The sequence below is a fragment of the Haliotis rufescens genome, unplaced genomic scaffold, assembly GCF_023055435.1.
Source record: "Haliotis rufescens isolate VD_foot unplaced genomic scaffold, xgHalRufe1.0.p SCAF_2, whole genome shotgun sequence".
Lineage (NCBI taxonomy): Eukaryota > Metazoa > Mollusca > Gastropoda > Lepetellida > Haliotidae > Haliotis > Haliotis rufescens.
The window spans coordinates 47,827,040-47,877,840 of record NW_025963890.1 but is presented as its reverse complement, the minus strand read 5'-3'; the positions used below and the strand labels follow the sequence as shown (position 1 = coordinate 47,877,840).

General features: G+C 41.8%; 2 protein-coding genes and 1 long non-coding RNA gene across 3 annotated transcripts; 2 read left to right on the top strand and 1 right to left on the bottom strand.

Moving 5' to 3' along the window:
• Positions 1 to 13,199: 13,199 nt before the first annotated feature.
• Positions 13,200 to 17,911, bottom strand: LOC125382087. Its single transcript, XR_007222282.1, has 3 exons — positions 17,897 to 17,911; positions 13,533 to 13,535; positions 13,200 to 13,334 (listed from the first exon to the last, which is right to left on the bottom strand). It is a non-coding gene; the product is annotated as an uncharacterized LOC125382087 (long non-coding RNA).
• Positions 17,912 to 25,274: 7,363 nt separating this feature from the next.
• Positions 25,275 to 27,250, top strand: LOC125381957 (probable dimethyladenosine transferase). The gene is made up of 3 exons (XM_048399341.1): positions 25,275 to 25,427; positions 26,671 to 26,757; positions 27,185 to 27,250. Exons 1-3 carry the CDS (start codon positions 25,308 to 25,310, stop codon positions 27,248 to 27,250), a joined length of 273 nt encoding a protein of 90 aa, XP_048255298.1. The 5' UTR covers positions 25,275 to 25,307.
• Positions 27,251 to 27,337: 87 nt separating this feature from the next.
• On the top strand, positions 27,338 to 29,091 carry LOC125382086 (probable dimethyladenosine transferase). The gene is made up of 3 exons (XM_048400073.1): positions 27,338 to 27,574; positions 27,733 to 27,839; positions 28,369 to 29,091. The coding sequence occupies exons 1-3, from the start codon at positions 27,467 to 27,469 to the stop codon at positions 28,409 to 28,411; spliced, it is 258 nt and encodes an 85-aa protein (XP_048256030.1). The 5' UTR covers positions 27,338 to 27,466; the 3' UTR covers positions 28,412 to 29,091.
• The last annotated feature ends 21,710 nt before the right edge of the window (positions 29,092 to 50,801 follow it).

Below are 50,801 nucleotides of genomic sequence, written 5' to 3'. Positions count from 1 at the left end.
ACGGTAACCACGGCAACGGCCACCATAACTTTATCTGCTTCCCCTTTTTAAGTCTTTGGCTCCCATAGACATGCAGCCGTAGAGGTTTAGCTATGCCGGAAACGGAAGATGATGCCACGTTCTGACTTCGTCTCGGTAACGTAGTTACCGTTGTCGTGGCCAACGTCCCTTCTGTTTTGAACAGATTCACTATCGCTCTTGCTCCCTATCGCTCTGCATTTCGTTGACTACAGCATCGTTTCAAGATCTTCTACTGACAAGATGTTTACAAGGCTGCATATTCAAGGTATTTAAGAATGCAATTATTGTATTTTAAAGTGTTTAGAACGTAGATAAGTACTGAAATTGGCCGTGGTTTGATAGCAGTACCGATGGTGATGACACTGGCCGCCATTTGCAATTGATTTGATTCAGAAATGGGTGTCTTCTAAATCTCTTGTCTGCTCTGAAATGAGAGCGGTCCGGATAAAGATATATGACGGACGATGTTATTCAAACATTATAGATCAAATGTGTGACATTGTATAACTTTGATATCTATTTAAACGTAAACTACTCTTTCAAACGAACGGCCTTGGAATGACATGACTAAAACACATAAACACAATGATGAAATGCTCATAGTGTCGATAGTACTCTCTACTCCTAATCCACCTGTCTATCCGTCCGTCCGTCCGTCCGTCAATCCATTCAGGTTCTGAAGAGTAAATAAGAGCTGTACAACTTTTCGTCGAGATGTGTTGCAAAATATCTAGATCTATATTTGTTGACTAGAGGCCGGGCGATGTCTTTTATCAAAGTTGTACAGTGTAACCTCGTTAACTCGAACTCGTTAACCCCCTGGATGCCAGAGGGACATATATGTCCCTCCTCTACAACCCTCACTTTGAAGTCGAATAAAATTCAAAATACATCACCCACACAACAACACTTTACAGTTTTGAATAAGGTGGGAAATTCCCTGTCCTGTGATATCATCCACTGCCATTTTAGGCCAAGCAAAAGTACTGAACATGACCTCTGAAAATTAGGCACATCGTAAATGTCGCCATCTTTTACACATTACTAAATCACCACTCACGGCGTTATTTACAGCATGTTTTGAAATCTAAATTTCAGATATTTACTCGGAGAAATGAATTTCAAAAATAGCATATTAGTGATCACGGGTATCTGTCTTTTATGAAATCACCAATGATCATTCCAAAACGTCTCCGATAACCCTAGAATCGTTTAGAATGTTTTGGGAAAAACGAAAACACGAACGCCGAAGTGAACTTTCCGCCATATTGGATAGTGTTTACAAAATCACGTTTCAGGTACACCGGTTATGAGACGCCTGTAACATCACGTATATTTCAAACTTATCTGCAATACCTACATCCTTGAATTCCTCATACATTTTAGAATCAAATGACCAGTGGTCTTTGTCACCAATACAAAGTGGCTAGATGAAATCAAGCAAAATAACTTAGGTGTGAAAACGAACGCTGTGCTCGAAAAACTGCACATGGTTGAAATGTAAACAAAGCAAAATTCAGATTTTACACAGTGTAGCATATTCTCCTATTTTGAGCTATCCATTCGTCTATTCGTTCAAGATATTGGCTCAACATTTTCAGAACATGCATGGGAAGAGAATCGTAGGAAGAAGTACGGAATTTCAAATAGATACATTGCAATGATTAGATATTTTCAACAGAAGTTGTCAAAGTTACCGTTCTGGTTGACGCCATGACTGACGCAAAATCACGCACAACGACAACGGCATTTATCGGAATTTCTGACTATTTCCGTTTGTTTCTATGAAAATTATGACAACAAATAACAGTACATAGATTGTCAGAATGTTTCTGATTACTTACATGTCACATTTATGTTTATACGATCCCTGAATCAACGAAAGTCCCCTCGTACAATCCCGCGTACTGTTGAAAATGTACACGCCATTTTGTAAAAGTGGGTCACAGGTAGTGATGTCATACGTCAACATTGTTGTACATATTTGGTCATTTCTTTGAGGTGAAGGTCCTTGAATGAGAGTGCACACGATCACTGTATCATGCTGTTTACAGTTTCAGTTATGGTGTATATTTTGCATGTCTTTTATACATTTTTTCACACAATTAATTTCACTTTGGATATTTGTCAATGTTCAAAATGAAATCATACGTACATAATTATAGGCCACAACATGTATGAAGGAACCTTTGATAATCTCCTGTTTGTTTGAACATTGTTTACATAACAATGTGATAGGTTTATAGTGTCGACTACGATATTTCTTTCCTTTGGACAAGTGTTACAAGATGAAGTGTAAATGTAACTGCAGCATGTACATATTTCTTGGGATGTGTAATAAGTCAATATTATAAGTTCATATAACCAATGTCCATGAACAGCCGTTTCATTTTATTTTATAACTAAAACTTAATATATTACTTTAACAAAATGGATAATATGTTTCGGTAAAATATATGCACACATTTCTGAAATGTCTTGGTCTTGGATTTGTCTTTTATGTCGTTGGATACAGGGAACAGTGATATCTAACGATTCACCAGGTGCGCGTTAGTCACAAACAATTTACGAATTATTCCTCTCGTTTTGCATTATATAATCAATGGTTACATTATTGTTTCAATATTGTGATCACAGGATAGTAAACAGTTTACTTTATTTCTCCAGGAATTGTAAAATGTATAAAAATAAAACCCATGCCAGGTACCCCGTTGGTTCAAACGTATACGATTACCCTGATAATTCTATACCAATAGAGCTTTCTTTGCATCTTTTATTGTGTAAGAAAAAATAGCATAATCATGAACAAATATATGTCCACTATTGAATATAATTCTGGTTGTTTTGAAATATTCTTTGGGGAATTTCATTACGTAAATTGATGCCAAACAGGTGCGTGTCTTGTCCAGTTAAGATACACGATAAACGTTCTAATTGTTTACATATTCAAGACATTATTTACTTGGTGAGAGCAGTCATTTTATGTTGTGTCGAAAAAGCGTCAAATTCCGTTTCACACATCGAGATTTTCCATACCATGAACGAAAATTAGGGGAGATATATATTAATCAAAATACCAGTGTCGTCTTTTTCCGACGTTATCGAAGACATAAAACCAGCCATGACGTCAAAAGGTATCGTGTTATTTTTAGGGTATTTCATAACATTTGGTGATAAGGCTTGTGCTCCATTAATAATGATGCAACATTAGTCAAATTACACTTACACAATCAGGAGAATGTTGGAATCTAAGGACAAAGTTATAGGTTAGATAAGGCCATCCATTTCTCTATTACCTCCTTTTTATGAAGTACGATTTCATCATTTCTGATGGGTATATTTTATAACTAAACGTGTACAGTTTCAATATTGATATTTGTGTCGGAATAGTTTGGTTCCTCCTGAACAAAATACCACGAAAATATATTGTCCTTACCCACAGTTAATTCTCACCAAGTGACCTGAGTTACAACAAACTAGAGCTAAGCATAGCGGAGTTATGCCCCCTTTTCTTTGTACGTGTGTAACCTCTCTGTCACCTTTTGACGTCATAGAGAAAAATCAGTTTTCGTCATTTACGGCATGCTATTTTTGGAATTGAATGTATGTCGTTATACATACGCATATAACTCCATTTGATATGTTATTATGTCGTTCACTAACTTCAGATATTAGGCATTATTTTGTTCGCTCACAGTTTCCGTAAAGCTTCTTAATAAAAAAAAATGTGGCACGGTACTTTTATCGGTGTACGATAAAAAGCGGAGAAATTTACTGTTTTTCAACGCAGAATAAATTCTCAGACAACACTTAGGAGTGTCTTTTTTAAAAGCCGGTATGATATTTACAGTTAAATTTACACTATTGAATAAGAAATTTCATATTCTCCACCTCTGCGTAATTTTATAGCCAGAGGTAGATCCAGTGCCGCGTGAGCGCAATTCTCGCACAAACTTCACTTTTCCGATCTTAGGAAAATGTGCGTCAGAAAAAAAACTCGGCATCCAGAGGGTTAACTCGAACTCCTTAACTCGATATATTCATTGAACATGTATTTTAATGTATTATTAAATTTGTTTATTATTCTTTTCAGCACGGGAAGACATGATCCGGTATCATGTCACTCCTGCTGCGAGTTTATGGCCGTCGCTGGATGAGGAATCCGACTGTGTATGTAGTTTATCTACATCTGTTTCGGATTTGGCCGCCGAATAGATCACTTAAGTGCTTTTGTCGATGTCCCCCACGCACACTATTGACATTGCAGATTTTCTCTGTGTGTAATTGTGTCCTGAAAAATAACTGCATGATCCCCCTCCTCCAATTGCATGATTCAAACAGTCGATCAGAATTTCTGTTTTGTTGTAGCGCCTCATTGCATGTGTAACCTGTGTATCACACTGACTTTCTTTTCCACATTGTTATTTGAAAACCGCCTATATACCTCGCCCACTGACCCTCCTTTCTCCCTCCCTCCCCACTCACTGATGTAGCGTCCCCAGGCTGCGTCCCCGACCCCCTCTCCCAACCCTCTGGGTGTTTTCACCCCCTTCTGGGCCCGCCCTGACCAAGGTGAGACGCTCCCCGCCCCAGTCACCATCACCTACGTCGACCACTATCCTGCCCCTAGTGATGACGACAGTGACTACTGGGTCTACGAGGACGAGGATAACGACAGCTTCGTGGAGGACCGAGAGGTTCATCCTCTGAGGAAGGCGCTGAGGAGAGTGGCTGCCTTCTGGAGGAGAATCTTCTCGTAGATTTCTCATCCAGTGTGTGTGTGTATGAGTACAAGTGTAAATGTGTAAATGTGAGTGTGAGAGGATGTATTTTGCTTGTTTGACAGATAGTGTAGGTGTGTATGTGTGTTAGGATGTGTTTTTGCATGTGTGATAGAGAGTGTATGTTTGAGATGGTGTGTTTTTGCATGTGTGGTTGAGTGTCAGTGTGTATGTGTGAAAGGATGTGTTTTTGCATGTGTGATAGAGAGTGTATGTGTGAGATGATGTGTTTCTGCATGTGTTGTTGAGTGTCAGTGTGTATGTGTGAGAGGATGTGTTTTTGCATGTGTGACGGAGAGTGTATGTGTGAGAGGATGTGTTTTTGCATGTGTGACAAAAAGTGCAAGTTTGTGATGTTGGTGAGTGTGTGTTTTGAATGTGTGATTGGGTTTAAGTGTGTATGTATGAGAGTGTTCGTTTCACATGTGTGTTTGGGTGAGTGTAATCATATGTGTATATGGGAGTTGGATTGATTTGCATCTAGTATTGTGTGTAAGTGTGTATGTGTTGTGCATGTGTGTTTGATTTTAAGAGTACATGTGCGACAGGATGTGTCTCGCGTGTGTTTTGAGTATATGCATAAGAGGATGTGGTTTGTGTAAGAGGATGTGGTTTGGTGCCCCTGTAATAAAGCATTTCTCCTTTTTGGACTGTTTTGGCTACATCCTTTTGGTTTATGTTTGGACACACTATTTCGATCTTCTTTTCATTTTTTTAGGCTCACCCTTTGACTGACATTTCTAAGTTGATTCCGTTCTCTGATATAGGAGAACCGTTTTTGTGCTCACTTTTGGCCCTGCTTTAAATACTTTTTTTTGGACACATACTATTCCATTTCTTAAATATATCTAAATAAAAATAGAATAATTGTATACACATGAGTCTGTTTTCCTTCCTTGGATCTAACAACGACTAGGTGACAGCAACACAGCAGTAAAGGCAGGTGACCCGAGTCTGGTGTTAATATAATTTGAAGTTGTAATAGCGAGAATATTTATTATCAAGTTAAGATATTAAGGGGACATTTGCCCTGAACCGTTGTGTTGCTGTCTTCTAGCCCAATTTACTAGAGGAATATCCAAATGGAAAGTCCAAACTCCATACGCATGGATAGATGTTGTACAGTTTGGAAGCTGGTGTAGTAACGCTGGGTTTTTTACGATCACTTTTTCACTTACTGGTGGGCACGTGTATGGATGAAAGATAGAGTAATTTTAATCTTCCTTCGCCTTCTGCCGATGTTTCTCCTATCATCGAATCTTCAGATATATCTACAGATATTAACTTTCGTTAAGGGGTAGCTGGTTGGAAAGTAAATGTAGCAGGTTTAGGGACACATGATCACGATAAAAATGGTGACAAAAATTGAAACGTAAGTTCCTTATAAAACTAAGACTTAAAGGGCGACTGCGCTTCTGTGTCTGGTGCCAGTTTCAGTCCAGGTCTACACGTTGTAAATAATGCCTAATGGACACCTGGGTCAATCAGAGTACTCGTCAACTCTTAGATTGTATAAATCATGAAATTGGCGTCAACAGACAAAGAAAGTTGTGTTTGAACGACTTGTGCCAAACTTACTAAAGCAGCCAATTTGCCCGGGGATAGTCGCCCTTTAAATATTTGAACTCGAAAATCGCATGGAACCCATATGACGGTGAAGGACACCATGAAGGAAGGGACTTTAAGACAAGCGTTTATATCTGGTATGGAACCTGGGCCTTAGGCGCGATGAGCCGACGCCTTAGCCACTCAGCTACATCCTCGCCCCCTTATGTCATCTATATGTGAGGCCCGTGAAGATCCGGGCTGGAATAGGCATTCAGCAACCCATGCTTGCTGTAAGAGGGATATATGCTTGTCGTAAGAGGTGAATACTGCATGCCGAGTGCGGTGTTGAACAACAAACAACAACATCTATGTGAAATATGATACTTAAATAAATCATCATTACTGCTACATGAACGGCCACCTTCATACCGATGCACAAGTATATTCATCAAAGTGTTCATTTCTCCACCCACACTGATAAGATACACATTGTTTGTTTGTTTGTTGTTTAACGCCGCACTCAGCAATGTTCCAGCTGTATGACAGCGGTCTGTAAACAATCGAGTCTGAACCAGACAGTCCAGTGATTGACATCATGAGCATCGATCCTCCCAACTGGGATACGATGACAAGCATCAACCAAATCAGCGAGCCTGACCACCCGATCCCGTTAGTCGACTCTTACGACAAGGATGGGATGGTGAATACCTATTCTAACCCGGATCTTCAAGGGTTGCCTTGACACGTGGATGAGCTGGGATGTATATGCTTTCTGACTTGTACATATTATATGTGTGTGTGTGATGTAATGATGTATATATGTTCTCTGCACGTGGCACTGTGTGTATTGTTTTAGAATAAAGTTCTGTTCTGTTCTGATATATAGCTTGCGTTATACTGTAGGGCCGTCGTTAATTTCTTACTCACATCATGTACACTATAAACAAGCAAACACACTGAATGAACAAGCAGCCAAGACGGCTTTTATCTTCCATGTATGTGAGGGGAATGGGCGTCTTTTCTACCAATGAACAAAGGGAGACCACCCATGTCAGACTATTTCTTTGAGTGTATCAGTGGCGATGCTTGCTTGGGATTTCCCAGGCGACTTGCTCAGCCTGTCGTTCCGCGGCAATAAAGTACGGACGTCCCGCCAACCTTAGACACACATCGCGCATTACACACCAGCAAACAGTCCCCAGTTAAGTCGAACGGTCTTTACCAGCAAACATTTTCATAATTAAGCCAGAGAATACTCAGGGACAAAACAAACTGAACCTGCCCTTCTTATTATCAACGACGGTAACCACGGCAACGGCCACCACAACTTTATCTGCTTCCCCTTTTTAAGTCTTTGGCTCCCATAGACATGCAGCCGTAGAGGTTTAGCTATGCCGGAAATGGACGATGACGCCTCGTTCTGACTTCGTCTCGGTAACGTAGTTACCGTTGTCGTGGCCAACGTCCCTTCTGTTTTGAACAGATTCACTATCGCTCTTGCTCCCTATCGCTCTGCATTTCGTTGACTACAGCATCGTTTCAAGATCTTCTACTGACAAGATGTTTACAAGGCTGCATATTCAAGGTATTTAAGAATGCAATTATTGTATTTTAAAGTGTTTAGAACGTAGGTAAGTACTGAAATTGGCCGTAGTTTGATAGCAGTACCGATGGTGATGACACTGGCCGCCATTTGCAATTGATTTGATTCAGAAATGGGTGTCTTCTAAATCTCTTGTCTGCTCTGAAATGAGAGCGGTCCGGATAAAGATATATGACGGACGATGTTATTCAAACATTATAGATCAAATGTGTGACATTGTATAACTTTGATATCTATTTAAACGTAAACTACTCTTACAAACGAACGGCCTTGGAATGACATGACTAAAACACATAAACACAATGATTAAATGCTCATAGTGTCGAAAGTACTCTCTACTCCTAATCCACCTGTCCGTCCGTCCGTCCGTCCGTCCGTCCGTCCGCCCGTCAATCCATTCAGGTTCTGAAGAGTAAATAAGAGGTGTACAACATTTTGTAGAGATGTGTTGCAAAATATCTAGATCTATATTTGTTGACTAGAGGCTGGGCGATGTCTTTTATCAAAGTTGTACAGTGTAACCTCGTTAACTCGAACTCCTTAACTCGATATATTCATTGAACATGTATTTTAATGTATTATTAAATTTGTTTGTTTTTCTTTTCAGCACGGGAAGACATGATCCGGTATCATGTCACTCCTGCTGCGAGTTTATGGCCGTCGCTGGATGAGAAATCCGACTGTGTATGTAGTTTATCTACATCTGTTTCGGATTTGGCCGCCGAATAGATCACTTAAGAGCTTTTGTCGATGTCCCCCACGCACACTATTGACATTGCAGATTTTCTCTGTGTGTTATTGTGTCCTGAAAAATAACTGCATGATCCTCCAATTGCATGAATCAAACAGTCGATCAGAATTTCTGTCTTGTTGTAGCGCCTTACTGCATGTGTAACCTGTGTATCACACTGGCTTTCTTTTCCACATTGTTATTTGAAAACCGCCTATATACCTCGCCCACTGACCCTCCTTTCTCCCTCCCTCCCCACTCACTGATGTAGCGTCCCCAGGCTGCGTCCCCGACCCCCTCTCCCAACCCTCTGAGTGTTTTCACCCCCTTCTGGGCCCGCCCTGACCACGGTGAGACGCTCCCCGCCCCAGTCACCATCACCTACGTCGACCACTATCCCGCCCCTAGTGATGACGACAGTGACTACTGGGTCTACGAGGACGAGGATGACGACAGCTTCGTGGAGGACCGAGAGGTTCATCCTCTGAGGGAGGCGCTGAGGAGAGTGGCTGCCTTCTGGAGGAGAATCTTCTCGTAGATTTCTCATCCAGTGTGTGTGTGTGTGTGTGTGTGTGTATGAGTACAAGTGTAAATGTGTAAATGTGAGTGTGAGAGGATGTATTTTGCTTGTTTGACAGATAGTGTAGGTTGGTATGTGTGTTAGGATGTATTTTTGCATGTGTGATAGAGAGTGTATGTTTGAGATGGTGTTTTTGCATGTGTGGTTGAGTGTCAGTGTGTATGTGTGAAAGGATGTGTTTTTGCATGTGTGACAGAGAGTGTATGTGTGAGATGGTGTTTTTGCATGTGAGGTTGAGTGTCAGTGTGTATGTGTGAAAGGATGTGTTTTTGCATGTGTGATAGAGAGTGTATGTGTGAGATGATGTGTTTCTGCATGTGTTGTTGAGTGTCAGTGTGTATGTGTGAGAGGATGTGTTTTTGCATGTGTGACAGAGAGTGTATGTGTGAGAGGATGTGTTTTTGCATGTGTGACAAAAAGTGCAAGTTTGTGATGTTGGTGAGTGTGTGTTTTGAATGTGTTATTGGGTTTAAGTGTGTATGTATGAGAGTGTTCGTTTCACATGTGTGTTTTGGTGAGTGTAATCATATGTGTATATGGGAGTTGGATTGATTTGCATCTAGTATTGTGTGTAAGTGTGTATGTGTTGTGCATGTGTGTTTGATTTTAAGAGTACATGTGCGACAGGATGTGTCTCGCGTGTGTTTTGAGTATATGCATAAGAGGATGTGGTTTGTATGTGTGTTTGTGTAAAAGGATGTGGTTTGGTGCCCCTGTAATAAAGCATTTCTCCTTTTTGGACTGTTTTGGCTACATCCTTTTGGTTTATGTTTGGACACACTCTTTCGATCTTCTTTTCATTTTTTTAGGCTCACTTTTTGACTGACATTTCTAAGTTGATTCCGTTCTCTGATATAGGAGAATCGTTTTTGTGCTCACTTTTGGCCCTGCTTTAAATACTGTTTTTGGACACATACTATTCCATTTCTTAAATATATCTAAATAAAAATAGAATAATTGTATACACATGAGTCTGTTTTCCTTTCTTGGATCTAACAACGACTAGGTGACAGCAACACAACAGTAAAGGCAGGTGACCCGAGTCTGGTGTTAATATAATTTGAAGTTGTAATAGCGAGAATATTTATTATCAAGTTAAGATATTAAGGGGACATTTGCCCTGAACCGTTGTGTTGCTGTCTTCTAACCCAATTTACTAGAGGAATATCCCAATGAAAAGTCCGAACTCCATACGCATGGATAGCTGTTGTATAGTTTGGAAGCTGGTGTAGTAACGCTGGGTATTTTACGATCACTTTTTCACTTACTGGTGGGTACATGTATGGATGAAAGATAGAGTAATCTCCCTTCGCCTTCTGCCGATGTTTCTCCTATCATCGATTCTTCAGATATATCTACAGATATTAACTTTCGTTTAGGGGTAGCTGGTTGGAAAGTAAATGTAGCAGGTTTAGGCACACATGATCACGATAAAAATGGTGACAAAAATTGAAACGTAAGTTCCTTAGAAAACTAAGACTTAAAGGGCGACTGCGCTTCTGTGTCTGGTGCCAGTTTCAGTCCAGGTCTACACGTTGTAAATAACGCCTAATGGACACCTGGGTCAATCAGAGTACTCGTGAACTCTTAGATTTGTATAAATCATGAAATTGGAGTCAACAGACAAAGAAAGTTGTGTTTGAACGACTTGAGCCAAACTTACTAAAGTAGCCAATTTGCCCGGGGATAGTCGCCCTTTAAATATTTGAACTCGAAAATCGCATGGAACCCATATGACGGTGAAGGACACCATGAAGGAAAGGACTTTAAGATAAGCGTTTATATCTGGTATGGAGCCTGGGCCTTAGGCGCGATGAGCCGACGCCTTAGCCACTCAGCTACACCATCGCCCCCTTATGTCATCTATATGCGAGGCCCGTGAAGATCCGGTCTGGAATAGGCATTCAGCAACCCATGCTTGCTGTAAGAGGGATATATGCTTGTCGTAAGAGGCGAATACTTCATGCCGAGTGCGGTGTTGAACAACAAACAACAAACAACAACATCTATGTGAAATATGATACTTAAATAAATCATCATTACTGCTACATGAACGGCCACCTTCATACCGATGCACAAGTACATTCATCAAAGTGTTCATTTCTCCACCCACACTGATAAGATACACATTGTTTGTTTGTTTGTTGTTTAACGCCGCACTCAGCAATGTTCCAGCTGTATGACAGCGGTCTGTAAACAATCGTGTCTGAACCAAACAATCCAGTGATTGACATCATGAGCATCGATCCTCCTAACTGGGATACGATGACAAGCATCAACCAAACGAGCGAGCCTGACCACCCGATCCCGTTAGTCGACTCTTATGACAAGGATGGGATGGTGAATACCTATTCTAACCCGGATCTTCACGGGTTGCCTTGACACGTGGATGAGCTGGGATGTATATGCTTTCTGACTTGTACATATTATATGTGTGTGTGTGATGTAATGATGTATATATATGTTCTCTGCACGTGGCACTGTGTGTATTGTTTTAGAATAAAGTTCTGTTCTGTTCTGATATATAGCTTGCGTTATACTGTAGGGCCGTCGTTAATTTCTTACTCACATCATATACACTATTAACAAGCTAACACACTGAATGAACAAGCAGCCAAGACGGCTTTTATCTTCCATGTATGTGAGGGGAATGGGCTTCTTTTCTACCAATGAACAAAGGGAGACCACCCATGTCAGACTATTTCTTTGAGTGTATCAGTGGCGATGCTTGCATGGGATTTCCCAGGCGACTTGCTCAGCCCGTCGTTCCGCGGCAATAAAGTGCGGACGTCCCGCCAACCTTAAACACACATCGCGCATTACACACCAGCAAACAGTCCCCAGTTAAGTCGAACGGTCTTTACCAGCAAACATTTTCATAATTAAGCCAGAGAATGCTCAGGGACAAAACAAACTGAACCTGCCCTTCTTATTATCAACGACGGTAACCACGGCAACGGCCACCACAACTTTATCTGCTTCCCCTTTTTAAGTCTTTGGCTCCCATAGACATGCAGCCGTAGAGGTTTAGCTATGCCGGAAATGGACGATGACGCCTCGTTCTGACTTCGTCTCGGTAACGTAGTTACCGTTGTCGTGGCCAACGTCCCTTCTGTTTTGAACAGATTCACTATCGCTCTTGCTCCCTATCGCTCTGCATTTCGTTGACTACAGCATCGTTTCAAGATCTTCTACTGACAAGATGTTTACAAGGCTGCATATTCAAGGTATTTAAGAATGCAATTATTGTATTTTAAAGTGTTTAGAACGTTGGTAAGTACTGAAATTGGCCGTAGTTTGATAGCAGTACCGATGGTGATGACACTGGCCGCCATTTGCAATTGATTTGATTCAGAAATGGGTGTCTTCTAAATCTCTTGTCTGCTCTGAAATGAGAGCGGTCCGGATAAAGATATATGACGGACGATGTTATTCAAACATTATAGATCAAATGTGTGACATTGTATAACTTTGATATCTATTTAAACGTAAACTACTCTTACAAACGAACGGCCTTGGAATGACATGACTAAAACACATAAACACAATGATTAAATGCTCATAGTGTCGAAAGTACTCTCTACTCCTAATCCACCTGTCCGTCCGTCCGTCCGTCCGTCCGTCCGTCCGCCCGTCAATCCATTCAGGTTCTGAAGAGTAAATAAGAGGTGTACAACATTTTGTAGAGATGTGTTGCAAAATATCTAGATCTATATTTGTTGACTAGAGGCTGGGCGATGTCTTTTATCAAAGTTGTACAGTGTAACCTCGTTAACTCGAACTCCTTAACTCGATATATTCATTGAACATGTATTTTAATGTATTATTAAATTTGTTTGTTTTTCTTTTCAGCACGGGAAGACATGATCCGGTATCATGTCACTCCTGCTGCGAGTTTATGGCCGTCGCTGGATGAGAAATCCGACTGTGTATGTAGTTTATCTACATCTGTTTCGGATTTGGCCGCCGAATAGATCACTTAAGTGCTTTTGTCGATGTCCCCCACGCACACTATTGACATTGCAGATTTTCTCTGTGTGTTATTGTGTCCTGAAAAATAACTGCATGATCCTCCAATTGCATGAATCAAACAGTCGATCAGAATTTCTGTCTTGTTGTAGCGCCTTACTGCATGTGTAACCTGTGTATCACACTGGCTTTCTTTTCCACATTGTTATTTGAAAACCGCCTATATACCTCGCCCACTGACCCTCCTTTCTCCCTCCCTCCCCACTCACTGATGTAGCGTCCCCAGGCTGCGTCCCCGACCCCCTCTCCCAACCCTCTGAGTGTTTTCATCCCCTTCTGGGCCCGCCCTGACCACGGTGAGACGCTCCCCGCCCCAGTCACCATCACCTACGTCGACCACTATCCCGTCCCTAGTGATGACGACAGTGACTACTGGGTCTACGAGGACGAGGATGACGACAGCTTCGTGGAGGACCGAGAGGTTCATCCTCTGAGGGAGGCGCTGAGGAGAGTGGCTGCCTTCTGGAGGAGAATCTTCTCGTAGATTTCTCATCCAGTGTGTGTGTGTGTGTGTGTGTGTGTATGAGTACAAGTGTAAATGTGTAAATGTGAGTGTGAGAGGATGTATTTTGCTTGTTTGACAGATAGTGTAGGTTGGTATGTGTGTTAGGATGTATTTTTGCATGTGTGATAGAGAGTGTATGTTTGAGATGGTGTTTTTGCATGTGTGGTTGAGTGTCAGTGTGTATGTGTGAAAGGATGTGTTTTTGCATGTGTGACAGAGAGTGTATGTGTGAGATGGTGTTTTTGCATGTGAGGTTGAGTGTCAGTGTGTATGTGTGAAAGGATGTGTTTTTGCATGTGTGATAGAGAGTGTATGTGTGAGATGATGTGTTTCTGCATGTGTTGTTGAGTGTCAGTGTGTATGTGTGAGAGGATGTGTTTTTGCATGTGTGACAGAGAGTGTATGTGTGAGAGGATGTGTTTTTGCATGTGTGACAAAAAGTGCAAGTTTGTGATGTTGGTGAGTGTGTGTTTTGAATGTGTTATTGGGTTTAAGTGTGTATGTATGAGAGTGTTCGTTTCACATGCGTGTTTTGGTGAGTGTAATCATATGTGTATATGGGAGTTGGATTGATTTGCATCTAGTATTGTGTGTAAGTGTGTATGTGTTGTGCATGTGTGTTTGATTTTAAGAGTACATGTGCGACAGGATGTGTCTCGCGTGTGTTTTGAGTATATGCATAAGAGGATGTGGTTTGTATGTGTGTTTGTGTAAAAGGATGTGGTTTGGTGCCCCTGTAATAAAGCATTTCTCCTTTTTGGACTGTTTTGGCTACATCCTTTTGGTTTATGTTTGGACACACTCTTTCGATCTTCTTTTCATTTTTTTAGGCTCACTTTTTGACTGACATTTCTAAGTTGATTCCGTTCTCTGATATAGGAGAATCGTTTTTGTGCTCACTTTTGGCCCTGCTTTAAATACTGTTTTTGGACACATACTATTCCATTTCTTAAATATATCTAAATAAAAATAGAATAATTGTATACACATGAGTCTGTTTTCCTTTCTTGGATCTAACAACGACTAGGTGACAGCAACACAACAGTAAAGGCAGGTGACCCGAGTCTGGTGTTAATATAATTTGAAGTTGTAATAGCGAGAATATTTATTATCAAGTTAAGATATTAAGGGGACATTTGCCCTGAACCGTTGTGTTGCTGTCTTCTAACCCAATTTACTAGAGGAATATCCCAATGAAAAGTCCGAACTCCATACGCATGGATAGCTGTTGTATAGTTTGGAAGCTGGTGTAGTAACGCTGGGTATTTTACGATCACTTTTTCACTTACTGGTGGGTACATGTATGGATGAAAGATAGAGTAATCTCCCTTCGCCTTCTGCCGATGTTTCTCCTATCATCGATTCTTCAGATATATCTACAGATATTAACTTTCGTTTAGGGGTAGCTGGTTGGAAAGTAAATGTAGCAGGTTTAGGCACACATGATCACGATAAAAATGGTGACAAAAATTGAAACGTAAGTTCCTTAGAAAACTAAGACTTAAAGGGCGACTGCGCTTCTGTGTCTGGTGCCAGTTTCAGTCCAGGTCTACACGTTGTAAATAACGCCTAATGGACACCTGGGTCAATCAGAGTACTCGTGAACTCTTAGATTTGTATAAATCATGAAATTGGAGTCAACAGACAAAGAAAGTTGTGTTTGAACGACTTGAGCCAAACTTACTAAAGTAGCCAATTTGCCCGGGGATAGTCGCCCTTTAAATATTTGAACTCGAAAATCGCATGGAACCCATATGACGGTGAAGGACACCATGAAGGAAAGGACTTTAAGATAAGCGTTTATATCTGGTATGGAGCCTGGGCCTTAGGCGCGATGAGCCGACGCCTTAGCCACTCAGCTACACCATCGCCCCCTTATGTCATCTATATGCGAGGCCCGTGAAGATCCGGTCTGGAATAGGCATTCAGCAACCCATGCTTGCTGTAAGAGGGATATATGCTTGTCGTAAGAGGCGAATACTTCATGCCGAGTGCGGTGTTGAACAACAAACAACAAACAACAACATCTATGTGAAATATGATACTTAAATAAATCATCATTACTGCTACATGAACGGCCACCTTCATACCGATGCACAAGTACATTCATCAAAGTGTTCATTTCTCCACCCACACTGATAAGATACACATTGTTTGTTTGTTTGTTGTTTAACGCCGCACTCAGCAATGTTCCAGCTGTATGACAGCGGTCTGTAAACAATCGTGTCTGAACCAAACAATCCAGTGATTGACATCATGAGCATCGATCCTCCTAACTGGGATACGATGACAAGCATCAACCAAACGAGCGAGCCTGACCACCCGATCCCGTTAGTCGACTCTTATGACAAGGATGGGATGGTGAATACCTATTCTAACCCGGATCTTCACGGGTTGCCTTGACACGTGGATGAGCAGGGATGTATATGCTTTCTGACTTGTACATATTATATGTGTGTGTGTGATGTAATGATGTATATATATGTTCTCTGCACGTGGCACTGTGTGTATTGTTTTAGAATAAAGTTCTGTTCTGTTCTGATATATAGCTTGCGTTATACTGTAGGGCCGTCGTTAATTTCTTACTCACATCATATACACTATTAACAAGCTAACACACTGAATGAACAAGCAGCCAAGACGGCTTTTATCTTCCATGTATGTGAGGGGAATGGGCTTCTTTTCTACCAATGAACAAAGGGAGACCACCCATGTCAGACTATTTCTTTGAGTGTATCAGTGGCGATGCTTGCATGGGATTTCCCAGGCGACTTGCTCAGCCCGTCGTTCCGCGGCAATAAAGTGCGGACGTCCCGCCAACCTTAAACACACATCGCGCATTACACACCAGCAAACAGTCCCCAGTTAAGTCGAACGGTCTTTACCAGCAAACATTTTCATAATTAAGCCAGAGAATGCTCAGGGACAAAACAAACTGAACCTGCCCTTCTTATTATCAACGACGGTAACCACGGCAACGGTCACCACAACTTTATCTGCTTCCCCTTTTAAAGTCTTTGGCTCCCATAGACATGCAGCCGTAGAGGTTTAGCTATGCCGGAAATGGACGATGACGCCTCGTTCTGACTTCGTCTCGGTAACGTAGTTACCGTTGTCGTGGCCAACGTCCCTTCTGTTTTGAACAGATTCACTATCGCTCTTGCTCCCTATCGCTCTGCATTTCGTTGACTACAGCATCGTTTCAAGATCTTCTACTGACAAGATGTTTACAAGGCTGCATATTCAAGGTATTTAAGAATGCAATTATTGTATTTTAAAGTGTTTAGAACGTAGATAAGTACTGAAATTGGCCGTAGTTTGACAGCAGTACCGATGGTGATGACACTGGCCGCCATTTGCAATTGATTTGATTCAGAAATGGGTGTCTTCTAAATCTCTTGTCTGCTCTGAAATGAGAGCGGTCCGGATAAAGCTATATGACGGACGATGTTATTCAAACATTATAGATCAAATGTGTGACATTGTATAACTTTGATATCTATTTAAACGTAAACTACTCTTTCAAACGAACGGGCTTGGAATGACATGACTAAAACACATAAACACAATGATGAAATGCTCATAGTGTCGATAGTACTCTCTACTCCTAATCCACCTGTCTGTCCATCAGTCCGTCCGTCCGATCGTCCGTCCGTCCGTCAATCCATTCAGGTTCTGAAGAGTAAATAAGAGCTGTACAACTTTTCGTAGAGATGTGTTGCAAAATATCTAGATCTATATTTGTTGACTAGAGGGTGGGCGATGTCTTTTATCAAAGTTGTACAGTGTAACCTCGTTAACTCGAACTCCTTAACTCGATATATTCATTGAACATGTATTTTAATGTATTATTAAATTTGTTTATTTTTCTTTTCAGCACGGGAAGACATGATCCGGTATCATGTCACTCCTGCTGCGAGTTTATGGCCGTCGCTGGATGAGAAATCCGACTGTGTATGTAGTTTATCTACATCTGTTTCGGATTTGGCCGCCGAATAGATCACTTAAGTGCTTTTGTCGATGTCCCCCACGCACACTATTGCCATTGCAGATTTTCTCTGTGTGTTATTGTGTCCTGAAAAATAACTGCATGATCCACCTCCTCCAATTGCATGATTCAAACAGTCGATCAGAATTTCTGTCTTGTTGTAGCGCCTTATTGCATGTGTAACCTGTGTATCACACTGACTTTCTTTTCCACATTGTTATTTGAAAACCTCCTATATACCTCGCCCACTGACCCTCCTTTCTCCCTCCCTCCCCACTCACTGATGTAGCGTCCCCAGGCTGCGTCCCCGACCCCCTCTCCCAACCCTCTGAGTGTTTTCACCCCCTTCTGGGCCCGCCCTGACCACGGTGAGACGCTCCCCGCCCCAGTCACCATCACCTACGTCGACCACTATCCTGCCCCTAGTGATGACGACAGTGACTACTGGGTCTACGAGGACGAGGATGACGACAGCTTCGTGGAGGACCGAGAGGTTCATCCTCTGAGGGAGGCGCTGAGGAGAGTGGCTGCCTTCTGGAGGAGAATCTTCTCGTAGATTTCTCATCCAGTGTGTGTGTGTGTGTGTGTGTGTGTATGAGTACAAGTGTAAATGTGTAAATGTGAGTGTGAGAGGATGTATTTTGCTTGTTTGACAGATAGTGTAGGTTTGTATGTGTGTTAGGATGTATTTTTGCATGTGTGATAGAGAGTGTATGTGTGAGATGGTGTGTTTTTGCATGTGTGGTTGAGTGTCAGTGTGTATGTGTGATAGGGTGTGTTTTTGCATGTGTGATAGAGAGTGTATGTGTGAGATGATGTGTTTCTGCATGTGTGACAGAGAGTGTATGTGTGAGAGGATGTGTTTTTGCATGTGTGATAGAGAGTGTATGTGTGAGATGATGTGTTTCTGCATGTGTGACAGAGAGTGTATGTGTGAGAGGATGTGTTTTTGCATGTGTGATAGAGAGTGTATGTGTGAGATGATGTGTTTTTGCATGTGTGATAGAGAGTGTATGTGTGAGAGGATGTGTTTTTGCATGTGTAATAGAGAGTGTATGTGTGAGATGATGTGTTTCTGCATGTGTGACAGAGAGTGTATGTGTGAGAGGATGTGTTTTTGCATGTGTGACAGAGAGTGTATGTGTGAGAGGATGTGTTTTTGCATGTGTGACAGAGAGTGTATGTGTGAGAGGATGTGTTTTTGCATGTGTGACAGAGAGTGTATGTGTGAGAGGATGTGTTTTTGCATGTGTGATAGAGAGTGTATGTGTGAGATGATGTGTTTTTGCATGTGTGATAGAGAGTGTATGTGTGAGATGATGTGTTTCTGCATGTGTGACAGAGAGTGTATGTGTGAGATGATGTGTTTCTGCATGTGTGACAGAGAGTGTATGTGTGAGAGGATGTGTTTTTGCATGTGTGACAGAGAGTGTATGTGTGAGAGGATGTGTTTTTGCATGTGTAATAGAGAGTGTATGTGTGAGATGATGTGTTTCTGCATGTGTGACAGAGAGTGTATGTGTGAGAGGATGTGTTTTTGCATGTGTGACAGAGAGTGTATGTGTGAGAGGATGTGTTTTTGCATGTGTGACAGAGAGTGTATGTGTGAGAGGATGTGTTTTTGCATGTGTGACAAAAAGTGCAAGTTTGTGATGTGGATGAATGTGTGTTTTGAATGTATGATTGGGTTTAAGTGTGTATTTATGAGAGTGTTCGTTTCACATGTGTTTTTGGGTGAGTGTAATCACATGTGTATATGGGAGTTGGAGTGATTTGCATCTAGTATTGTGTGTAAGTGTGTATGTGTTGTGCATGTGTGTTTGATTTTAAGAGTACATGTGCGACAGGATGTGTCTCGCGTGTGTTTTGAGTATATGCATAAGAGGATGTGGTTTGAATGTGTGTTTGTGTGAGAGGATGTGGTTTGGTGCCCCTGTAATAAAGCATTTCTCCTTTTTGGACTGTTTTGGCTACACCCTTTTGGTTTATGTTTGGGCACAATCTTTCGATCGTCTTTTCATTTTTTTAGGCTCACTCTTTGACTGACATTTCTAAGTTGATTCCGTTCTCTGATATAGGAGAATCGTTTTTGTGCTCACTTTTGGCCCTGCTTTAAATACTTTTTTTGGACACATACTATTCCATATCTTAAATATATCTAAAAATAAAAATAGAATAATTGTATACACATGAGTCTGTTTTCCTTCCTTGGATCTAACAACGACTAGGCGACAGCAACACAGCAGTAAAGGCAGGTGACCCGAGTCTGGTGTTAATATAATTTGAAGTTGTAATAGCGAGAATATTTATTATCAAGTTAAGATATTAAGGGGGCATTTGCCCTGAACCGTTGTGTTGCTGTCTTCTAGCCCAATTTACTAGAGGAATATCCAATGAAAAGTCCGAACTCCATACGCATGGATAGCTGTTGTATGGCTTGGAAGCTGGTGTAGTAACGCTGGGTATTTTACGATCACTTTTTCACTTACTGGTGGGTACATGTATGGATGAAAGATAGAGTTATCTCCCTTCGCCTTCTGCCGATGTTTCTCCTATCATCGATTCTTCAGATATATCTACAGATATTAGCTTTCGTTTAGGGGTAGCAGGTTGGAAAGTAAATGTAGCAGGTTTAGGCACACATGATCACGATAAAAATGGTGACAAAAATTGAAACGTAAGTTCCTTAGAAAACTAAGACTTAAAGGGTGACTGCGCTTCTGTGTCTGGTGCCAGTTTCAGTCCAGGTCTACACGTTGTAAATAATGCCTAATGGACACCTGGGTCAATCAGAGTACTCGTCAACTCTTAGATTGATATAAATCATGAAATTGGAGTCAATAGACAAAGAATGTTGTGTTTGAACGACTTGAGCCAAACTTACTAAAGCAGCCAATTTGCCCGGGGATAGTCGCCCTTTAAATATTTGAACTCGAAAATCGCATGGAACCCATATGACGGTGAAGGACACCATGAAGGAAAGGACTTTAAGATAAGCGTTTATATCTGGTATGGAACCTGGGCCTTAGGCCCGATGAGCCAACGCCTTAGCCACTCAGCTACATCCTCGCCCCCTTATGTCATCTATATGTGAGGCCCGTGAAGATCCGGGCTGGAATAGGCATTCAGCAACCCATGCTTGCTGTAAGAGGGATATATGCTTGTCGTAAGAGGTGAATACTGCATGCCGAGTGCGGTGTTGAACAACAAACAACAAACAACAACATCTATGTGACATATGATACTTAAATATATCATCATTACTGCTACATGAACGGCCGCCTTCATACCGATGCACAAGTACATTCATCAAAGTGTTCATTTCTCCACCCACACTGATAAGATACACATTGTTTGTTTGTTTGTTGTTTAACGCCGCACTCAGCAATGTTCCAGCTGTATGACAGCGGTCTGTAAACAATCGTGTCTGAACCAAACAATCCAGTGATTGACATCATGAGCATCGATCCTCCCAACTGGGATACGGTGACAAGCATCAACCAAATCAGCGAGCCTGACCACCCGATCCCGTTAGTCGACTCTTATGACAAGGATGGGATGGTGAATACCTATTCTAACCCGGATCTTCACGGGTTGCCTTGACACGTGGATGAGCTGGGATGTATATGCTTTCTGACTTGTACATATTATATGTGTGTGTGTGTGATGTAATGATGTATATATATGTTCTCTGCACGTGGCACTGTGTGCATTGTTTTAGAATAAAGTTCTGTTCTGTTCTGATATATAGCTTGCGTTATACTGTAGGGCCGTCGTTAATTTCCCTCTCACATCATGTACACTATAAACAAGCAAACACACTGAATGAACAAGCAGCCAAGACGGCTTTTATCTTCCATGTATGTGAGGGGAATGGGCTTCTTTTCTACCAATGAACAAGGGGAGACCACCCATGTCAGACTATTTCTTTGAGTGTATCAGTGGCGATGCTTGCTTGGGATTTCCCAGGCGACTTGCTCAGCCCGTCGTTCCGCGGCAATAAAGTGCGGACGTCCCGCCAACCTTAAACACACATCGCGCATTACACACCAGCAAACAGTCCCCAGTTAAGTCGAACGGTCTTTACCAGCAAACATTTTCATAATTAAGCCAGAGAATGCTCAGGGACAAAACAAACTGAACCTGCCCTTCTTATTATCAACGACGGTAACCACGGCAACGGCCACCACAACTTTATCTGCTTCCCCTTTTAAAGTCTTTGGCTCCCATAGACATGCAGCCGTAGAGGTGTAGCTATGCCGGAAATGGACGATGACGCCTCGTTCTGACTTCGTCTCGGTAACGTAGTTACCGTTGTCGTGGCCAACGTCCCTTCTGTTTTGAACAGATTCACTATCGCTCTTGCTCCCTATCGCTCTGCATTTCGTTGACTACAGCATCGTTTCAAGATCTTCTACTGACAAGATGTTTACAAGGCTGCATATTCAAGGTATTTAAGAATGCAATTATTGTATTTTAAAGTGTTTAGAACGTAGATAAGTACTGAAATTGGCCGTAGTTTGACAGCAGTACCGATGGTGATGACACTGGCCGCCATTTGCAATTGATTTGATTCAGAAATGGGTGTCTTCTAAATCTCTTGTCTGCTCTGAAATGAGAGCGGTCCGGATAAAGATATATGACGGACGATGTTATTCAAACATTATAGATCAAATGTGTGACATTGTATAACTTTGATATCTATTTAAACGTAAACTACTCTTTCAAACGAACGGGCTTGGAATGACATGACTAAAGCACATAAACACAATGATGAAATGCTCATAGTGTCGATAGTACTCTCTACTCCTAATCCACCTGTCTGTCCATCAGTCCGTCCGTCCGATCGTCCGTCCGTCCGTCAATCCATTCAGGTTCTGAAGAGTAAATAAGAGCTGTACAAGTTTTTGTAGAGATGTGTTGCAAAATATCTAGATCTTTATTTGTTGACTAGAGTCTGGGCGATGTCTTCTTTCAAAGTTGTACAGTGTAACCTCGTTAACTCGAACTCCTTAACTCGATATATTCATTGAACATGTATTTTAATGGATTATTAAATTTGTTTATTTTTCTTTTCAGCACGTGAAGACATGATCCGGTATCATGTCACTCCTGCTGCGAGTTTATGGCCGTCGCTGGATGAGGAATCCGACTGTGTATGTAGTTTATCTACATCTGTTTCGGATTTGGCCGCCGAATAGATCACTTAAGTGCTTTTGTCGATGTCCCCCACGCACACTATTGCCATTGCAGATTTTCTCTGTGTGTTATTGTGTCCTGAAAAATAACTGCATGATCCCCCTCCTCTAATTGCATGATTCAAACAGTCGATCAGAATTTCTGTCTTGTTGTAGCGCCTTATTGCATGTGTAATCTGTGTATCACACTGACTTTCTTTTCCACATTGTTATTTGAAAACCTCCCGTATACCTCGCCCACTGACCCTCCTTTCTCCCTCCCTCCCCACTCACTGATGTAGCGTCCCCAGGCTGCGTCCCCGACCCCCTCTCCCAACCCTCTGAGTGTTTTCACCCCCTTCTGGGCCCGCCCTGATCACGGTGAGACGCCCCCCGCCCCAGTCACCATCACCTACGTCGACCACTATCCTGCCCCTAGTGATGACGACAGTGACTACTGGGTCTACGAGGACGAGGATGACGACAGCTTCGTGGAGGACCGAGAGGTTCATCCTCTGAGGAAGGCGCTGAGGAGAGTGGCTGCCTTCTGGAGGAGAATCTTCTCGTAGATTTCTCATCCAGTGTGTGTGTGTGTGTATGAGTACAAGTGTAAATGTGTAAATGTGAGTGTGAGAGGATGTATTTTGCTTGTTTGATAGATAGTGTAGGTGTGTATGTGTGTTAGGATGTATTTTTGCATGTGTGATAGAGAGTGTATGTGTGAGATGGTGTGTTTTTGCATGTGTGGTTGAGTGTCAGTGTGTATGTGTGAAAGGGTGTGTTTTTGCATGTGTGATAGAGAGTGTATGTGTGAGATGATGTGTTTTTGCATGTGTGACAGAGAGTGTATGTGTGAGAGGATGTGTTTTTGCATGTGTGACAGAGAGTGTATGTGTGAGAGGATGTGTTTTTGCATGTGTGACAAAATGTGCAAGTTTGTGATGTGGGTGAATGTGTGTTTTGAATGTGTGATTGGGTTTAAGTGTGTATGTATGAGAGTGTTCGTTTCACATGTGTGTTTGGGTGAGTGTAATCACATGTGTATATGGGAGTTGGAGTGATTTGCATCTAGTATTGTGTGTAAGTGTGTATGTGTTGTGCATGTGTGTTTGATTTTAAGAGTACATGTGCGACAGGATGTGTCTCGCGTGTGTTTTGAGTATATGCATAAGAGGATGTGGTTTGAATGTGTGTTTGTGTGAGAGGATGCGGTTTGGTGCCCCTGTAATAAAGCATTTCTCCTTTTTGGACTGTTTTGGCTACACCCTTTTGGTTGGAAGCTGGTGTAGTAACGCTGGGTATTTTACGATCACTTTTTCACTTACTGGTGGGTACATGTATGGATGAAAGATAGAGTTAACTCCCTTCGCCTTCTGCCGATGTTTCTCCTATCATCGATTCTTCAGATATATCTACAGATATTAGCTTTCGTTTAGGGTAGCTGGTTGGAAAGTAAATGTAGCAGGTTTAGGCACACATGATCACGATAAAAATGGTGACAAAAATTGAAACGTAAGTTCCTTATAAAACTAAGACTTAAAGGGCGACTGCGCTTCTGTGTCTGGTGCCAGTTTCAGTCCAGGTCTACACGTTGTAAATAATGCCTAATGGACACCTGGGTCAATCAGAGTATTCGAGTAAACTTACTTAAACAATAATATGCCACCACGGCCATTTAAAAAAACCCTCAATGTTATATGTATAACAATGTATGGGGTTTAATGAATTAAAAGTGCACCAAATGGTTGAATGTGTGACAATAGTGCTATGAATAAATTGCTATGAATGTGGGAAAATGGATAGGTCCTGGGTATTGGTGAACCAAATCTGCGTTCGAGTCAGCAAGATAAAGTACAAATGCTCCAAAACGGGTACGAACCTGATGTGAATTTTAGGTACGGGTTAACCATTTTCAGTGGGTACGAATCTCTCTGGCTATGGATCATCTACCGTATTTTCTTGAGTATAGTGCGCACCCATGTATAATGCGCACCCACCTCTAGCGGATTCAGTATTTTGGAGAAAAAAAAGAATTCGCTTATCAAGCGCAGAAAAACATTACACCTTACCCCTTCAGCGAAGTCCGGTAAACGAACGGGCAATGAAAAACTTGGTCAGTACAAATTCGAAATTTGAGATAAAAAAATCACCAGACATGTTGATTTACCGTTTAAATTGTATTTTTTGTTCTGCTAGGCATTGTTTTCCATCCAGGGATTAAGGTTACCTTGTATATTTTCTCGTAAACAAAGCCGGAAACAGCAATCAGCTGTACACACGTTTTCTTGGAATCTACCGGTGATTCGGTCAAGACACACCCAATGATATAACTTTACAGAATTTTAATGCAAGGTAGTATCCAAATCTCGTGGAATCACACTGTCATTGCAGGCATCACCTTCAAGCATGACTTCGGCCAGCACATCCTCAAGAACCCTCTGGTTGTTGTCAGCATGGTGGAGAAGGTCAGTCTACATAGGACATTACTCTTGTTCTCAACACTCAAAGAAATGGTTACTGCCTAGCGACCAGTTGACACTGGGGACCAGTTATCGCCAACTCCCTGTTATAGCACTTGGGCTAGGACGTGTAACTCGGGTACTCGGGTTGGGTGGGTACTGACAAGGACCCGGGTACCTACAGAACTACCCGGTCATGTGATATATATTGTTTAATGACAAAAATGATCTTGTACTATATGGTTACACTAAAAGTCACTAATGTTTGCATTTCTTTCTGACTATGCACCCAGACTTTTATATGTTTGAATAAAGATAAAACTTCAGTCAACGTCAGTGTATGCATGACCAGATCGATTTATACGTGGATCTCAATACATTTTGTCCAGGGCTACAGTCAAACTTTTCCCAATCGGACATTTTGTACCTATCTCTTGAGACCAACAGTGGGTACCTGGGTAGGGTCGGGAAATAGGTGGGTGGGTACCCCTGTAGTAAATTTGGACTCGTCCCAGCCCTGTATAGCATGTACATGATTGCATCTTGTTAAAAATATTTATCCAAAGATGATAAACAAAACTGACTCTTGTCAGGAAATATTAAAAAACACCATAAAATCACCTTGCTAAAATACAACTTTAGAAAAGACATGTGGACGATGTCATGTGACTCATTCACGTGTAAACTACAATCAAACAACACGATGATGCACTTTCAGTTGTGTCATTGCTTACCATCTGTCTGTCTTTCTTTCCCAAAATACAATTCTGAAACCTAATTAAGCTATTTCCCCAAAATGCGTAGCCAGTACATATCGCGAAATCCCTAGTACATAGTGTTAAGGATAAGCTTGTGTAAATCAAATTTGGGGAATATTGGTTCACGTCAATTTGCAAACAACTAATGGATACAGGCATATCTTATGAATATAAAAATTGAGTGCGAAACTAAAGAAAATAAAAAATGTAATTTGTATAACTGAAGCAGTGAGCGTAGTCAGGTGGCACCTGCTTTTTAGACAATGGCGATAACTGGTACAGTTGGTTGATGGAAATCTTCTATGTTCTCTGTTTTGATTCGCAATCCAACATTGTCATTTATGTTGGACTAGAGTTAACAATGTTAAAAAAAACAGACGCAAAGATATATATCTAAGGAAACTTCACAGAGAATAAGTCAATAATTTACAAGTTGGTTGATGGAAGAAAGTGCGTGGCAGCTGATTGTTAAAGTCCCTGTGATGTTGCAGGCTGCGCTGCGGCCGACAGATGTGGTCCTGGAGGTCGGCCCCGGTACGGGCAACATGACGGTCAAGCTGCTGGAGAAGGTCAAGAAGGTCAGTCTGGACCAGCGGTCAATCATTCAAACTTTCTATGGTTGGGTTTAATATGATCTAAGATACTGGACCAGTACTTGACTGGAGTAAAGGTATACTTTGAACAAAAAGAAAATTATGAATACCCAATGAGTGAAAGAGAATGATTACATAGGAGTAAATACTCACTGAGAGTATTATCTAGAGCACTGGCGTCGGCTACTTGTGAGTGCTGCTTATTACTTAGTAGCAACACTTTCTCTTTTCTGCCAACTACATAATGGCCTGGCTTGCTGGAAGATCTTACAGTCATAACAATGTCAAATGTTTCAGGTGGGAGATATAGTGTCACATGTTTCAGGTGGTGGTTAACGATGTCACATGTTTCAGGTTGTAGATACCAATGTCACATGTTTCAAGTGGTGGTTAACATTGTCTCATGTTTCAGGTTGTGGCCTGTGAGATTGACCCCCGTCTGGTGGCGCAGCTGCACAAGAGAGTTCAAGGAACGTGAGTGCACCTCCTCTTAGATGTTGGGTCTTGTATTTATGGAGTTATTTCAGACAATGATAGGAGGTGTTGGAGGGTAAATATGCTTAGGTTTGAGTCTTATCAAGAGGTTCGATAAAAAAACAACCCAAGTTCAAATCAATGATAAAAAGAATGTTTTCAATGCTGTTTTTTTAGGAATAGCCCTATAGTCTGTATGTATATCACACTACACAAATGAATGCATGTTGTTTTCCGTCTCAGCCCCCAGGCCACCAAGCTGCAGGTAATGGTAGGGGACGTCCTCAAGACAGAGCTGCCCTCGGATTCATTGTTCTGTCATAACATAGTAAGTACTGGCTTGTTGTTGCACTGCTCAGTGCTCAGATTCCACAACGGAAGTGTATTCTATTGATGTTGGACGTTCTATTTATTTTTCGTTTTCGTGATACATCTTAATGTGTCAAAAGGTGTTCATGATAGCGACTTGTCCATGTTTATTTCTAGGCAATACCTGCAGATTTTGACATCAAGGAAAAAGTAGTGAAGATTCTTGAAGAGACCAGCTTTGATAAGAAGCGAGCCCGCACGATGGATATTGATGACTTCCTGGCGTCTGATCCCCTCCTCCCATACTTCCTCCTGTAGTCTCTACCTAACATTATCCAACTAGTGAGGGGTTGTCCGGTAGCCTAGTGGTTAAAGCGTTCGCTCATCACGCCAAAGACCCGGGTTCAATTCCAAAAATGGGTACTTGTGTGAAGCCTATTTCTGGTGTTCCCCGCCATGATGTTGCTGGAATATTGCTAAAACAAAACTCAATCACTACTGATTAGTGTTTGGTGTAACAGCCATTAAAGTAAACATTAATGGTATGAATCAATATTTTGTACTTAGTGTGCGACTAAGATCGATACTTGCATCAGGAAGTAAAATATAGGATCCACCGATGCGTCCCACCACTAGTAATAATTGTATAGCACTATGAGCATGTTTTAGGGCAAGTGAACACCTAAATTTAAATATGCATTTAGTAGTAGTAGTAGTAGTAGTAGTAGTAGTAGTAGTGATAATGTTATATGCATATTTAAATTGAGCAATTATTAATATCATGATTATCATGATTATTCATCTTCTTTCCAGGCTGTTGAACAGTTTCAACAAGGACGGCTTCCATTTCTCCTGATGCAAGATGTGGTTCCAGTATTGTCTGATGCAGTGTGGGAACTTTCGATGGACAACAGGCAGTGGGCTCTTCATGGACAGTGAAGCTTCATTTGTTTGTTTCTGTGAACACTGAACACTGTGACATCTCCGTAAAAGACGACTATGCTTGTCGTAAGAGGCGACTAACAGGATTGGATGGTCAGACTCGCTGACTTGGTTGATGCATGTCATCCATCCCAATTGCGTGGATCAATGCTCATGATATTAATCACTGGATTGTCTATCAATCACTGGATTGGCTAGTACAGACTCGATAATTTACAGACCTCTGCATATGGCTGGAATATTGCTGAGTGCGGCGTAAACAACAAACCAACTGTGACATCTGAATGCATGAATGCCAGTTGTACAGTACACATCGTCATGAGCTGGAACACTCTGAAGTCTGTCATGAAGCTTGTGTCAAGGAATCACAGACACTGAATATCGTGGAACACTATTGACTGCCAAGAGTGGTGGCTGTCAGTCTGACCAGATGACAGGTATTACATTAGTGCCAATACCTTGCGATACCTTGAGGTACATTGTGTGTACTGTATCGTGACCTATATCAGCAGCATGTCATATGGTATGCAATTGAATTGCATACTATTTGCTGACAGTGTGTATGTATGTGTGTGCAGGAGTTCTCAAGCCACTGTATATTTTAAAAGTTTTCACAACATGATGGGTGACGAGTGACGACAAGAATCGTTAAAAGAAAGACACGAAGCCTGTATCTCGATTCTATAAACACTTGTTTATTTGGTCAGTGCCAGAAAATAAATATGTATGTACATTTGGGTGTTCTCTGTCGAGACCGATGTGTGTGGCATGGTGGTTCAAACACACCCATCTTGCAGACACTTGTTTCCCCGACACTGATGTCAAACGTTCAACGCCCAGTCTCACACACAGCCAGCCTCGCTCGCTCGCACGCTCACGCTCTCTCCAGCTTGCTCCACCTATATACAGGTGTGTGGTCCTAAGTACACAGGAACTGATGACAAGTACACATGCATCTGTATTGATGACATATCCTGGCAGAAATCACCTAATACCATCACCGGTTCCTGGAACATGATAAGAACTTTCGTCATTATGCTCCAACTTCAGATCTCAACAAATAGGTCGTTTCCTAATTGAAACCACTTACGATTTCAGAGTATGATTATTATTTCAAAGTAAACTTGGTGTTGGTTGAAATAAGGTTCCAGGTTTTTAATATTACCCGCCCACCATGAGCATGGCTGTTGTGTAATATTCCATTAGGAACAGGAGATGGTACATGAAGAGGCAATGGTTGCCATACTGTCAGTGAACTTGAACAGATAACAGCATAACCTTGCAATTATAAGAGGAAAATTTCCTTGCCTATACATAAAGTACACAGAAAGAAGTCCTAGTTAACAAAGACTGACATTAATGAATTAAGTATTGCCACTTTTCAGCAATTAAGTCCATGTCCCAGCTGGGGTCAACGGTACAACAATGTAACAGCTGATTAACATGTATCCCCCCCCTCAGGCAAGACTGTTCTTAGTTTTCAGTTTACTGATGCACTTACAAACCAAACTAATTTTTTTTAATGAAAATACATGATCAAATGTACCCTTCTGACAGAAATAAAAAAAACTCAAGTGAAACCCTCCTTCAGTTTAAACAGAATGTTTCACTTTGACTAAACCACGAAATATTATGCCAAAATAAAAAAATTAAAAATCGAATATTCTTATGTCAACCTGTACAAGCAAAAAATCCATTAACCATAAACTAAAAAAAGTGTGGTCTTACGTGAAACAGTACAAAGCGGCTACAGTCAAACTGTTTTAACAATGACTCACTCTATGGCATAATTAGGAGTACATTAAGGGTGGTAACGATATGGTGAAACAGTCGGTAGTTGATATGCATCGTATTGCATACCAACCATATTGTCTTGGGAATTAGATGACATAATTTGTACTGCATACCCACTATATCATGTATATTAATACATACCGTATTGCATACCTACTATATTAATGGGAATACATATATTACATACTCACTATATTATTGGGAATACATTTATTGCATACCCACAATACATAATAGGAATACATACCGTATCGCATACCTAAAATATTAATGGGGAATACATGCCGTATTGCATACCTACCATATCGATGGGAATACATATCGTATTACATACTCACTTTATTATTGTGAATACATAGATTGCATACCTACTATGTTAGTTGGTATACATATCATATTGTGCTACCTGCAGCCACCATATCGCTACGTCCCTAACAGACCAACATATTGCCTGCCTGGCTGCCTGTGTAGATGTAACTGGTCAACAATAACAGTCAGTGATTCATATGACTTGCTGTAGGCTGGAGCTACCAATAAGTTCATCCCTGAATGATTACATGACATACACTACTCAAAAGAAGTTAAGGATCACCTGATTCTTTCATATTACAATAGTTAATCTCTCATGCCATGACAGATTAACATTACCAATATGAAAGAATCGGGTGATCCTTAACTTCTTTTGAGTAGTATATTACAAAAGTGAACAGTGTGCCACCAGTCCTATGCACGACGAGCTGATTGTTCCAAGATGAGGACATGCATACACCGATTATGGATTTCAAACTTTCTTCCGAAAATAATTATAATGTTGTTCAAACATGACCTCGTATTAGCAAATATTTAATTATTTACTGTTGCCGTGTCAAATTAAACCTTTCTTCCTTGAAACAATTACTCATTGTGTACTACACAAAACAAGTTAAAGAATACTCACAATGGAAGGCTGTGAGTTGCAATAATCACTAGCCATGACTAAGTATAGTCATATGGAAGCATTGAGAGTTCTTTAACTTCTTTTGATTTGTATATTTGAATAAAACATCAATGACACACTGAATGTCAAGCATTGTACTGGTGATACATTATGGTTATGTATAGTCAGACTACAGCCTGATGTTCCAGTGAGAGTCAACAAGTGATGTCTGGCTGGTATTACTGTAGAACAGATCAACAAATATCTTGAAAACAAGTTGAGCTAAATTTAAATATGTTAAATTCAACAGTAACAGCTGGCGTGTATACTGATAATGAACTGACCTGACTGATGCACAATTACTTATCACCCTTTGAGAAACAATTTCCTCGCATTTCAAAATGCACCTTTGTTTGTTGATTAAACCCTGCACTCGGCAATATTCCAGCCATATGACAGCGGTCGGTAAATAATCGAGTCTGGACCAGACAATCCAGTGATTGACATCATGAGCATCGATCCACGCAATTGGGATACGATGTGAGTTTCTAATGCTGCCTGCTGTGCAGCATAACATGACAGGATTGACACATCCAACGATGTTACCAGGTCCAGACATAGAATTGCTGTGTGACGGAATGTAGTCAGGTAGTGGGTGAGGACCAGATATAGCAGAATTCAAACCCGGATCTTCACGGGTCGCCTTGACACTTGCATGAGCTGGGATGTATATATGCTTTCTGACTTGTACATATCATATGTGTGTGTGTGATGTAATGATGTATATATGTTCTCTGCACGTGGCACTGTGTCTATTGTTTTAGAATAAAGTTCTGTTCTGTTCTGATATATAGCTTGCGTTATACTGTAGGGCCGCCGTTAATTTCTTACTCACATCATGTACACTATAAACAAGCAAACACACTGAATGAACAAGCAGCCAAGACGGCTTTTATCTTCCATGTATGTGAGGGGAATGGGCTTCTTTTCTACCAATGAACAAAGGGAGACCACCCATGTCAGACTATTTCTTTGAGTGTATCAGTGGCGATGCTTGCTTGGGATTTCCCAGGCGACTTGCTCAGCCCGTCGTTCCGCGGCAATAAAGTGCGGACGTCCCGCCAACCTAAACACACATCGCGCCTTACACACCAGCAAACAGTCCCCAGTTAAGTCGAACGGTCTTTACCAGCAAACATTTTCATAATTAAGCCAGAGAATGCTCAGGGACAAAACAAACTGAACCTGCCCTTCTTATTATCAACGACGGTAACCACGGCAACGGCCACCACAACTTTATCTGCTTCCCCTTTTAAAGTCTTTGGCTCCCATAGACATGCAGCCGTAGAGGTGTAGCTATGCCGGAAATGGACGATGACGCCTCGTTCTGACTTCGTCTCGGTAACGTAGTTACCGTTGTCGTGGCCAACGTCCCTTCTGTTTTGAACAGATTCACTATCGCTCTTGCTCCCTATCGCTCTGCATTTCGTTGACTACAGCATCGTTTCAAGATCTTCTACTGACAAGATGTTTACAAGGCTGCATATTCAAGGTATTTAAGAATGCAATGATTGTATTTTAAAGTGTTTAGAACGTAGATAAGTACTGAAATTGGCCGTAGTTTGACAGCAGTACCGATGGTGATGACACTGGCCGCCATTTGCAATTGATTTGATTCAGAAATGGGTGTCTTCTAAATCTCTTGTCTGCTCTGAAATGAGAGCGGTCCGGATAAAGATATATGACGGACGATGTTATTCAAACATTATAGATCAAATGTGTGACATTGTATAACTTTGATATCTATTTAAACATAAACTACTCTTTCAAACGAACGGGCTTGGAATGACATGACTAAAACACATAAACACAATGATGAAATGCTCATAGTGTCGATAGTACTCTCTACTCCTAATCCACCTGTCTGTCCATCAGTCCGTCCGTCCGATCGTCCGTCCGTCCGTCAATCCATTCAGGTTCTGAAGAGTAAATAAGAGCTGTACAAGTTTTTGTAGAGATGTGTTGCAAAATATCTAGATCTTTATTTGTTGACTAGAGTCTGGGCGATGTCTTCTTTCAAAGTTGTACAGTGTAACCTCGTTAACTCGAACTCCTTAACTCGATATATTCATTGAACATGTATTTTAATGTATTATTAAATTTGTTTATTTTTCTTTTCAGCACGGGAAGACATGATCCGGTATCATGTCACTCCTGCTGCGAGTTTATGGCCGTCGCTGGATGAGGAATCCGACTGTGTATGTAGTTTATCTACATCTGTTTCGGATTTGGCCGCCGAATAGATCACTTAAGTGCTTTTGTCGATGTCCCCCACGCACACTATTGACATTGCAGATTTTCTCTGTGTGTTATTGTGTCCTGAAAAATAACTGCATGATCCCCCTCCTCCAATTGCATGATTCAAACAGTCGATCAGAATTTCTGTCTTGTTGTAGCGCCTTATTGCATGTGTAATCTGTGTATCACACTGACTTTCTTTTCCACATTGTTATTTGAAAACCTCCTATATACCTCGCCCACTGACCCTCCTTTCTCCCTCCCTCCCACTCACTGATGTAGCGTCCCCAGGCTGCGTCCCCGACCCCCTCTCCCAACCCTCTGAGTGTTTTCACCCCCTTCTGGGCCCGCCCTGACCACGGTGAGACGCTCCCCGCCCCAGTCACCATCACCTACGTCGACCACTATCCTGCCCCTAGTGATGACGACAGTGACTACTGGGTCTACGAGGACGAGGATGACGACAGCTTCGTGGAGGACCGAGAGGTTCATCCTCTGAGGAAGGCGCTGAGGAGAGTGGCTGCCTTCTGGAGGAGAATCTTCTCGTAGATTTCCCATCCAGTGTGTGTGTGTGTATGAGTACAAGTGTAAATGTGTAAATGTGAGTGTGAGAAGATGTATTTTGCTTGTTTGACAGATAGTGTAGGTGTGTATGTGTGTTAGGATGTATTTTTGCATGTGTGATAGAGAGTGTATGTGTGAGATGGTGTGTTTTTGCATGTGTGGTTGAGTGTCAGTGTGTATGCGTGAAAGGGTGTGTTTTTGCATGTGTGATAGAGAGTGTATGTGTGAGATGATGTGTTTCTGCATGTGTGACAGAGAGTGTATGTGTGAGAGGATGTGTTTTTGCATGTGTGACAGAGAGTGTATGTGTGAGAGGATGTGTTTTTGCATGTGTGACAGAGAGTGTATGTGTTAGATGATGTGTTTTTGCATGTGTGACAGAGAGTGTATGTGTGAGAGGATGTGTTTTTGCATGTGTGACAAAAAGTGCAAGTTTGTGATGTGGGTGAATGTGTGTTTTGAATGTGTGATTGGGTTTAAGTGTGTATGTATGAGAGTGTTCGTTTCACATGTGTGTTTGGGTGAGTGTAATCACATGTGTATATGGGAGTTGGAGTGATTTGCATCTAGTATTGTGTGTAAGTGTGTATGTGTTGTGCATGTGTGTTTGATTTTAAGAGTACATGTGCGACAGGATGTGTCTCGCGTGTGTTTTGAGTATATGCATAAGAGGATGTGGTTTGAATGTGTGTTTGTGTGAGAGGATGTGGTTTGGTGCCCCTGTAATAAAGCATTTCTCCTTTTTGGACTGTTTTGGCTACACCCTTTTGGTTTATGTTTGGGCACACTCTTTCGATCGTCTTTTCATTTTTTTAGGCTCACTCTTTGACTGACATTTCTAAGTTGATTCCGTTCTCTGATATAGGAGAACCGTTTTTGTGCTCACTTTTGGCCCTGCTTTAAATACTTTTTTTGGACACATACTATTCCATATCTTAAATATATCTAAAAATAAAAATAGAATAATTGTATACACATGAGTCTGTTTTCCTTCCTTGGATCTAACAACGACTAGGTGACAGCAACACAGCAGTAAAGGCAGGTGACCCGAGTCTGGTGTTAATATAATTTGAAGTTGTTATAGCGAGAATATTTATTATCAAGTTAAGATATTAAGGGGGCATTTGCCCTGAACCGTTGTGTTGCTGTCTTCTAGCCCAATTTACTAGAGGAATATCCCATGGAAAGTCCGAACTCCATACCCATGGATAGCTGTTGTATGGCTTGGAAGCTGGTGTAGTAACGCTGGGTATTTTACGATCACTTTTTCACTTACTGGTGGGTACATGTATGGATGAAAGATAGAGTTATCTCCCTTCGCCTTCTGCCGATGTTTCTCCTATCATCGATTCTTCAGATATATCTACAGATATTAACTTTCGTTTAGGGGTAGCAGGTTGGAAAGTAAATGTAGCAGGTTTAGGCACACATGATCACGATAAAAATGGTGACAAAAATTGAAACGTAAGTTCCTTATAAAACTAAGACTTAAAGGGCGACTGCGCTTCTGTGTCTGGTGCCAGTTTCAGTCCAGGTCTACACGTTGTAAATAATGCCTAATGGTCAATCAGAGTACTCGTCAACTCTTAGATTGATATAAATCATGAAATTGGAGTCAACAGACAAAGAATGTTGTGTTTGAACGACTTGAGCCAAACTTACTAAAGCAGCCAATTTGCCCGGGGATAGTCGCCCTTTAAATATTTGAACTCGAAAATCGCATGGAACCCATATGACGGTGAAGGACACCATGAAGGAAAGGACTTTAAGATAAGCGTTTATATCTGGTATGGAACCTGGGCCTTAGGCCCGATGAGCCAACGCCTTAGCCATTCAGCTACATCCTCGCCCCCTTATGTCATCTATATGCGAGGCCCGTGAAGATCCGGGCTGGAATAGGCATTCAGCAACCCATGCTTGCTGTAAGAGGGATATATGCTTGTCGTAAGAGGCGAATACTTCATGCCGAGTGCGGTGTTGAACAACAAACAACAAACAACAACATCTATGTGACATATGATACTTAAATAAATCATCATTACTGCTACATGAACGGCCGCCTTCATACCGATGCACAAGTACATTCATCAAAGTGTTCATTTCTCCACCCACACTGATAAGATACACATTGTTTGTTTGTTTGTTGTTTAACGCCGCACTCAGCAATGTTCCAGCTGTATGACAGCGGTCTGTAAACAATCGTGTCTGAACCAAACAATCCAGTGATTGACATCATGAGCATCGATCCTCCCAACTGGGATACGATGACAAGCATCAACCAAATCAGCGAGCCTGACCACCCGATCCCGTTAGTCGACTCTTATGACAAGGATGGGATGGTGAATACCTATTCTAACCCGGATCTTCACGGGTTGCCTTGACACGTGGATGAGCTGGGATGTATATGCTTTCTGACTTGTACATATTATATGTGTGTGTGTGATGTAATGATGTATATATATGTCCTCTGCACGTGGCACTGTGTGTATTGTTTTAGAATAAAGTTCTGTTCTGTTCTGATATATAGCTTGCGTTATACTGTAGGGCCGTCGTTAATTTCCCTCTCACATCATGTACACTATAAACAAGCAAACACACTGAATGAACAAGCAGCCAAGACGGCTTTTATCTTCCATATGTATGTGAGGGGAATGGGCTTCTTTTCTATCAATGAACAAAGGGAGACCACCCATGTCAGACTATTTCTTTGAGTGTATCAGTGGCGATGCTTGCTTGGGATTTCCCAGGCGACTTGCTCAGCCCGTCGTTCCGCGGCAATAAAGTGCGGACGTCCCGCCAACCTTAAACACACATCGCGCCTTACACACCAGCAAACAGTCCCCAGTTAAGTCGAACGGTCTTTACCAGCAAACGTTTTCATAATTAAGCCAGAGAATGCTCAGGGACAAAACAAACTGAACCTGCCCTTCTTATTATCAACGACGGTAACCACGGCAACGGTCACCACAACTTTATCTGCTTCCCCTTTTTAAGTCTTTGGCTCCCATAGACATGCAGCCGTAGAGGTTTAGCTATGCCGGAAATGGACGATGACGCCTCGTTCTGACTTCGTCTCGGTAACGTAGTTACCGTTGTCGTGGCCAACGTCCCTTCTGTTTTGAACAGATTCACTATCGCTCTTGCTCCCTATCGCTCTGCATTTCGTTGACTACAGCATCGTTTCAAGATCTTCTACTGACAAGATGTTTACAAGGCTGCATATTCAAGGTATTTAAGAATGCAATGATTGTATTTTAAAGTGTTTAGAACGTAGATAAGTACTGAAATTGGCCGTAGTTTGACAGCAGTACCGATGGTGATGACACTGGCCGCCATTTGCAATTGATTTGATTCAGAAATGGGTGTCTTCTAAATCTCTTGTCTGCTCTGAAATGAGAGCGGTCCGGATAAAGATATATGACGGACGATGTTATTCAAACATTATAGATCAAATGTGTGACATTGTATAACTTTGATATCTATTTAAACGTAAACTACTCTTTCAAACGAACGGGCTTGGAATGACATGACTAAAACACATAAACACAATGATGAAATGCTCATAGTGTCGATAGTACTCTCTACTCCTAATCCACCTGTCCGTCCATCAGTCCGTCCGTCCGATCGTCCGTCCGTCCGTCCGTCCGTCAATCCATTCAGGTTCTGAAGAGTAAATAAGAGCTGTACAAGTTTTTGTAGAGATGTGTTGCAAAATATCTAGATCTTTATTTGTTGACTAGAGTCTGGGCGATGTCTTCTTTCAAAGTTGTACAGTGTAACCTCGTTAACTCGAACTCCTTAACTCGATATATTCATTGAACATGTATTTTAATGTATTATTAAATTTGTTTATTTTTCTTTTCAGCACGGGAAGACATGATCCGGTATCATGTCACTCCTGCTGCGAGTTTATGGCCGTCGCTGGATGAGGAATCCGACTGTGTATGTAGTTTATCTACATCTGTTTCGGATTTGGCCGCCGAATAGATCACTTAAGTGCTTTTGTCGATGTCCCCCACGCACACTATTGCCATTGCAGATTTTCTCTGTGTTATTGTGTCCTGAAAAATAACTGCATGATCCCCCTCCTCCAATTGCATGATTCAAACAGTCGATCAGAATTTCTGTCTTGTTGTAGCGCCTTATTGCATGTGTAATCTGTGTATCACACTGACTTTCTTTTCCACATTGTTATTTGAAAACCGCCTATATACCTCGCCCACTGACCCTCCTTTCTCCCTCCCTCCCTACTCACTGATGTAGCGTCCCCAGGCTGCGTCCCCGACCCTCTCTCCCAACCCTCTGAGTGTTTTCACCCCCTTCTGGGCCCGCCCTGACCACGGTGAGACGCTCCCCGCCCCAGTCACCATCACCTACGTCGACCACTATCCTGCCCCTAGTGATGACGACAGTGACTACTGGGTCTACGAGGACGAGGATGACGACATCTTCGTGGAGGACCGAGAGGTTCATCCTCTGAGGAAGGCGCTGAGGAGAGTGGCTGCCTTCTGGAGGAGAATCTTCTCGTAGATTTCTCATCCAGTGTGTGTGTGTGTATGAGTACAAGTGTAAATGTGTAAATGTGAGTGTGAGAGGATGTATTTTGCTTGTTTGACAGATAGTGTAGGTGTGTATGTGTGTTAGGATGTATTTTTGCATGTGTGATAGAGAGTGTATGTGTGAGATGGTGTGTTTTTGCATGTGTGGTTGAGTGTCAGTGTGTATGTGTGAAAGGGTGTGTTTTTGCATGTGTGATAGAGAGTGTATGTGTGAGATGATGTGTTTCTGCATGTGTGACAGAGAGTGTATGTGTGAGATGATGTGTTTCTGCATGTGTGACAGAGAGTGTATGTGTGAGAGGATGTGTTTTTGCATGTGTGACAGAGAGTGTATGTGTGAGAGGATGTGTTTTTGCATGTGTGACAGAGAGTGTATGTGTGAGAGGATGTGTTTTTGCATGTGTGACAAAAAGTGCAAGTTTTTGATGTGTGTGAATGTGTGTTTTGAATGTGTGATTGGGTTTAAGTGTGTATGTATGAGAGTGTTCGTTTCACATGTGTGTTTGGGTGAGTGTAATCACATGTGTATATGGGAGTTGGATTGATTTGCATCTAGTATTGTGTGTAAGTGTGTATGTGTTGTGCATGTGTGTTTGATTTTAAGAGTACATGTGCGACAGGATGTGTCTCGCGTGTGTTTTGAGTATATGCATAAGAGGATGTGGTTTGTATGTGTGTTTGTGTGAGAGGATGTGGTTTGGTGCTCCTGTTATAAAGCATTTCTCCTTTTTGGACTGTTTTGGCTACATCCTTTTGGTTTATGTTTAGACACACTCTTTCGATCTTCTTTTCATTTTTTTAGGCTCACTTTTTGACTGACATTTCTAAGTTGATTCCGTTCTCTGATATAGGAGAATCGTTTTTGTGCTCACTTTTGGCCCTGCTTTAAATACTTTTTTGGGACACATACTATTCCATTTCTTAAATATATCTAAATAAAAATAGAATAATTGTATACACATGAGTCTGTTTTCCTTTCTTGGATCTAACAACGACTAGGTGACAGCAACACAACAATAAAGGCAGGTGACCCGAGTCTGGTGTTAATGTAATTTGAAGTTGCAATAGCGAGAATATTTATTATCAAGTTAAGATATTGAGGGGACATTTGCCCTGAACCGTTGTGTTGCTGTCTTCTAACCCAATTTACTAGAGGAATTACCCCAATGGAAAGTCCGAACTCCATACGCATGGATAGCTGTTGTATAGTTTGGAAGCTGGTGTAGTAACGCTGGGTATTTTACGATCACTTTTTCACTTACTGGTGGGTACATGTATGGATGAAAGATAGAGTAATCTCCCTTCGCCTTCTGCCGATGTTTCTCCTATCATCGATTCTTCAGATATATCTACAGATATTAACTTTCGTTTAGGGGTAGCTGGTTGGAAAGTAAATGTAGCAGGTTTAGGCACACATGATCACGATAAAAATGGTGACAAAAATTGAAACGTAAGTTCCTTAGAAAACTAAGACTTAAAGGGTGACTGAGCTTCTGTGTCTGGTGCCAGTTTCAGTCCAGGTCTACACGTTGTAAATAATGCCTAATGGACACCTGGGTCAATCAGAGTACTCGTGAACTCTTAGATTTGTATAAATCATGAAATTGGAGTCAACAGACAAAGAAAGTTGTGTTTGAACGACTTGAGCCAAACTTACTAAAGTAGCCAATTTGCCCGGGGATAGTCGCCCTTTAAATATTTGAACTCGAAAATCGCATGGAACCCATATGACGGTGAAGGACACCATGAAGGAAGGGACTTTAAGATAAGCGTTTATATCTGGTATGGAACCTGGGCCTCAGGCCCGATGAGCCAACGCCTTAGCCACTCAGCTACATCCTCGCCCCCTTATGTCATCTATATGTGAGGCCCGTGAAGATCCGGGCTGGAATAGGCATTCAGCAACCCATGCTTGCTGTAAGAGGGATATATGCTTGTCGTAAGAGGTGAATACTGCATGCCGAGTGCGGTGTTGAACAACAAACAACAAACAACAACATCTATGTGAAATATGATACTTAAATAAATCATCATTACTGCTACATGAACGGCCACATTCATACCGATGCACAAGTACATTCATCAAAGTGTTCATTTCTCCACCCACACTGATAATATACACATTCTTTGTTTGTTTGTTGTTTAACGCCGCACTCAGCAATGTTCCAGCTGTATGACAGCGGTCTGTAAACAATCGAGTCTGAACCAAACAATCCAGTGATTGACATCATGAGCATCGATCCTCCCAACTGGGATACGATGACAAGCATCAACCAAATCAGCGAGCCTGACCACCCGATCCCGTTAGTCGACTCTTACGACAAGGATGGGATGGTGAATACCTATTCTAACCCGGATCTTCAAGGGTCGCCTTGACACGTGGATGAGCTGGGATGTATATGCTTTTTGACTTGTACATATTATATGTGTGTGTGTGATGTAATGATGTATATATGTTCTCTGCACGTGGCACTGTGTGTATTGTTTTCGAATAAAGTTCTGTTCTGTTCTGATATATAGCTTGCGTTATACTGTAGGGCCGCCGTTAATTTCTTACTCACATCATGTACACTATAAACAAGCAAACACACTGAATGAACAAGCAGCCAAGACGGCTTTTATCTTCCATGTATGTGAGGGGAATGGGCGTCTTTTCTACCAATGAACAAAGGGAGACCACCCATGTCAGACTATTTCTTTGAGTGTATCAGTGGCGATGCTTGCTTGGGATTTCCCAGGCGACTTGCTCAGCCTGTCGTTCCGCGGCAATAAAGTACGGACGTCCCGCCAACCTTAGACACACATCGCGCATTACACACCAGCAAACAGTCCCCAGTTAAGTCGAACGGTCTTTACCAGCAAACATTTTCATAATTAAGCCAGAGAATACTCAGGGACAAAACAAACTGAACCTGCCCTTCTTATTATCAACGACGGTAACCACGGCAACGGCCACCACAACTTTATCTGCTTCCCCTTTTTAAGTCTTTGGCTCCCATAGACATGCAGCCGTAGAGGTTTAGCTATGCCGGAAATGGACGATGACGCCTCGTTCTGACTTCGTCTCGGTAACGTAGTTACCGTTGTCGTGGCCAACGTCCCTTCTGTTTTGAACAGATTCACTATCGCTCTTGCTCCCTATCGCTCTGCATTTCGTTGACTACAGCATCGTTTCAAGATCTTCTACTGACAAGATGTTTACAAGGCTGCATATTCAAGGTATTTAAGAATGCAATTATTGTATTTTAAAGTGTTTAGAACGTAGATAAGTACTGAAATTGGCCGTAGTTTGATAGCAGTACCGATGGTGATGACACTGGCCGCCATTTGCAATTGATTTGATTCAGAAATGGGTGTCTTCTAAATCTCTTGTCTGCTCTGAAATGAGAGCGGTCCGGATAAAGATATATGACGGACGATGTTATTCAAACATTATAGATCAAATGTGTGACATTGTATAACTTTGATATCTATTTAAACGTAAACTACTCTTACAAACGAACGGCCTTGGAATGACATGACTAAAACACATAAACACAATGATTAAATGCTCATAGTGTCGATAGTACTCTCTACTCCAAATCCACCTGTCCGTCCGTCCGTCCGTCCGTCCGCCCGTCAATCCATTCAGGTTCTGAAGAGTAAATAAGAGGTGTACAACTTTTTGTAGAGATGTGTTGCAAAATATCTAGATCTATATTTGTTGACTAGGCCTAGAGGGTGGGCGATGTCTTTTATCAAAGTTGTACAGTGTAACCTCGTTAACTCGAACTCCTTAACTCGATATATTCATTGAACATGTATTTTAATGTATTATTAAATTTGTTTATTTTTCTTTTCAGCACGGGAAGACATGATCCGGTATCATGTCACTCCTGCTGCGAGTTTATGGCCGTCGCTGGATGAGAAATCCGACTGTGTATGTAGTTTATCTACATCTGTTTCGGATTTGGCCGCCGAATAGATCACTTAAGTGCTTTTGTCGATGTCCCCCACGCACACTATTGACATTGCAGATTTTCTCCGTGTGTTATTGTGTCCTGAAAAATAACTGCATGATTCCCCTCCTCCAATTGCATGATTCAAACAGTCGATCAGAATTTCTGTCTTGTTGTAGCGCCTTATTGCATGTGTAACCTGTGTATCACACTGACTTTCTTTTCCACATTGTTATTTGAAAACCGCCTATATACCTCGCCCACTGACCCTCCTTTCTCCCTCCCTCCCCACTCACTGATGTAGCGTCCCCAGGCTGCGTCCCCGACCCCCTCTCCCAACCCTCTGAGTGTTTTCATCCCCTTCTGGGCCCGCCCTGACCACGGTGAGACGCTCCCCGCCCCAGTCACCATCACCTACGTCGACCACTATCCTGCCCCTAGTGATGACGACAGTGACTACTGGGTCTACGAGGACGAGGATGACGACAGCTTCGTGGAGGACCGAGAGGTTCATCCTCTGAGGAAGGCGCTGAGGAGAGTGGCTGCCTTCTGGAGGAGAATCTTCTCGTAGATTTCTCATCCAGTGTGTGTGTGTATGAGTACAAGTGTAAATGTGTAAATGTGAGTGTGAGAGGATGTATTTTGCTTGTTTGACAGATAGTGTAGGTGTGTATGTGTGTTAGGATGTATTTTTGCATGTGTGATAGAGAGTATATGTGTGAGATGGTGTTTTTGCATGTGTGGTTGAGTGTCAGTGTGTATGTGTGAAAGGATGTGTTTTTGCATGTGTGATAGAGAGTGTATGTGTGAGATGATGTGTTTCTGCATGTGTTGTTGAGTGTCAGTGTGTAAGTGTGAGAGGATGTGTTTTTGCATGTGTGACAGAGAGTGTATGTGTGAGAGGATGTGTTTTTGCATGTGTGACAAAAAGTGCAAGTTTGTGATGTTGGTGAGTGTGTGTTTTGAATGTGTTATTGGGTTTAAGTGTGTATGTATGAGAGTGTTCGTTTCACATGTGTGTTTTGGTGAGTGTAATCATATGTGGATATGGGAGTGGTCATTGATTTGCATCTAGTATTGTGTGTAAGTGTGTATGTGTTGTGCATGTGTGTTTGATTTTAAGAGTACATGTGCGACAGGATGTGTCTCGCGTGTGTTTTGAGTATATGCATAAGAGGATGTGGTTTGTATGTGTGTTTGTGTGAGAGGATGTGGTTTGGTGCTCCTGTAATAAAGCATTTCTCCTTTTTGGACTGTTTTGGCTACATCCTTTTGGTTTATGTTTAGACACACTCTTTCGATCTTCTTTTCATTTTTTTAGGCTCACTTTTTGACTGACATTTCTAAGTTGATTCCGTTCTCTGATATAGGAGAATCGTTTTTGTGCTCACTTTTGGCCCTGCTTTAAATACTTTTTTTGGACACATACTATTCCATTTCTTAAATATATCTAAATAAAAATAGAATAATTGTATACACATGAGTCTGTTTTCCTTTCTTGGATCTAACAACGACTAGTCGACAGCAACACAACAGTAAAGGCAGGTGACCCGAGTCTGGTGTTAATATAATTTGAAGTTGCAATAGCGAGAATATTTATTATCAAGTTAAGATATTAAGGGGACATTTGCCCTGAACCGTTGTGTTGCTGTCTTCTAACCCAATTTACTAGAGGAATTACCCCAATGGAAAGTCCGAACTCCATACGCATCGATAGCTGTTGTATAGTTTGGAAGCTGGTGTAGTAACGCTGGGTATTTTACGATCACTTTTTCACTTACTGGTGGGTACATGTATGGATGAAAGATAGAGTAATCTCCCTTCGCCTTCTGCCGATGTTTCTCCTATCATCGATTCTTCAGATATATCTACAGATATTAACTTTCGTTTAGGGGTAGCTGGTTGGAAAGTAAATGTAGCAGGTTTAGGCACACATGATCACGATAAAAATGGTGACAAAAATTGAAACGTAAGTTCCTTAGAAAACTAAGACTTAAAGGGCGACTGCGCTGTCTGGTGCCAGTTTCAGTCCAGGTCTACACGTTGTAAATAATGCCTAATGGACACCTGTGTCAATCAGAGTACTCGTGAACTCTTAGATTTGTATAAATCATGAAATTGGAGTCAACAGACAAAGAAAGTTGTGTTTGAACGACTTGAGCCAAACTTACTAAAGTAGCCAATTTGCCCGGGGATAGTCGCCCTTTAAATATTTGAACTCGAAAATCGCATGGAACCCATATGACGGTGAAGGACACCATGAAGGAAGGGACTTTAAGATAAGCGTTTATATCTGGTATGGAACCTGGGCCTCAGGCCCGATGAGCCAACGCCTTAGCCACTCAGCTACATCCTCGCCCCCTTATGTCATCTATATGTGAGGCCCGTGAAGATCCGGGCTGGAATAGGCATTCAGCAACCCATGCTTGCTGTAAGAGGGATATATGCTTGTCGTAAGAGGTGAATACTGCATGCCGAGTGCGGTGTTGAACAACAAACAACAAACAACAACATCTATGTGAAATATGATACTTAAATAAATCATCATTACTGCTACATGAACGGCCACCTTCATACCGATGCACAAGTACATTCATCAAAGTGTTCATTTCTCCACCCACACTGATAATATACACATTATTTGTTTGTTTGTTGTTTAACGCCGCACTCAGCAATGTTCCAGCTGTATGACAGCGGTCTGTAAGCAATCGAGTCTGAACCAGACAATCCAGTGATTGACATCATGAGCATCGATCCTCCCAACTGGGATACGATGACAAGCATCAAGCAAATCAGCGAGCCTGACCACCCGATCCCGTTAGTCGACTCTTACGACAAGGATGGGATGGTGAATACCTATTCTAACCCGGATCTTCAAGGGTCGCCTTGACACGTGGATGAGCTGGGATGTATATGCTTTTTGACTTGTACATATTATATGTGTGTGTGTGATGTAATGATGTATATATGTTCTCTGCACGTGGCACTGTGTGTATTGTTTTCGAATAAAGTTCTGTTCTGTTCTGATATATAGCTTGCGTTATACTGTAGGGCCGCCGTTAATTTCTTACTCACATCATGTACACTATAAACAAGCAAACACACTGAATGAACAAGCAGCCAAGTCGGCTTTTATCTTCCATGTATGTGAGGGGAATGGGCGTCTTTTCTACCAATGAACAAAGGGAGACCACCCATGTCAGACTATTTCTTTGAGTGTATCAGTGGCGATGCTTGCTTGGGATTTCCCAGGCGACTTGCTCAGCCTGTCGTTCCGCGGCAATAAAGTACGGACGTCCCGCCAACCTTAGACACACATCGCGCATTACACACCAGCAAACAGTCCCCAGTTAAGTCGAACGGTCTTTACCAGCAAACATTTTCATAATTAAGCCAGAGAATACTCAGGGTCAAAACAAACTGAACCTGCCCTTCTTATTATCAACGACGGTAACCACGGCAACGGCCACCACAACTTTATCTGCTTCCCCTTTTTAAGTCTTTGGCTCCCATAGACATGCAGCCGTAGAGGTTTAGCTATGCCGGAAATGGACGATGACGCCTCGTTCTGACTTCGTCTCGGTAACGTAGTTACCGTTGTCGTGGCCAACGTCCCTTCTGTTTTGAACAGATTCACTATCGCTCTTGCTCCCTATCGCTCTGCATTTCGTTGACTACAGCATCGTTTCAAGATCTTCTACTGACAAGATGTTTACAAGGCTGCATATTCAAGGTATTTAAGAATGCAATTATTGTATTTTAAAGTGTTTAGAACGTAGATAAGTACTGAAATTGGCCGTAGTTTGATAGCAGTACCGATGGTGATGACACTGGCCGCCATTTGCAATTGATTTGATTCAGAAATGGGTGTCTTCTAAATCTCTTGTCTGCTCTGAAATGAGAGCGGTCCGGATAAAGATATATGACGGACGATGTTATTCAAACATTATAGATCAAATGTGTGACATTGTATAACTTTGATATCTATTTAAACGTAAACTACTCTTACAAACGAACGGCCTTGGAATGACATGACTAAAACACATAAACACAATGATTAAATGCTCATAGTGTCGATAGTACTCTCTACTCCAAATCCACCTGTCCGTCCGTCCGTCCGTCCGTCCGCCCGTCAATCCATTCAGGTTCTGAAGAGTAAATAAGAGGTGTACAACTTTTTGTAGAGATGTGTTGCAAAATATCTAGATCTATATTTGTTGACTAGGCCTAGAGGGTGGGCGATGTCTTTTATCAAAGTTGTACAGTGTAACCTCGTTAACTCGAACTCCTTAACTCGATATATTCATTGAACATGTATTTTAATGTATTATTAAATTTGTTTATTTTTCTTTTCAGCACGGGAAGACATGATCCGGTATCATGTCACTCCTGCTGCGAGTTTATGGCCGTCGCTGGATGAGAAATCCGACTGTGTATGTAGTTTATCTACATCTGTTTCGGATTTGGCCGCCGAATAGATCACTTAAGTGCTTTTGTCGATGTCCCCCACGCACACTATTGACATTGCAGATTTTCTCCGTGTATTATTGTGTCCTGAAAAATAACTGCATGATTCCCCTCCTCCAATTGCATGATTCAAACAGTCGATCAGAATTTCTGTCTTGTTGTAGCGCCTTATTGCATGTGTAACCTGTGTATCACACTGACTTTCTTTTCCACATTGTTATTTGAAAACCGCCTATATACCTCGCCCACTGACCCTCCTTTCTCCCTCCCTCCCCACTCACTGATGTAGCGTCCCCAGGCTGCGTCCCCGACCCCCTCTCCCAACCCTCTGAGTGTTTTCATCCCCTTCTGGGCCCGCCCTGACCACGGTGAGACGCTCCCCGCCCCAGTCACCATCACCTACGTCGACCACTATCCCGCCCCTAGTGATGACGACAGTGACTACTGGGTCTACGAGGACGAGGATGACGACAGCTTCGTGGAGGACCGAGAGGTTCATCCTCTGAGGAAGGCGCTGAGGAGAGTGGCTGCCTTCTGGAGGAGAATCTTCTCGTAGATTTCTCATCCAGTGTGTGTGTGTATGAGTACAAGTGTAAATGTGTAAATGTGAGTGTGAGAGGATGTATTTTGCTTGTTTGACAGATAGTGTAGGTGTGTATGTGTGTTAGGATGTATTTTTGCATGTGTGATAGAGAGTATATGTGTGAGATGGTGTTTTTGCATGTGTGGTTGAGTGTCAGTGTGTATGTGTGAAAGGATGTGTTTTTGCATGTGTGATAGAGAGTGTATGTGTGAGATGATGTGTTTCTGCATGTGTTGTTGAGTGTCAGTGTGTAAGTGTGAGAGGATGTGTTTTTGCATGTGTGACAGAGAGTGTATGTGTGAGAGGATGTGTTTTTGCATGTGTGACAAAAAGTGCAAGTTTGTGATGTTGGTGAGTGTGTGTTTTGAATGTGTTATTGGGTTTAAGTGTGTATGTATGAGAGTGTTCGTTTCACATGTGTGTTTTGGTGAGTGTAATCATATGTGTATATGGGAGTTGGATTGATTTGCATCTAGTATTGTGTGTAAGTGTGTATGTGTTGTGCATGTGTGTTTGATTTTAAGAGTACATGTGCGACAGGATGTGTCTCGCGTGTGTTTTGAGTATATGCATAAGAGGATGTGGTTTGTATGTGTGTTTGTGTGAGAGGATGTGGTTTGGTGCTCCTGTAATAAAGCATTTCTCCTTTTTGGACTGTTTTGGCTACATCCTTTTGGTTTATGTTTAGACACACTCTTTCGATCTTCTTTTCATTTTTTTAGGCTCACTTTTTGACTGACATTTCTAAGTTGATTCCGTTCTCTGATATAGGAGAATCGTTTTTGTGCTCACTTTTGGCCCTGCTTTAAATACTTTTTTTGGACACATACTATTCCATTTCTTAAATATATCTAAATAAAAATAGAATAATTGTATACACATGAGTCTGTTTTCCTTTCTTGGATCTAACAACGACTAGGTGACAGCAACACAACAATAAAGGCAGGTGACCCGAGTCTGGTGTTAATATAATTTGAAGTTGCAATAGCGAGAATATTTATTATCAAGTTAAGATATTAAGGGGACATTTGCCCTGAACCGTTGTGTTGCTGTCTTCTAACCCAATTTACTAGAGGAATTACCCCAATGGAAAGTCCGAACTCCATACGCATGGATAGCTGTTGTATAGTTTGGAAGCTGGTGTAGTAACGCTGGGTATTTTACGATCACTTTTTCACTTACTGGTGGGTACATGTATGGATGAAAGATAGAGTAATCTCCCTTCGCCTTCTGCCGATGTTTCTCCTATCATCGATTCTTCAGATATATCTACAGATATTAACTTTCGTTTAGGGGTAGCTGGTTGGAAAGTAAATGTAGCAGGTTTAGGCACACATGATCACGATAAAAATGGTGACAAAAATTGAAACGTAAGTTCCTTAGAAAACTAAGACTTAAAGGGCGACTGCGCTTCTGTGTCTGGTGCCAGTTTCAGTCCAGGTCTACACGTTGTAAATAATGCCTAATGGACACCTGGGTCAATCAGAGTACTTGTGAACTCTTAGATTTGTATAAATCATGAAATTGGAGTCAACAGACAAAGAAAGTTGTGTTTGAACGACTTGAGCCAAACTTACTAAAGTAGCCAATTTGCCCGGGGATAGTCGCCCTTTAAATATTTGAACTCGAAAATCGCATGGAACCCATATGACGGTGAAGGACACCATGAAGGAAGGGACTTTAAGATAAGCGTTTATATCTGGTATGGAACCTGGGCCTCAGGCCCGATGAGCCAACGCCTTAGCCACTCAGCTACATCCTCGCCCTCTTATGTCATCTATATGTGAGGCCCGTGAAGATCCGGGCTGGAATAGGTATTCAGCAACCCATGCTTGCTGTAAGAGGGATATATGCTTGTCGTAAGAGGTGAATACTGCATGCCGAGTGCGGTGTTGAACAACAAACAACAAACAACAACATCTATGTGAAATATGATACTTAAATAAATCATCATTACTGCTACATGAACGGCCACCTTCATACCGATGCACAAGTACATTCATCAAAGTGTTCATTTCTCCACCCACACTGATAATATACACAATGTTTGTTTGTTTGTTGTTTAACGCCGCACTCAGCAATGTTCCAGCTGTATGACAGCGGTCTGTAAACAATCGAGTCTGAACCAGACAATCCAGTGATTGACATCATGAGCATCGATCCTCCCAACTGGGATACGATGACAAGCATCAAGCAAATCAGCGAGCCTGACCACCCGATCCCGTTAGTCGACTCTTACGACAAGGATGGGATGGTGAATACCTATTCTAACCCGGATCTTCAAGGGTCGCCTTGACACGTGGATGAGCTGGGATGTATATGCTTCCTGACTTGTACATATTATATGTGTGTGTGTGTGATGTAATGATGTATATATGTTCTCTGCACGTGGCACTGTGTGTATTGTTTTCGAATAAAGTTCTGTTCTGTTCTGATATATAGCTTGCGTTATACTGTAGGGCCGCCGTTAATTTCTTACTCACATCATGTACACTATAAACAAGCAAACACACTGAATGAACAAGCAGCCAAGACGGCTTTTATCTTCCATGTATGTGAGGGGAATGGGCGTCTTTTCTACCAATGAACAAAGGGAGACCACCCATGTCAGACTATTTCTTTGAGTGTATCAGTGGCGATGCTTGCTTGGGATTTCCCAGGCGACTTGCTCAGCCTGTCGTTCCGCGGCAATAAAGTACGGACGTCCCGCCAACCTTAGACACACATCGCGCATTACACACCAGCAAACAGTCCCCAGTTAAGTCGAACGGTCTTTACCAGCAAACATTTTCATAATTAAGCCAGAGAATACTCAGGGACAAAACAAACTGAACCTGCCCTTCTTATTATCAACGACGGTAACCACGGCAACGGCCACCACAACTTTATCTGCTTCCCCTTTTTAAGTCTTTGGCTCCCATAGACATGCAGCCGTAGAGGTTTAGCTATGCCGGAAATGGACGATGACGCCTCGTTCTGACTTCGTCTCGGTAACGTAGTTACCGTTGTCGTGGCCAACGTCCCTTCTGTTTTGAACAGATTCACTATCGCTCTTGCTCCCTATCGCTCTGCATTTCGTTGACTACAGCATCGTTTCAAGATCTTCTACTGACAAGATGTTTACAAGGCTGCATATTCAAGGTATTTAAGAATGCAATTATTGTATTTTAAAGTGTTTAGAACGT

Excerpts from the sequence above, each read along its gene's own strand:
- LOC125381957 (XM_048399341.1), top strand. The coding sequence starts at position 25,308 with ATGCAAGGTAGTATCCAAATCTCGTGGAATCACACTGTCATTGCAGGC. Across the intron at positions 25,428-26,670 it reads TTGTCAGCATGGTGGAGAAG|GCTGCGCTGCGGCCGACAGA; the intron begins GTCAGTCTACAT and ends GTGATGTTGCAG. Across the intron at positions 26,758-27,184 it reads TGCTGGAGAAGGTCAAGAAG|GTTGTGGCCTGTGAGATTGA; the intron begins GTCAGTCTGGAC and ends CTCATGTTTCAG.
- LOC125382086 (XM_048400073.1), top strand. The coding sequence starts at position 27,467 with ATGCATGTTGTTTTCCGTCTCAGCCCCCAGGCCACCAAGCTGCAGGTA. Across the intron at positions 27,575-27,732 it reads CATTGTTCTGTCATAACATA|GCAATACCTGCAGATTTTGA; the intron begins GTAAGTACTGGC and ends GTTTATTTCTAG. Across the intron at positions 27,840-28,368 it reads GATATTGATGACTTCCTGGC|GCTGTTGAACAGTTTCAACA; the intron begins GTCTGATCCCCT and ends TCTTCTTTCCAG.